The 70,932-nt window shown below is 52.8% G+C and overlaps 2 protein-coding genes across 2 annotated transcripts; one reads left to right on the top strand and one right to left on the bottom strand.

Annotated features, from left to right (window-relative positions):
- Positions 1-14,842: 14,842 nt before the first annotated feature.
- Positions 14,843-39,002, top strand: LOC119104177 (sodium/hydrogen exchanger 1-like). Its single transcript, XM_037227855.1, has 12 exons — positions 14,843-15,005; positions 16,536-16,668; positions 16,966-17,100; positions 17,617-17,808; positions 19,024-19,063; positions 27,995-28,085; positions 29,580-29,683; positions 30,138-30,291; positions 31,415-31,594; positions 36,815-38,437; positions 38,504-38,616; positions 38,966-39,002. Exons 1-12 carry the CDS (start codon positions 14,925-14,927, stop codon positions 39,000-39,002), a joined length of 2,883 nt encoding a protein of 960 aa, XP_037083750.1. The 5' UTR covers positions 14,843-14,924.
- Positions 39,003-41,772: 2,770 nt separating this feature from the next.
- LOC119104178 (microtubule-associated protein tau) lies at positions 41,773-54,439 on the bottom strand. Its single transcript, XM_037227856.1, has 8 exons — positions 54,354-54,439; positions 52,553-52,587; positions 50,639-50,723; positions 45,404-45,609; positions 44,492-44,677; positions 43,519-43,716; positions 42,442-42,600; positions 41,773-41,878 (listed from the first exon to the last, which is right to left on the bottom strand). Exons 4-7 carry the CDS (start codon positions 45,599-45,601, stop codon positions 42,442-42,444), a joined length of 741 nt encoding a protein of 246 aa, XP_037083751.1. The 5' UTR covers positions 45,602-45,609; positions 50,639-50,723; positions 52,553-52,587; positions 54,354-54,439; the 3' UTR covers positions 41,773-41,878.
- Positions 54,440-70,932: the final 16,493 nt, after the last annotated feature.

Raw genomic sequence — 70,932 nt, 5'->3', positions numbered from 1 at the left:
GTACACCGAGAGCGCGCCGGTAGCGGGGGTCGATCACGCCCGACTGCTGCACGGCCATCCCGTTACTGGTCTCGAAGCCGAAGTCGTAGCCGCCGTCGGTGGCGCGCCGGTCCGTCGTGCGCACGATGGTGCTGGCTCGATCCTCCGGCAAGACGGCAGCCGAGCACACTAGCGCCGCAGCGGCGAGCAGCAGAACCTGACGGTGACAGGTGGCGCTCAGGCTATCAGGTGGCGCCTAGAGCGTGGATCAGTCAGGTACTCGCAGAAGCCAGTCTGTGCGGCCGACATTGATGTAGGGACACGGAAACGAATGTGTGAAGTAGTAGCACTGAAATGTGTGCACACTTTTTGAAAAGGAACAGATATGAGTCGACAGAAAAGCACTAATCGGCTGGCGTCATGTCATCGCTGGCACATTTCTGTCGCGGTCAGACATCTTAACAGTGGAATGCTGCTCTTGGTTGTCAGTGCCTTGACGCAGAATATTTTTTGTAGCTTTTAAGACAGGCTTTAAATAAAATGTAGATGACAGGCGATATGACCAACAACAACACTGTCCACTTAACAGATACTTCAACGACGGAAGATCTACCAGACGTTTGTCTTATCAAATAACGCATGTATATCCGTTTGCATATCTTCCATTACATCAACGCAATGATGCAATGGAAGATATGCAAACGGACACCACAATGCTCCCTCGGGCATTTAAATCAGCTAGTTGTAGTTGATAGGCATGGTTATGTGTCATGGTAGGGTCAAATATCCTCGTGGGGTTGCCCAAAAGTTTGGCAATCCCAGAACGTTTCAAATGTCTAAGCAGTAGAACTTTGAGGAATTTAGAAGGTACAAACTTTTATTGGTAGCTGTAACCTCTGCAGATAATTGCTGACCGATTGCATATTAGATACCCGTGTAATATGCAATATAACCTTCGCAACGAATTGCTTACGGATCGTATTAGATCGGCGTGAAGATGCTGCTCGTTGTAAAATGCAGGGCGTGATTACTTACCGGCTTTACAGTTAACATCGCTAGCGTCCATGTACAACTTGAAAGAAGTTCAGTTTTGTTTCCAGTAGGATGGGCGCGTGCTGGTGCTACGAGGCGGGTGCTCTGAAGACGGTGACTTAGCTAGTCAGGAATTAGATCATCCACACATTAGATCTCCTGGTAATTGGCTGTTGTTCTTGCGTTTTGGAGTCTATCGTGATTTTTTGCTATTTACGTTGCAGTTGTCAGTTACGACGAAAGCGGTGGGGCTGAGATCATAGGGTGATGTTGATCTAACGATGTAAATTAATGCGATGGTGATGGTGAAGCGGACTAGAGGTAAGGCAGTTAATTATGCGATTATTATATTCACATGGTGAACTTTGGAAAATATGTAAATATCGAACGGGTGAAAACTTATGTACTAGTGTGACCGAACGGGCCCTGTTATGCAAACGAAGTGTTGTTATCATCTTCATTAAAAGCTGCATACTGTAATGTCTTCGTAGACAATCGCTGGTTGGGCCTGTTTGTAGCATTCAAGGGGAGACCAAGCTAGTTAGTTACCAGCGTATGTAGGCAAATTGGAGGCAAATTGGAGGCAAAGGCGTAGGCAAATTGGAAATAATGCTGTAGCTTTCCAACCCGCCTTGCTTTCCAGCCTGTTTCGGACGGAGTGTCATGCTGGGAGGTGGATAAGATATGTGCCCAGTAGTTACCCTGCACATGCACATTGGAGCTAGTTTCTTTCTTATGTGCAGTCATCGCGCCAAGCGATGAACGTCAAAGGTGGTACAAAACGCGTTTCTTAATGTTGAAACCTATTTTCGTCTTTTCCCTTTCGTTTAAATGTACAGTGTACGCATGTGCGTAAGCTAGTGTTATTACGCAACTTATCCATGGGCTTTGATGCGTTTTTAATCAAAGTATGGACCTAAAGCAGGCACAGACATGACAAATAAAACAGGCACCCGTTATTCCTTCAGAGATAGCGGGCGCATTCGGGGCAAGGGCTTGTTTCTTCGAGGTGCACGGGAGAGCGCCGCTCTAGTTCCGAAGCTTTTCTTGATCATATCTTTTTCATGTGGGTAAGTCTCATTATAAAATCTTTCACTGCGGCAAATGTCTAACATCTTGCATTTCCTACTTCTTCGGGAAAGTTCTGAAACATAACTCATAACTTTTATCTTACTACGGTTGTGGCTGGATATGTATCATTCCCCTATTCTTCCTATTCTTCCAACTTCCAGCAGCTTCCGTCTGCGGCACCGTGGCAAGCAGCGTATTTGTAGGGCAGGTTGGCACATGTGTCACATAATGCAAACGATTGGCGCACCAGCTGTACACGACAGGAAATGTATGTGGCGTGTGCCAACCTGCGCAAGTGGTTGAATATGTGGAAGAGATGCCTGTGCTGTACGGACACGTTTAGCGGTGGAGGGTTTCCCATATTGAATAGGAGAAAAATCATGTGACTGTAGTGGGCGACATGATCAGCTATAGGATACAAGCAGCAAGGTGTTGGGGTCGTGGTGAGGCACAGGAGACAGCCGCCGTTTCTCGTGGGTTTCACCGGTCTCCGTCGGAAAAATGCATCAGCTCATCGACCATCTCATGGCGCAAGCTTCGCCTGGCCTTCTATGTGATCCCGCTGGCCCAGCTTGGGACAAGAAAAATATATTTGAAAGTCTGAATTCGGAAGAGGCATGGAGTATTGCAACTTGTACTCCATCATGTAGCTGTAACCGGCATGAAACGATTTTGACGTGGAGGTGTCAAAAATCATGAGATCATACAATCTCAGTTACAGGGCGATGGAGCAAAATGTAACGTTACCAGCCCAGTTCCCTGTATGTATTTTGAACAATGCATTTTAAGGCCAAGGCCGTTTATTCCTGTTATGGCGATGATGCCCATTAGACGTCACTGCATCTGATAACCCCTTTTGAGCAGTGCTCAGGACTGATGATCCTTTACTTGGTGATGCGTTGTTGAGGCACATTTCGGAGTTCGAAGAGAATCAGTGCCTTGTTACTACCCCGCTCAACATTGGCATGGAATATGCCCGTGGGCGCTGTCCATTGATGCCCCGCGACCCACCTGAGCACAAGGTAACCTTTCCTAAAATATTAGGAACAAGGTAACAGAAACTGAATTTCCAAAAGGGACCCTCACCCTGGCCATTCGGAGCCACGAAAATGATATGCGGCGGACACATCGGCCACCCTTTTGAAATGCGACCGATACGCAGTACAGCGAGTGAGGCACGGATCTCCGCTCAGATACATCAGTCCTAGCGGGGTCGATATCTGACCACACTCGACCGATGGCATCAGTTCGTGAGTGTGCAAATGAAACCGTGCGCGAGCAGCGCGTAACCCTGCACTGGAAATAAAACCCACCAGGAGATGCCGCGTCGTCACTTACCATCTGCGTCATCATGTCGGCCGAACCGGGAGCGGGGCGAGTGAACCGGCGCACGTTCCTTCCGACAGGCAACTGGTCAGCGTCTCCGGGCCAGTGGCCTTTAAACACCGCCGGTGCGGCACGCGGCCGGCTGGACCGGCCAGGGGTGCCTCGGCCGCAAACGGGTGCCGCTCCTGGGGCCGTTCCGTTCCACTGGCCGCGCACGGGGAGGGGGGGGGGGTGATTCTTCACATTGGAGATATTCAGGGACGCTGATGTGCAGGACCCTGGGAAAAATTCGACGGCCGGATACTAATGTCCGTAATCGTGATGTGGTGCTTCAAATGGCTTTGTTTACTTAGATTGATATTTTACTAATGTGCAGTGTTTGATCCACAGCTGCCGTATAACTGGATGCTGCCCTGTTGCGAAAAGGACTGAACGGGCGGGAATGACCATTAAATTGACAACGACCATTAAATCCAGCCACATGAAATGCACTGAGTTGCTCGGATTTCTCTGTAGCCAGATTTGCAGACCGCATTACACCTGTTCTCATGCAGGTGATCGGACTCTGGCATCGCCGCTGCAGTGACTAGGCAGCTCAGGTAGCGATGTTGAGGAGCGAGGGCTCGGCCAGATAACTGGTCAGCGCTACTCCAGCCGCATATCATCGCGGCGTGGGGCGGCTCCAATGGGGCCATTGTCTCACACAAGTGCGTGCATTGTTGCAGGTGACGAGCAGGATATGGCCGGGGTGTGGCCATGACGAAGAGCTGGCGCCGAAGTGCGGCACTGGCGACCTATCGGTTATTTCTTGCTGACTTACCTACCATTTGGCTGACGACAATTTTTGGATGAAACTCTAATGGAATGCGGTGACGGGAAAGAGCGCCTTCTTAAGGCGTGTTCCAAACACACGGCGCTTTGTCAGCGGTTACAGATGCATCAGATCGGTGTGCGAACTGATCGTCAGCGTCAGTAATCGTATGTAAAGTGCATGTCGGGTGCACCAGCCATTTGACGACTTCGATACATCATCCGTCGCAACGCGCCGTTTGAGGCACTTAATTCAGCACAACCCTCATTCCAGTTGGACTCGTAGCTTTTGTGATGAAGAAAACATGAGTCACATAAATCGGTTGTTGTTGAATGAGCGGTAGCCGGTGGATGTTGACATCCGTAAAACGGGATTACCCTGAGGTTGCCGCTCGTGCCGCGTAAGCGGATGAGCTCTGATAGAATGTGGCGTCAGTCAAGCCGCAGCCTTGGAACGTGACATAATTTGCAACGCGGAGGTCGAGTCTGGATCCCTCGGAGAAAAAATGTGTTAAATATAGCATCACGAACGCTGATCATGGCTTGGACTTGTGGGTATGTAGAATGATTACATGACAAATTATACATGCATGGAAGAACGTACCAACTGCCATGCCGATGGGTCTGTGCGTCGACAGCGGGAAGAAGGCAGTAGTGTGCTCACGTTGTCTGGAACTGGGAAACACGGTCGTTTTCAATCTCAGCCCCGTCCTGAACGCAAAACGTTGCCATACAGTCACAAACACCACCGTGCTCTCAGCTCGCTGCGAACATAACCAGGACGCACGCACACTCCCTACAAATACGTAACGCCTGAGAACCGACATGCCCTCCCAGTTCAGAACCGAACCAGCGGAGCCCGTGCACACCACCAGCGGAGTCCGTGGACAGCACCAGCGGAGTCCGTGGACAGCACCAGCGGAGTCCGTGCGCACCACCAGCGGAGCCCGTGCACACCACCAGCGGAGCCCGTGCACACCATCAGCGGAGTCCGTGGACAGCACCAGCGCGGCGTGGAGACATTCAACGCTGTGACGCCCAGCAGAGTTCAGCGGACCGCGCATTACGCAGAGCCCTTCCGCATCCACAGCGGGCGGCTGTAGTCGTACAGAGGACGTTGACTGCCGCGGTGAGGTACCTCCGGTAGTATCAGCGCCGCATCGGGGCCGCATTGTGCCCAAGGTCGAAGAGCTGGGCGCCGCCTTGCATTTGAGCTGGCATCTGGGCTCTGATCGGACTGCGTTGCAAATGACGCCTCGGGCCTGCACGCATGCAGCAAACTTATTGATCGTGGTATGTATGACGTAAGACGATGCGTGACGCAATAGGCGACTCCATTTTCACGTTGTCTGGGAGCTTATTGGCTGAAGCCTGCATCATATCATAACTGCATTCCAATCTGTTAATGTTAAATGGCATTCTGAAATGTGGTGCGTTTGCTACAAATCATGAAGCACGGAAGTTACAGCTTCCTACGTCATGCGGAGGCGACACCAGGAATGATGTTTTTGGGTGATGGGTGATATGCAGTCAATTGGCATACAGCGGCTTGATAGCTGGGAGGGTAAAGTTTCTCCTACCCCATGTGCAATTCGTGCGAAATTCTAGCGTGAAGAAATCAGGCGTGTCAAAGAAGCGCTGCAGCGATCCAGGAGCCTTTCAACACGCGCCCGGGTGGCCGGTAGGATGCCCTTCGCTCGGGCGGAAGGCTAATTTGACCCCCCCCCCCCCCGCCCCTGAGATCTCAGGAACTAAGAGAGCTTAAGACATTGAGTTTACAGGGTGTGTTGACCTGTGTGTGAATTCACTTAGGTCAAATTTTGAGGTTTCTAGATCATGACCTTCGAGTCCAATAAGGTCAAAAAGGTCCAATTTCAGGTTGATTTTCAAAGAGCGCCTGGAACCTAGATAACCGTTCTAAGCAAAAGGTCACATGCTCATCTTAGGCCAGTGACCTTGTTTGACCTTGTGAAGGTCATGTGACCAAAACCATACAAGATCGCTCTGAATTTTGCATTTGGATAAGCGGCAAAGACTACGCTAGGCAGTATGTTCCAAAAACAAAATGTTGATCTGGGTCATGCTAGGTCAGTGACCTATTCTGACCTACAAAAAGTATATGGAAGGTGTCTAATGCGGTTCCCGTTACCAATAAATTCGAAATGAGCACCAGGAACTACCCCATATAGCAAGCGCCTGAATAACGTAGCACGTTGGTTTTTGCCTTGGTCTGACCTTCATTCCTTACCCTCGGTCTTTGTGCATTCGACTGTTCTGTCACCTAAGAATGTATTTCAGAGTTGTATGGCTTCGTCTAACACTCCGTTGTTGGGTCAGATCGAACGATTCCCCAGAAATCGCGTTCGCTGAAACCATGGCCTGATTTTGACCTGCCATAGGTCAGCGACCTTACAAGGCACATCTAAATTTTTGACGTCAGACAATCCACTATTCGATTGTCTACAGCTATGAAAGATTTGGTGTGGCTACGCCGCGCCGTTCGGAAACATTCTGGAAAAACCTTCGAGGGTCAATTTGACCCCGATCCGAGCGCGTGTTAAAGCTTGGAGGTGATAGGCATGTCCTTCAAGCATACATTGGACAAAGCGTTGCCGCATTACCAGCACCCCTCTCCTACCCAGCAAGCCTTCAGCCCAGCCTCCCGCGACACTTACAGAGCAGTTCGGGCGACAGTGACCCAGTGTCTGCGGCCCGCGTGTGACCTGGCCCGGCCGCCTCGGCGCCGCTCCAAGCGTGGGGCGGCGGCGCGCGTCCGGCGGCTCCGGCCGGCTTCAGATCCGACCGGCGCCGCCGGCGTCTTCGCGAGATGACCGGACCACATGACCTGTTGGCTTGTATGTTCGACGAGTCATGCTCGCCCGTGGGAAGTCATGCGCCCAGCCTGCGCTGATTGGTCGGACGCATGGGGCACAGCTCTTCGGGACCGGCCACAGCGGCAGCAGTGACCGCACGGTCGACCACAACGGGATGTGTGTGGGGTCGCGGTGGCAGTCCAAGAGCCTCATACTGCGGAAGTGATGAGTCATCACATGGTTGCGTCTCGTCAAGCCGGCTTCTATGCCAATGGCGCTGGAACGGCCTTATCGCTTTGTTTTCGTTGGTTTAAAACTCTCATGGAAGGCTGGTGTTAGTCGGCGGCACTGATCGTTAGTTAGGGCGTGCTGAAATGCACTGTGTAAAATGATACCTGAAGGTATGTCTTTAACCGTGCTGTAATAATGATGGTTCAATGCCTTTTCAATTGTCTCATGGCTGGTGAAAGAACCACGAGCGCGAGAACTAGGGGGCAGGATGGCTCATCTCCCCAACTTTCTGAAAAGTTACCACTGGCTCTGTGGGCGTTGACCAGTAAAAAAGAGCCAATGCTGGTTTAGATCCCCCCCCCCCACACACACACACATCTCTACTCCCACCCCACTCTCCCGCAAATCTTGTGGGACTTCCATTGGCCCTGGAAATGTGTGTCATGTCGGAGGACGACACACCGTCCTCGTATGTTGAAGTCCTGCGCTCTTTCCTGCCTTTATGATACAGGCAAAACGTAAGGACACTGAACTCCGCCTCCTCAGTTACAGGCAATGAAACCTTGAGTTGGTGTCATTTACACAGATTGGGGTGGGATCATTATCGTGTGTGTGTATAGCGCGGATTCCGCTGGATAGGGGCTCTAAAATTAAAAACCCCTCCGATAAAAATGGGGATTGTGACGCTCGAGATCAGGAAGTTCTGGTCCGTCCATTAGTGTATCAGCACGGGATCATTGTAAATATTTTTTTTACATGCGTCAGATTTTCTTCAGCCGTGACGCATGCGCCCGCAGCGTATGACCTTCGTTGTCGTCGAAGGACTTCATGCGCCCAGGCAACGACCTCTGGCGCTCATACGAGGGGCGATTCGGCCGTGATATCGGCAGGCGCGGGTGTTTTTGCCCGGCCCTACCCTGCGAATTTCCTCCCGCCTGACAGCTGTTTGAGGGCCTGGCATACCGGCATGTCTCGAGCAGTGCCGCGCGTCCTCCGCCGGGCCGATTGACATTCAGGGTTAGCCTGTCGCGCACACAAACCAGCCCGTCCCTCTTAGCGCATTTGCCCGCCCGCGCCCGTCCGTGCGGGCAGTGGGGTTTGGGGAGAGGGGGTATATCTGCGGCCAGGCAGCTCACTTCGACAGTGACGGCCAAGACCCGGAAGGGCAGCGACGGCCCGGGAGTCCTCCGCGCACGCTGCAGCCGGCGAACTGTGAAACGCTGCAGACCGGCCGGTCGCCGCCCGCCTTTTACGGGCGTCGATAGCGATCGTTCGCGCACGTTGTGGTGCGCGCAGCGTCGCCGCCAGGTGTCACCGCCCCGGCGGCGGCCCGCCCCGACACGGACCCCAGCTCCAGTACCGCGGTCCCGACAGCCACAGTCATGACGGTGGCATCGGACCGCATGACCAGCGTCGGAGCCCCGTCAGTAACGCGAGGGCCTCTCGGACGACCAGTCAGTCGATGCCGCCGTCTCGCCTGGCGTGCCGGGCGTTCCTCACCCCTCCTCAGAGCGGGCCAGGCGGGCCTCAAACCGTCCGTCTGACCAGGGTGGGGACAGCGGGCCTCAGTGTCGCTGAACTCAGGGCGCTACGGCTCCGAACGACGTGGCTGGATTGAAAACTGGTTTGGGCGGCTTGGCTGATAAGGATACGGATGCGAGCACAGCTGCCCCCGATCTCGGCCAACGGTGCTCATGGCGGTTTCCGGTGAACACTTCGGTAATCGCTGTTTCTGGCCGAACTGCTTGGTAGAGCGGTCACTGTCCGAGCAGCAGGTATTTGTCTCACTCGACCAGATTTTATACGACAGATGGAAGCAGCGTGATGGCTGCAAAATAACTGTTTTGCAATGAACGAGCTTGCCATCAAGGCGACTTTCGTGATGAATGGCTGATTATTTTTGCCGTCACATTATATTGACCTCTGGGATTATCAGACCCATTATCCTCTCGATGACACCTAAAGTAGTTGTGATCACTACATATCCAAAGATCTATGCACATATTGGCAGTCTCCAGAATCCCTTGACTTAATCAGGATCACACGCAGTGCTGTGGATATTATTGTTGTTTTACTTGCTAAGTGTTATAAATGTTTTCCATACGACCACTTAAATTGACCGGTTATTTGTCAGCTTTATATTTATCAAAGGCTTTGGGTGGATACAGGGGCGAGCCACCCCGCCCATTTCCTAATTTCCTGACCTATTTCAAAATTCCCGTCTTGCCGCATGTTTTTCGGAGATACATATGCTACCACAAAAACATCTTTGAGGGTTTAGAGCACATTGCTGTTCGGCTCACGTTTGAAATGGAGCTTCTGGAGACCTTTCAGACTCCTTTGACCGCGGCACATGGCACGATTCTCGTGCAAGGTGTGAATATGAAGCGCGATGTGACCCTGCTGGCATCGCGCATCCCCGCGTCGCAACGGACGCGGTGAAGGTGGCGCGGTAGGCTGAGTTTGAAGGAGAGAACCTGATGGTCCACGACCTCGAAACACCTTGAAAAATCAATCAGGACAAGCGCGGCGGGTCGCCGCTACCAACCACGCCAAGTATTTTATTCGTTCCTACAACAGGCGCGGTCTCTGTGGCAAAGCTGCGAACGTACCTGACAACATTGGTGGTGCACAGCACGTTCGATAATCTTAGCTGTTGCTGGCACAGTGGATGTCGGTCAAGGAGGTTTGCACAGGGGCGTGTTCCCATGCGGCTGGTTTTGTGGAGAGCTGTACAGGGGCGTGTTCCCATGCGGCTGGTTTTGTGGAGGACTGTACAGGGGCGTGTTCCCATGCGGCTGGTTTTGTGGAGGACTGTGCAGGGGCGTGTTCCCATTCGGCTGGTTTTGTGGAGGACTGTACAGGGGCGTGTTCCCATTCGGCTGGTTTTCTGGAGGACTGTACAGGGGCGTGTTCCCATGCGGCTGGTTTTGTGGAGGACTGTGCAGGGGCGTGTTCCCGCGCACTTGACACCCTGCTGTCAATGTTTGATGATGTCAAGGAATGAGCAGCCCACGCCGCCAAAACAGTAAATAAAGGCTTTATGCAAGCATTTTCTAAACTACACGCCCCTGCCCGACTCGTCGCTGACATGCACCAGAGTGGCAGAATCACACCTGGCTTTGATACCTGCACGGACGGCAGTCGTAGGGCTTACATTCACAAAGTACTCATGAATGGCGTCTGGAGGAGGGTCGGGCTGGCACCGTCATTGCATACCCTCGCTCCCAATAACGGGCTTATTACACCACCACATGCCGACGCACACCAGTATCTTTATTTGAAAGTTGGAAGCTTAGATTGGAAGGCCCCAGCCTTGACCGAAGAAGGTAATGGGTCTCCTAGTGATCTACCCACGGGGCCCCTTGCTCGGGAAAGCTGAGGTGTCGCTGCTCATTGGTGTTTAACCCATGGGCCCCCTCAATGCACGAGGGCCCGTTGGCATGGCTGGATAAAAAAGAAGAGAATCGGGCTCCTCGAAATAAACTTATTGTTGTTTGGGAGAAAGTGGTCTTTTTACTGACGGTCCTTCATGATGCCCCGTGCCCCCCCCCCCCCCTTGCCAAGACTGGCTGCGCCCACGCCATTGGCATCGTTCTGAGACTACGGATCAGTCTCGTGGGGCAACACAGCTAGATGGCTGCTTGTTCTGAGACTGCGGATCAGTCTCGTGGAGCAACGCAGCTAGATGGCTGCTTGTTCTGAGACTGCGGATCAGTCTCGTGGGGCAACACAGCTAGATGGCTGCTTGTTCTGAGACTGCGGATCAGTCTCGTGGAGCAACACAGCTAGATGGCTGCTTGTTCTGGGACTGCGGATCAGTCTCGTGGAGCAACGCAGCTAGATGGCTGCTTGTTCGGAGTCTACGGATCAGTCGCGTGGAGCAACGCAGGTAGATGGCTGCTCGTTGGGAGAAGCATCCCCAGAACATCGTAGACGGTTATCGCTTGAGTTCATTTACGAAACTGGTAGTCACTGTATGACAAAGTTGGTAAAATTGGATGGGAATGCCAGTGCGCATGATAGCAAAATAAGGTGCCTTGTATCCGGACGGAATCGGTTCTAAGTGCAGCTTACTTATTCGTTTACATTGTCCCCCAGCCCAGACGAAATAGACTTGTTGCACATTTGGGTGTAGGGTGAGAATACAACATTCGCTGGAATGTCAAGGAATTCGAGAGCGGTCAGAAAAGGCCGTAGCGATCTGGATACTGCCAAGGACGTTCAAAGGGAGTTCAAAGATCAAAGACCCAAGTTGAATGAAGAGTAAAGTTTTTTTGGTAAACATTACGATAAACTGATCGGCAACGAGTCAATAATTGAGCATAGTCAACCTGCCCATTCTGAGCCCGTCGCTGACCTGTGGCAGGCAGTCCGTCCTGATTTAATATTTCAAAAACTAGAAGTTAATGTGGGCCTGATGCCACGAGCCGAATCCGTCGGCGGGAGGCAGTGTGCGACGCCAGAGATCAGGCGGGAGGCAGTGTGCGACGCCAGAGATCAGGCGGGAGGCAGTGTCCGACGCCAGAGATCAGGCGGGAGGCAGTGTGCCACGCCAGAGATCAGGCGGGGGGCAGCGTGCCACGCCAGAGATCAGGCGGGAGGCAGTGTGCCACGCCAGAGATCAGGCGAGAGGCAGTGTGCCACGCCAGAGATCAGGCTGCGTGCGACGCCAGAGACCACCCCAGCAGACCAGGCGCCCCGGCCCTCTGCTGCATTCGCCAATAATCCGCTGAAGGCTGTTGGGGTACCCAGCATGCCAGCAGGCTGGGTACCTCGGCATTTGGTCAAGGTTGACAATCTGTGTTCCGATCTTCCAGCTGATTTTATCAAAGGTCCAGGTGTGGTAAGATACAAGGCTGATGGCTTGTTGATGACGCTACTCGTGTCTGAGAGCGGTGAAAACAGTGGGAAGTCTTTTGCAGACACAGGCACAGATATAAATACGCACAAAAATAAACAAGTGCGGACACAGCTTCCTCTAACAGAGGAAAAGTTGTGGCTAAGAAAGGCATCGCCAACTGATCAGTTTTCCTAGCTGTTGAAAGGTCACGGACAAGACTAAGCCGATCAGAGCTCATGACGAACATCAGCAGCCGGGCCCCGTCTGCTGCGCTGGCAGCAGACCGGACAGATCACGACTGGATGGATCACGACCAGGCGGATCACCACCGGACGGATCACGGCCGGCCGTTGGCGGTGGGATAGGTGCCGTTAGGGGTCATATCCTGGTCGCCTGGGAGGTTAGTGGGGTTCTCGTCTCCTCGCTACCCCACTCCTCGCCCACTCCGCCGCCGTTCCCCTGTAAGTTCGCAGGTTACGCTACGTATATTTGGCTTTTTTCATCTCCCATCCCCTGGTTAGCCATTGATTACGCTGGGGAATAGCCCGTTGCCCCGCAGCGATATATTAAACGGAGCATCCCACCTTTTTGCACATTTCATTCATTGCTACATTAGACGCATACGAGTTGATCAATAACACCAGGGTTTTTCCGAAATCATTCTGAGTGGGTCGGGATTTCTATCTGAAGTAACCAACCCTGCGAGAGAAATGTCATTTGACTTTCTGTTCACCAATGTGAAAGTAAAGCAATTCATTTCCCTTTTTTCCAACTGGTGTGTTCTGTGATGTCTACAACACACTAATGAGTTAAATGTGCGCAATAACTGCTATGAAAGCTTGAAACACTCTGTCTCTGCAAAAAGATGTACGGATATGAAGCTTTTATCCGCGAGTTCAGCGACTCGTTATACTGTGGATCTGATTTCTCCCTATGGCGTTTACTACAGCAGCTCTTTTCGAGGCGCACTTTGGATTTGGGAACGGGAGTATCACATGATTCATGTGGTGCACTGGTTCAACCTTTAACCAATCAGGCCCTCAGTAACATGCTCTTGCCCGTTTGGTAAATCACAAACCTTTTATTGCCACCAGTAAAGGTGCCAAGTGCGCACGGTTATTCCGACGACGACGGTGGTCGCGAATGCAGCGAAGAAGCGTAGGTTACAAAGCATTCGCAGCATAATTTGGGCTCGAAAGTAATTAAAGTAAATTAAGAATTGCATCTTTATTATATATTGGCGATGCTGCAGTGTCACTACCCAGTGCTCTTATAACACGCAACTAGTCGTGAGATTTCACGAGAGTATGCTTTTTAAATATGCTCCATAAGGTAGGACACTCTTTAAGCATGTCCGGAAAATGCATCGTCTATTTGTCCAAGCGCTGTTAGGCGCTCGCTATTTGTTATTGACAGGTATAGGGTGCGGCCGGTGGCAACGGTCGCGCTAAAGGCCAGCTGACGTCAGGGGGCAGGACGGACTGTGCCGAGCATTGCGGCACGTTAAACTTTCGCCACTAAATTCTACCGTTGCCTGGAATTACGCGATCAGATGGCAGGGGTCAGGGCTCACACAACAAGCACTGCTTAGCTTGAGCGCCGATCCTAGAAATCCATCCACTCAAAGTGTTCGGATCAAATTTCCAAAAAAATCAAAATTGAAAAAACCTTATCTCCCGTTATTGAGCTAGAGGTGTGGTGAGGTGGCACACGGTATCCGTCTCTAAGAGTGTAAAATTTGTTTGTGAGGAATTTTGGAATGATTTTCAACCTCATCTGAGAGTATTGTCACGCTGTTCTACCCCTTGTTATTTTTGCTCACGCGCCATCTTCTTCCCTTCCCTCCCCATAACCCACGTGTAACGTAATTTATACGAATTTATATTTATACGGCCCCTTACCTCCGCGAGATGGTGAGGGATTTGATTTTGACCAGGCGGGTTGCCGAGGGCTCATCCAGAGGGAGCAACCGGATGGAGCGCTCGGAAGGTGCATCCCGAAGGGGCACCCGGAGCGCGCACCGGAAGGAACGCTCGGAAGGGAGTGCCCGGATGGAGCTCTCAGAAGGGGCATCCCGAAGGGGCACCTGGAGCGCGCGCCCGAAAGGGGCGCTCGGAAGAAGCATTCCGAAGGGGCACCGGGAGCGCGCGACCGGAAGGAGCGCTCAGAAGGGACGTCCGGAGGAAGCACCCGGAGGAGGCGCCTGGAAGAGGCAACTGGAGGGGGCGCCTGGAGGGAGCGCCCGAAGGAGGCGCCGGGAAGAAGAACCCGGAGGGGCGCCCGGAAGGCGAGGGGGTGAAGGCGGGTGTATCGAGGGCCGGCGGCGCGCTCACGACGGTCATCATGGAATCTGACATGTCGGGAGTACTTTTCCCGGGGAAACAATCAGCTGACTGAAGGTGCGATACTTAAAGACACACCTGCTTTGCACTGTTGTCTTTCTTGCTGAAAGGGAAATGCTAGTTTGGCATGACCATCGGAGCACGTTAGCTTATGTTAGGAGCACTGGTGCGGGGTGAATAAGTGTGCATGACAGCATGGCACTCGGGAGTGGCATGGCATTCCGCTCACTTCGTTACGCAACACCGCTGCCTGCTCTCTATTTATTAAGACTTCATCCTTGCGCATCGGGCGCCAGCCGGTGCCGTCATTGTTGTCCTGCGGCCGTCTGTGTGAGCGAGTGAGTGATGGCCGGTCGGTGGTGCCAGGAGCAGATGCGTCTGCGCAGTCTCCACGGCGGCGGCGCCCCTCCGACGAGGTCTAAATCGACGCCAGTAGCCGGTCCCGCGCCGCCGACGACGCACCCGACGCCCGCCACCATGTCGCAGTGGGACGAGTCTCTGGTGAGGGAGCAGGTGCGCAGCGACCGCGGCGCGTCCAACCTCGCCTTCAACGAGAAGGTGAGCTGACCGAGGCGCGGTGGGACTGGTGGAGTGGATGGTCAAGGGAGTGCAGGCCGCGTGTGCGACGCGGATATCGTGGTGCCCGGGCTGTCGGCTCGTCCTAAGTGCCATGGTGACCAGTTGTTGACACCTTGGACTTGCTTGGATTCATGTGCACGCATTGAACACACCATGAGCACTGTATTTACTTGCGCACTGTTCGCAAGCTACGTTCATTGTTCTCACCACGTCAGTTATACATGTCGCTCGAGGTTGGGAAGCTAGCGATGGGTACTTGTATCTGTTATCTTTTATCTTGTGATCTGCACTGAATAATAAAATAAAATTGACAGCATTTCCCATTCACTTAGCTCCGACGATTCGGAGAAGTTAGTCCAGTCCGGTCCAGTCCTGTCCAATCCAGTCCAGCCCAGCCCAGTCCTGTCCAGTCCAGCCCAGCCAAACCCAGCCCAGCCTAGCCCGGTCCTGTCCAGTCCAGTCCAGCCGAGCCCAGCGCACCCCAGCGCAGCCCAGCCCAGCCCAGCCCAGCCCAGCCCAGCCCAGCCCAGCCCAGCCCAGCCCAGCCCAGTTCAGTTCAGCCAAATACAGTTCGGTCCATTCTAATCCAGTTCAACTCAGCCCAGCCCAACCCAGTTCAGTTCAGCCAAATGCGGTTCAGTCCATTGTAATCCAGTTCAACTCAGCCCAGCCCAGCCCAGTTCAGGTCAGCCAAATGCAGTTCAGTCCATTCTAATCCAGCCCAGCCCAGCCCAGTCCAGTCCAGTTCAGTTCAGTTCCAGGTAGGCCAGGCACCCTAGGCATGTGTGGTTTACATGCGACTGCCCGTCTGTGGGTCAGAGGCGGCCGTCTGCAGAGGCCACCGAGCAGGTGGCCACTCACCTGATGTCTACACGTCACCACCCGCCTGTAGGCCGGAGATGATCACCTGCCTCTAGACCACGGGCGGCCACGTGCCCCTAGACCACATGCGACTACGTACCTTCAGACCACACTTGACCGCCTGTCTCTAAACCCCACGCAATCGGCTGCTTCTAGACCACATGCGACAGCATCCATCTAGACCTCATGTGGCCACCTCCCTCTAGACCACATGAGACCGCCTGTCTCTATACCACGCATGGCCAGTTGCCTCTAGACCACACGTGACCGCCTTCCTCCAGATCGCCTTCCTGCTGAATGCAGCTGAAAGTGCGTCTCTGGTCCGCGGGTGAAGCAGCCGCAGCTGAGTGCGTGTTTCTGGTCGGCAGGTTGAGCGGCTGCAGTAGAGTGTGTATCTCTGGTAGATCGGTGAAGCAGCTGCAGCTGAGTGTGTGTCCCTGGTCGGTCGGTAAAGCAGCCGCAGCTGAGTGCGTGCTTCTAGTCGGCAGGTGAAGCAGCTGCAGCTGAGTGTGTGTCTCTGATCGGCAGGTGAAGCAGCCGCAGCTGAGTGCGTGTTTCTGGTCGGTCGGTGAAGCAGCTGCAGGTGAGTATGTGTCTCTGGTCGGTCGGTGAAGCAGCTGCAGCTGAGTGTGTGCCTCTGATCGGCAGGTGAAGCAGCTGCAGCGGAGTGGGCGCGACATCAGCCACTTCGCGTTCGGCCAGGCGCCGTTCCCTGTGCCGACCTGCGCCGTCACCGCTCTGAGAGAACACGCCGCCGAGCACGCTTACCTACCGGTGGCCGGTGAGCGGGAGGGCAAGGCATGCCGGCTGCCCTGTGGCTAGGGGGGGGGGGATGACTAAGCAGCACTGCCTCCCCGTGAGTGGTGAGGGAATCTGTTATCTGCTATCGGCGTATCTGTTGGTGGGTGGTGAGCAGAGGGCGTGGGCCGCCTGCGGATGTCCTGCCAGATCAACGCATCCAAGCCGGGCCCGAACATGCCCATCTATCTGAGACAGTTGAGAGAAATAGGACACGCATAGCTGTCAGCACTCATTTTTATGGTACTCGCAAGCAAACATCAAGCGTACGCATTTTCAGGCATTCCAGAGCTGCGGCAAGCCATCTGTGGCCTGCACAAGAGATGTGATGATATTGACCTGGACCCCGCCAGAGTTTTGGTGGGTCCCGGCTCCAAGGAGCTGATTTATCTCACCATGAACGTCTTCAGTGGAGGTCAGTCGCCCGTGGCATTGTTTGTTTACACATCCATTACGGCCACGTGTCTCAAGACATAAGCTCATTTCGAATGAGGTGCATATGATGCCCGTTACTGCTTAGCATAATTGCGATGCAATAGTGCGCATTTGGAGACAGCGGTTTTTGCTTCGCCGTGGTATGCTATGGGTTACACAGAACAGTCAACTGAGGTATCTGCGCGATCGTCATAAAAGCCTCGCAACTAGGCCTTACGGGTGCGGGAGCTGAAACCTCAGAACGGCATTCCACGATGGTTTGCGGTCCAGTCTGCGATTTCCGGTTGGAAATCCGTTCTGAGCCAGCACGTGAATATTGAATAGCAATTTACCCCCTGCACAGCATTAAGACGAATTTGATCGACCCGCACGATGACCTACTCATCCTCCGCCCTTTGTCTGCTTCCTAGTATTGCCTCTGGCTGTCTGGCGGCGTTCCTCATGACTCGTCGGATTATTCGGAAAATCCTTGTTACCGACTGCTTGCCACCCACAGACATTTTACTTGTGGCACCGGCCTGGACCACGTATGAGCCGCAGAGCCGCCTAGCGGGACATCAGGCAACTATTCTGCGTACGCACGCTGAGAGCCATTACAAGCTGACGCCAGCGGATCTGGATAACCTGTTCAGCTCACGGAAGCTGAAGCCGCACAGAATGCTCGTGCTCACCAACCCAGGAAATCCCAGTGAGTAGGAGAGCGCCGCCCAGCAAAACGCCAAGTCTACCAACAGCAGTTGCGGGCTCAGTTCGGGGCCGTTCATACACGGGTGTAATTGCCGAGTGGTTAATACCTTTGGCTCCTAAGATGGGGCCCGGGTTCGAATCTTGGTTGTGAAATGGTCCGCGAGCGCTTATGTGGCTACTGCAGTCGCTGGCGCTCAAAAAAAAAAGATTGTGCGACGTGCCCCCGGCTCCTTTTTTATAAAAAGTGGCAGTTCATAAGTTACGTTCCGCAAAAAGCCGGTGGAGTGAAAGGAAGCATAGGCGTAACCAGGGTTACGGAGGGTATATACAGCGTAACGTCACGCTCAGGTGTGGTTGTAAACTTTGTGCTAAGAAGTTTAAAGGTAATTTATGACCGTTTACGCAGGATGCCGTAGGCTTCTTGTCATGATGAGCAGCACACCATATGTTTTGTTTTCGCACTTCTAGGTCAATTTGGGGCGTCACCTTTTTTGGGATGTTATGCTGAGCACGACATAACTAGGGCGGGGAGTTGATTTCACCTAGCATAACCAGTGCTTAATTAAAGGGAGCTACAAAATGGCGTGGAAATGGGTGACGTAATAAACGGTATTTGCATTTCAATTGCGTAAGGTTAATTATGGACGGACCCCTTTACAATGTCGCATGGTAGATCTTCGTAGATGTTTGGACTGGTATGCGACGCAACACATGCATTTTGAACTACGGCCTGTTCGCACCGATTTCCGGAGTTTTCCAAAGGTGTTAAGAACCTCCGCCATTCAGTGTGCCAAGCCTAAATGAGACCAGATTTTGTCATGGACGCAGCTCCCACTGCGATGTCTGTTTGTCATGGAGGCAGCTCCCACTGCGATGTCTGTTTGCCATGGAGGCAGCTCTCACTGCGATGTTTGTTTGTCATGGAGGCAGCTCCCACTGCGATGTCTGTTTGTCATGGAGGCAGCTCCCACTGCGATGTCTGTTTGTCATGGAGGCAGCTCTCACTGCGATGTCTGTTTGTCATGGAGGCAGCTCCCACTGCGATGTCTGTTTGTCATGGAGGCAGCTCCCACTGCGATGTCTGTTTGTCACGGAGGCAGATCCCACTGCGATGTCTGTTTGTCATGGAGGTAGCTACCACTGCGATGTCTGTTTGTCGAAAACCAGCCCCTCCTCACCGTGACCATTACTATTGAAACAAACGCTTCGTTCCCAGCGGGAACGGTGTACACGGAGCAAGAGCTGGCTGCACTGAGGTAAGCTTCACTAAACATTTACCGTGCTCGCTCTGATTTTCTTGTCGGGCAGTCTGTGTCAAGCGCTAGTCTTGCGACGTAATTGGGTGCTGCGGCCTGATAGACGGTCCCAGGCCCACTTCGGGTGAATGTGGAGTAACACTTCCAGTTAGTAATTCTTCGTTCATGGGTCTGGGCCCAGAGCAGCTCCGGCCTATAGCCTATGCGGTCACACGATCTCATTGGCACGAACAGCGCAAAATGGAGGATGTCCCCAAGCTCTTCAAGGCGAGGTGTAGCGCCATTTTTGGTTGAAAAAACATGTTTTAACGCATGACTTCTGCTGGTCCCGTTCTGATACACGTAAGATGTGCTGATGTCACATGTGGAGCTTAACGTTTACTCTGGGCTGCAACAAGACATCCCCAACGAGCGCATATGTACCCCGGTGTTGTCGGTGTGTATTCAACAATTGACACGAATAGTGAATTGTTGTCCATAAAATTTACCAGGCCTGATGCGGCATGAATTCTTATCAGAACTTTACCTAATTAGGGCTGGTTGGAGTCATTGTGCGTCCCGGTAGCTCAGTTGGTCAGAGCGTCTGCCTTCCGATCCACCCACCAGTGGCGGGGTGGGTTTCAGTTGAGTTAGGCGCTCGCTGTTTGGCCTTGACAGGCATGGCCTGCGACCGGTGGCAGCGGCCGCGCTAAAGGTCAGGTAGCGTCAGAAGGCAGGACGGACCGAGCCGAGTGTTGAGGCACGTTAAACTTTCGGCACCCAATTCTGCCGTTGACATGATATTTCACGATCGGGTGGTATGGGTCAGGGTTCACATAACAAGCACTGCTGAGCGCGAGCTCTGATCCCAGAAATTCACCGATTCAAATGGGTTGGACTAAATCTTTAAAAAATGTTATTTGGCAGTATATGTCATTTGTTTTAATCAAATACGTTTGAAATAGGACGCATAAATGTTTTATTTCATAAAAGGTGTGTATTTTCGTAAAAGCAGGGTGATCCCAAATACACATCTGGCCGCTGTCACGAATGTGTGACTCACTCCAGGGCATTCCTGAAAGTTTACATTTGACCTACATGGAAATCACGTGGACTGTAGTCCACGTTATTTGCCTGTGGGTCAAATGCGTTCATCGACACTTCTAATGTCATCAGATGGAACAACTTCACCTAGGAAAAGGTAAACAGTCAATCCTAAATAGTTTGCATTCGCAGCAGCATACGATCGGATGCTCCTGTGGTGGCAGATGAAACACATTCGTCATCCCCACTACCAATCGACGAAGCTCTAAGTCAAGAATAGAGAAGGGCCTAGTACACAATGCACAAGCTTTCAGGTCGACGACAGACACTCATTCTCTTCTGAGCAAAGAGCGTAACACGCACCCGGGTGGCCGGTTGAATACCTTTCTCTCGGGGATCAATTTCACCCCCTGAGATCTCAAAAAGCTAAGATAGCTAGAGGCATCAAATTTACAGGGTAGATTGGCCTGTACATGAACTCAGTGGCGTCGAAATTTGGAGTTTCTAGCTTATGACTTTGGCGTTGAATAAGGTCAAACAAGGTCAGACTTTAGATTGGCGTTTCAAGTGTCCCCAGACCCCTCCCCCCCCCCCCATGCAACCGCTGTGGAGCTAGATGTTTGTTCTAAGCAAAATTTTAATGAGTTCAGTGACCTTTTTGATCTTTAGTAGGTCGAGTGACCAAATACCAACGAGATTGCTCCTATTTTGTCATTCGAATAAGCGTTAGTGGTTAGATTAGGCGGTATGCTCCTAAAAACAAATGTTGATCTGGTTCATTTTATGTTAGTGACATACTTTGACTTTCAAAAAGTCCATGGAGCATATCTGTTGCGCTTCTTGTCATTAATAAATTATAAATGAGCACTAGAAACTTCCCTATAAAACCAAGCTCCCAAGTAAAACAGCACGTCAGTTTTGATTTTGTTGTGATTTTCATGCATGCTCCTAGATCGATGGAATGGTTTTACGTCTAAATTCGACTGGTTTATTCACAAAAAACTATCTCAGGTATGTATGGCTTGGTCTAACAATCCGTTGTGGCATCACCTTGAACGATTTCCTAGAAATGCCATCCACTGACTGCCATGGCCTGACGTTGACCTGCCATTGGTCAGCGACCTTACAAGGTGCATCTAATTTTTTACACCAAAAACGCGCTATTCAGTTCTCTGCAGCTATGAAAAGTTTGGCACAGCAACGCCGCGTCCAACTATTGGGTGTCAGAGGGCGATATAGAAAAGATAGACTTTTGTCGTTTTTCATTCCTCTAGGACCTTCGTTTTGGTTGATATGAGCCTTGCATGTGGCGTTAGGTGCAAGCAGCACGAACACAAGGCCTCCGAAAACACGCAAATCTCCGCTTGTGCTCCAACGCTGACCAGCTGATTTTCTCGAAGCCTTGCTAAGTAGGCGGACAGCAAGGCTACAACTCAAATGCCTACATCACTCCAAGTAATTACAGCAAACCACATGGAAAATAGCAGAATCAAGTTTCTTGAAATATTTCCGAATTTAAAGTTGGGCGTCATCTCATCAGCTGCCCTGAAATCAGCAATTGGGGGTTATCGTCTCGTCTGCAAAGACTGTAATCTGCCAGCAAATCGAGCAGTACGACCTCCTTCGAATTCAGGAGGGTCAATTTGATACCCTGAGATCTCAGGAACTAAGGAGAAAGCTAGAGATACTAAATCCACAGGGTGTATAAGCTTTTACGTGATCTCACTTAGGTCAAGTTTTGAGGTTACTAGGTCATGATCTTCGAGTCAAATAGGGTCAAACAAGGTTAAACTCCAGGGTGGTCTCCAAAGTGTTTCCAGAACCTAGCTGCCTGGTTTAAGCAAAAGATCACATTATTATTTAAGGTTAGTGACTTTGTTTGACCTTTCGAAGGTCATGGTGACCAAAATTATCTAAGACCGCTTCGAGTTTTGCACTTGAATAGGCAACAAAGATCACGCTAGGCAGTATGTTCCCAAAAACGAAATGTTGGCCTGGGTCATTTCAGGTCAGTGATTGATTTTGACCTTTAAGAAATCCATGGAAGATGTCCAGTGTGGCTCCTGTTATCAACAGATTCGGAATGAGCACCAGAAGCTATCCCATGTAACGGGCCCTAGGGAAATAAAACAGCTTGGTTTCGACGTTGGTGTAACCTTCATGCCTGACCCTAGGTCAATGTAATTGTTCATTTGATTATTGTGTTACCTAAGAAAGTATCTCAGAGATGTATAGCGTCGTCTAAAGCTCCGCTGTTCCACCAGATTCAACGATTCCCTAGAAATTGACTTCGCTGAATCCTTGGCTTGATTTTGACCTGCCATAGGTCAGCGATCTTATAAGGTACGCTTATTTTTTATATCATACGATTCACCATTCAATTATCCACAGCTATTCAAAATTTGGCGTGGCTGCACCACGCCGTTCGGAATCCATTCCGGAAAAACCCTCGAGGGGTCAACTGGACCCCCACCTGAGCGCGTGTTAATCGGAGATACATTGCTCAGGACCTGTCAAACATAGAGGAAGATGGCTGTGTCCTGCATTCAAATAATTTTTTAAAGGTTTCAAACTGTTGCAGGCATCTAAATCATTAATCATCTTAATCATTGCTTGTGCCTACAAATTAAGGTACGAAGAAGATGCAAATATAGAAGAAAAAAGTTTAAAGCTACATCGGAAATGGGATAAATTTAAGCTAGATTTGACTATAATTTGTAAATGGCAAGATGCTATGATACCATGAATGTGTTAATGGTGCGATAATGTAGCTATTTTACCACATAACTGCGCTTACAACGGTCGTTTCGACGCTTGCCCGGGTTTAGCATTTACTTCCATACAGCTAGGTGGCAGTACCGGCAGCAGAGTCATCTGTTTTCGTAATGTTAAGGCGTCAATGTGAACCTCGCGGTCCCTGCTCCTTGAGTCTCCCGGGCATACACCGGGCCCCTTGTCTGTCCTTGGGTGAATCTAAGACCGCTCTGGGCCCCGTGACGTCTCAGAGATCCTCTAACCACTGCCTGGCCACCTTAAACGTCTCGGAACTTCGCCAGCCCGTTGAGCTACCAGAATGTCTTATGACTTTGGGCGCGAATGCTTTCAGGTTGTCCGGGCCTGTGTGAGCGAATGATGGATTTTGGACCATACCAGCAACAATTTGCGTTTGTTAATAAGTTTTTTGTTTTGGACCCGGGCGATTTTGTGCCCTTTTACGTTGTGAAGCCTGTGATCGTTTCAGCCTCTTCAACTTTATTTAGGCCTTTTTGATACTCATTAAGTTTATGCGCCTCAAATGTTCTCGGAGCTTATGCTTGGTGGGGTTCCAAACTTCTTGTAACATGGAAGGGTGTTGGTGCTGAGAAGTTCCGGCGCCCTGTACCTTAAGAGTGGGGAAAAGCCATCCTATAGTTCTGATCACTCGATTGACGAGATCACCGATAGCGTTCAAAGCGATTGGAGCAGATACGCTGTACATCTTTTGTCATAAATCACTCCTCGTTATCCAAAACATTTTTATTGCCATTATGATTTCTAGGCATTAAACGTGGAACTCTAAAGTAGTACAAGAAAGAGGGGGGGGGGCATCACATGATAAGCCTCCCTCCCAACGAGAACCTCGGTGTAAGTTAAACCGTGGTCACATTTTTTGCACTGAGATGGAAGACCTTGCTTGCCTTTGCTGCGGAGAGTAGGTAAATGCCTTCATTTTTAGCTTTTGATCGTATCAATACTGTCCTAATTCTATCTCCGCTTTATGTTTGATTATTGTAGCATTTGCTACGTTTTGTAGCGCAATATTTGTGATTTTGTCGCGTATCGCGATCTCAGACGTTGACCACCTCGTTTGAGGGCTGGATAATGGATGACAAGCCTCGCTATCAGTGAGAAGTTCGCCCCAAGGGATCCACGCTTGCTTTTTCTTCGTTGAAATTCCGAAAATATGCATGCTATTTCTGCGCGATCGACAGCTGCCTCCTGTTCATGCGATGGACGTTTTACACGGTCGCCGCTACTTTTAAGCTCCACTTCTGCCTCCCGATCAGCTTGCAGACACATATCTTTATCGATAGAATGCTTTTGTTTTTTCACGCATTGTTGGACTTCAAAAATATAGAATGTATATATATATATATATATATATATATATATATATATATATATGGGAAATGGTATTCGAATACTGTCCATTTGATAACAAGACTCCTTTCAGCAAAAAGCTCGACGAAATTCATACCCCTTTTTCCAGTGTGAAAGTCCAGCTTTTTGTAGCGCATTCGACACCACCCGTGCAGAGTTGCGTAGTCAGGATTTCATAAAGAGGGTGCCAAATCGAATCACAGGGGCCCATCCGGCCAGCAGAGTCCTCGTCGGCGTGAAGGGGCGCTGATTTTGATTCGGGGGCGTTCTTATGCTGGGGATCGTTTAGTGATGGCTTGGGAACCAGTTTTTTATGTTTTGCACTACGGATGTTTTAAACTAAAGTGCCTGTAAAAACTTAAACATAAAGTACCTGCAAAGCGTAAAAAGTGTAAGGACTTTGGTCCAAGGGAAAGCTGGCGGGATTCCTCTGGGATGGGCGTGAGGAAGGGAGCATGGCTTCCATAGTTGCCTCTCACCTGGACCGTGAAATTCATATCCTCGCCCCTCCCCCCCCCCCCCCCCCATATTCCGAATCATGCCACTACCTGCCGGTTCCCTTTCCATCCTCAATGCCAAAGATGTAGTTCCGTCCCTGAGTGATGCTGATGCTCTTGCGGTGTGGGAAGTCATATTCTTTTATGGATGATCAACGGCGACTTTGATACGTTGTCTAGCGGTTACCGATAATTTTACGCCTGTCGTAGCGATCACCAAACATCTTTGTGTGGAACGTCGATAGGGAAACCCGCATTCCGTCACGCCTCGTAAGTCTCCAGTAAACACCCTACCCAGATAGTGTCCCTGCACGGCGTGTCACTATCCACCTCACGTTCCGAGAAGGTCATGACCTTGATCGATGACGATTCGACTCGACCGTGGGAGTGTCGTCTGCGTGAGACGAGCCTGACGAGGCCTATGTTGTTTTTTATACTGTTTTCATGCCCATCTGGCACGCGTCAAAAGCAAGTGACGTCATCTGGAAGAATGTGCGTGTGCTCTACAATTTGAACACCATGGACGTGCTCGAGGGTGTTCAGGTTGGAATCCACGACGACCTGTACGTCGTAATGTAAGTCGTATCTAAGGTTTCAGTGGCAGCTTAAATCATCGTAAATAGTTGCGTGTACAAAGAGATGCAACCCACAAACCCCTGGTACTCGACGACAGCTATGGCAAAACATAAGTTATGCGCTGGGCATCCAAGCATTCAGCTGGAATGCACCGGCTCCTCTTCTCTAAAAGCACGCCCAGCGTGGCTGGACGGGAAATGGCGGAAGAAAGCAAGCCTATCCTGTCCACAGCCGCGATAGCTATTGCAAAGTATGAAGCAGTCAGTAAAGTTATTACATGGTCAGATGGACGGCAGATAGGCGACACGTAGCCCCGGGCGTATCACAGGGCCACGTGTGTGTGTGTCTGGCGTCCGTAACTCAATGGCCGGTGTGAGCAGACCACGACGAATCGAATCGTTTTGGAACCTGCAGCACCTGCAAAATGGAATGGTCGCTGTCGTCAGTTAAACTGGAGGAAACGGTTAAAATGGTCCGTTCACGCTGGTGTTGTATATTTTATCCGCGTCTCCTGCTGTTTTCGTATCGCCTCCTGTCCAATGTTGCGTGGAAAGTTTAAGATTGTCGTGATCCTCTTCAAACAGCCTTCAGAGAATACTCCCATATTGTTCATGAAGTCCGAGGAAGTCTTCCAAATCATGCAAATGTGTACAGTTTCTGTTCCAACGTAAATTTGAGTATGTGGAACTTAAGGTTCCTCTGCTATCACGGGCACAGCCGTAGTCTTGATAAGCAGGGGGCATCAGGAATGACGGATGGCCTTCTGCTGGTGAAAATTCCTCTCTATAAAAGTTGCTGGACTTGACGCACTTGATTTTGACAGGCTCGATTTTCTTCGGCTTATTTGTTAAAGCTCTTAAGATGAAACAAAGGCCAGAAGCGACCGAAAGATGCAATTACGTATTTATTTAAAAGGCAATGAAATGAATTAATCAGGCAATAAATGACAATATCAAAGAAGCCACCGGTCCAATTTATTTATCAACGGCTCAGTGATTTATTTTGAAACAATAAAAATCAGTGGCTTTGCCGGAGATTTTCGGGGATCTGCAGAGTATTGAAGATCTAGTGGATTGAACGTATATTGTAGATGGTAATGGTGTTAGACTCTGCATTGACGTCGCGAACCCATGTCCACCATGTGACTTTCCACACCTTTTATTCTATTAGTGAAAAACTATGTAATATAGTTTTGAGCATGCGCGCTCCCGAAACTTCATAAGCAAATACTCCGACGTCCGACGCCGCAGTCTCAATATGCTGCGTGTCGTCGGTTCTGAGGCCAGCAGCGGGCGGTGGTCGTCGGGTGAACGAAAACGATCACGTTTCAAAAAAGAATGTTTGTACTCTTTATGAAATCAGCTGTTACATTGGGAGTGTAGTCCGAGCCGTAAATCGCTCGGACTACACTCCCAATTACCAATCCGAAAACCACTCAAGTGAGATTTACAGCTCGGACTACCCTCCAAACGTAGAAGTTGATTTTATAAAGCGTTTAAGCAATTCTTCTTTTGAAACGTGGTCGCTTTCGTTCCCTTTTTTATTACCGCCTGCTGTTGGCCTCGGGATTGATGCCACGCAGCCTATGGGAACTGCAACGCCGGACGTCGGACGCAAACGGCCATTGCCGTTGACGCGCCCTTAAAATCCAATAACTGAACAAACGCTGCCCATTCGGATGCCATTGGAGTGGCATACGCTACATCGGTCCTCTCCCTGACGCGGGAGATCCTCTGATCGGGGCAGTTTGCCTTGGATCGCCCAGGGAGCCCCGCTTGACACAAAAGGATCCCTTACGGGGAAAATGGCTCCAATATTTTAGCAGAGGGATTCCAGTTTCGCTGATCGGGTTTCTGGCTGAAATGGTTCCGCGTAGGGCCTCGGACAGAAAAAGAGCGCTTCCATTGTCTCATTGAGATCTCGCATCGCAAGCTCTCACATCTCCCTCCATTGTCAAAGGGCCCCGACCAACGCAGGAGGCCTTCTACCATTCGGAGTCCCGTCCCTGTCCTTGTTCAGCAAATGTGTCCCCGACCGACTCGGGGCCCCTTGTCGACACAGGACCTCCCGTTAGACACTGTGGGCCCTTGACCGACACAGCGAATTCTCTCATTGTGTCAGAGGTTCTGAGCAAAGCAAATTGCTGGCCTAAGCCTTATCCTTGCTTGGGAAGTAGGCCCCCAAGGCTCAGACCAATACGGAGCTGAGTGTTCGGTGTTGGAGGCCTTAGGCTCGCATTATCACAGGGGTCTCCAGTTGTTACAAAAGGCATTCCGACTTACTTATGGGGATCCTTCATAGCTTAGTTCCAAGGAACTCCGGTCTTACGGGCCGCGGATCCCTAAAGCGCGACCTACGGCCCCGTCTCTCAGGCTCTTCGGGCCATCCGATCGTGTTCTGGATCGTCGGTCACAAAGGGCCCTTCAGGCTATACGGGACCTAAAAGGGAGGGGTATGTACCCTTTGTGTGCCCTGCTATATAGATCCGTTTTTGGCCACTGGCGAATGTCGATCGCCTGGTAAAATAACCGGCCGACTGACAATCTGTTCAAACGTTGGTCCAAATCCTGATCAGGCTCAATTGCGAACTTTCGATGCAACAATGACCCTTTTGCCGACCCCTAAGTCGGACGCGATGTGTTCCCGAGCTGCCCTGCTGTCCAGCTGTCAGCATGGTGGCTCTGTTCGATTTCAGCACGGCCTGCAGGCGCCATGGCGTGATCGTGCTCTGCGACGAGATCTACGGCCGACTCACCTTCGGCGGCGGCCACGTCAGCATGGCCAAGGTCCGTCTGACGTCACAGACGACACGGCCGACCCGGACCTTGCCTGCCTGACCACCGGTCGGTCGGACCCGCAGGTTATCCCCTGTTCGGCGGCCGACTGGGACCTTGCCTGCCTGACCACCGGTCGGTCGGACCCGCAGGTCATCCCCTGTTCGGCGCCGACTCGGACCTTGCCTGCCTGACCACCGGTCGGTCGGGCCCGCAGGTCGTCCTCTGTTCGGCGGCCTCGGACCTTGCCTGCCTGACCACCGGTCGGTCGGGCCCGCAGGTCGTCCTCTGTTCAGCGGCCCGGGGTCCGTCTTCGGTGTTCGCGTTCCGACTGAGGGGCATCTGCTCGCGGGATGTGCACCTTGACGGCCAGTTGTAATAAACAGAGCCGTGTAGCTTTTTTCCAGGATTGTAAGTCACACCATTGGTCGTTTAACCCCGGTGTGTGCATCCCTCCGGTCGCATGTGACAAACAGGACTGATATCATTGGGATCAGAATTTCAAAGTCACATTTCCAGTGGAGCGTTCCAGATCATACTACGGTTGGTGACTTCGTTAATGAAGCATGCATCGCATTGAGCATGTTTCGTGTAATGTCCTTACAAAAGAAAGCGCTACTCTGTCAAAGATGCATAAGGTGCAGTAAGCCCCTCCCGCTTGAGTACATTTCCTTTGTATGGCACCATGTTGTTAGCAAGCAAGACACAGCATAAAAAATCTGATTTAATTCGGTCCCTAGATATACCTTTATCTGAACAAGACTTTTTAATTCTTTAATATGAACGCATGTTTTAAGAAGAATGTTTGATTACGTGTTGGGATTCATGCCAGTGCAAATCTTTGTAATTATACGATCTCCCACTAGTTTTCACAAATATCTAATGACAACCTCGGCCAAACGCCCGTCGGCTCTGCTGCACTCAGTCACATTCCTGCGGAGACGGAGTCACGATGGGACCATTTGAAGATCATTGATCCCTCTTCTGGGCCCAGCTACCATCTGCCGCGCCTTAAGCCCACGTGGCATACGTCGCCCAGGGTCACGGCTCGGCGAGTCACGCATATTAGCACGTTCCATTCACAAGTCGGAAGCGAACCAGACTGGTTTTGAAATGTGCTGCTCACGCGTCCACGGGCGATGAAAAGAAGAAACGCTGGTGTGGCATCGCTGCAGGCACGACCGCTTTCAGTAGAATATTCTTGGAACGACGCTAACCTCAAGGCGAGCTGAACTGACCACTGCTACACTTGCCACGCCGGGCTCTCCACCCAGGCGCATGCGCTTACGTAAGCAGTACGAGGCAGCGGAAAAGCTCGGATGTGTCGCTGTGTAACCTTGCTGTGTCGCGTGGCGGAACACCACTGCATGTTACAGATCGACTAGATTTTACCCAACACCTAGTCGTTCCCACGTCTCAGCGCAAGTGGCCTCCGATGGATCCAATCAAGTCAGCAGTGTGCATCGACCCCTGCCTCACCTGGTAACCGCGCGCCTCTGCCGCCAGGTGTACCCCGAGGGCACGATCCTGATGTCGGGCTTCAGCAAGTGGCTGAGCGCCGGCGGCTGGCGCCTCGGCTACGCCCACTACCCGCCCGGCCTGCAGCCGCTGCTGGCCGCCGTCCGCTCGGCCGGCTCCAACACGTTCAGCTGCGCGGCGGCGCCCGTCCAGTACGCGCTGGCCGCCGCCCTGCAGCCGGAGCAGGCCCCCGAGCTGCGACGATACGCTACTGACTGCGCCCGCCTCCTGGAAGCCGTCGGCTCCTTCTGCGCCAGGTGCGCACGTGCGGCTGGCTTGGCGTGGTGTTGGGTTGCGATTGTCACGGAATGGTCAGCTGGCCGCTGCAGGTAACGCACCCAACGAGGGAAGGCTAGGCGTGTGGTGATCGTGAGGCGTTGTCATCCAAGACGCATCATGCATTACAGTAACCTCGGCGTTCATTGCCTAGATGCATGCTGGTGGGCGACAGACTAGCAAAGGCGTCGGAAGATGCCAGCTCGCATGAGCGCAGCGTTTGACGAGTTCGCTCGTACCGACCGCTGTCTTACGTTTGCGGTTCCGCAGAGAGCTGGCGCTCGTCGGTGTCAAAGGCACGCCAAGTCAGGCGGGCTACTACTTCATGCCTGACTTCGAGGTGTGCCGAGCCGGGCTAGCGGCCCGCGGCCTCTTCACCGGCCAGCAGATGGTGGACGCCATGCTCGAGGAGGCAGATGTCGCTGTGAGTCAGCTGCTTCACCTCCGTGTGTAGAGGGCGCCAGGAGTGAGCTACTTCGCCTCCGCGTGTAGAGGGCGCCAGGAGTGAGCTACTTCGCCTCCGTGTGTAGAGGGCGCCAGGAGTGAGCTACTTCGCCTCCGTGTGTAGAGGGCGCCAGAAGTGAGCTACTTCGCCTCCGTGTGTAGAGGGCGCCAGGAGTGAGCTACCTCGCCTCCGTGTGTAGAGGGCGCCAGGAGTGAGCTACTTCGCCTCCGTGTGTAGGGGGCGCCAGGAGTGAGCTACTTCGCCTCCGCGTGTAGAGGGCGCCAGGAGTAAGATATTTCGCCTCTGTGTGTGGAGCGCGCCAGGAGTGAGCTACTTCGTCTCCGTGTGTAGGGGGCGCCAGGAGTAAGCTGCTTGATCTCCGTGTGTAGAGGGCGCCAGGAGTAAGCTGCTTGATCTCCGTGTGTAGAGGGCGCCAGGAGAACGGTTTGCATTGCAGGCCGTGGTCAAACTTATTCATGAAATCAGGCTGGGCGTTATAGCGCGTCCTTTGTTTTGATCCATCGTCGTCTTTTTCAACACATTTGCATGATGAGTTGAAGCGGAGCGCAGGTAGCTTTTCTTTCACGTGTCAACGGCCACATATTTTGGGAATTTGGGCGGTATATATCTAAACATGAGCGCAACTTTCCTTGCCTGTTGGGTGTATTATGTAGCAGTAATGGACCACAGCCCCCAATGTTCCTGGCGAGGATTTTCAAAAAGCATCACCTCTGGACAGCAGCATTGAAAAGACTAACACATGATGCGTTCACATTTCACGTTTCTTATCACGCTTGGGTTTCCTTAGTTTTCTTTTTCAAAGTCGTAGGACTCGTGCATTTTTATCCCTTTTTCCTCGCTTGCATTTTGGGCGCGCAAGGTAAAGCATTGTTTATAATCATGCAAAAGGCGTGTCATTGGGACAAATGCCGGGCATTTAGTGTTGCTCACTAGTGGTGTAGCCGTCACCGAAACCCATTGTCACAGACTCAGGCCGTGTCACCGACATAAAAGCACCATGCAACCCCGGCCTTCTGTTCTACCCGACCTTCTTCTTCACCCCGACCTCCTGCTTCACCTGACCTTCTGCTCCACCTTGCAGTTGATGGCCAGTTCGTGTTTCCTGATGCCCGACTCGGCCCTAGTGACGCGTTTCTGCTTCGTCTGCTTCGACGGTGCGGCGGCGCTGGAGGCGGTCGCCGACGGACGGCCGGTAGACGAGGCGTTCATCGAGCGTCACTGCCCCGTACTGGTGGCCGGGGTGCGCCGCCTGCAGGCCTGGGTCAGACGCCACTCGGACGTGGTCGGAGGTGGTGCGGTCTGACGGCGTGGTAGAGGCTGTCAGCGCTGCGACTGAGACGGTGCAGAGGCCAGGGGCCTGCGACCGAGACGGCGCAGGGGTCAGGGGCAGTGGTGGGGAACCTCTCGCTGTGGTAGAGCGCTTATCGCCGTGTTAGTGGCAGAGAGCTTGTGAAGGCAGGTACTATGTAGCAGAGTTTCTATGCGTGTCTTGGGTATTGTATATCAGAAGTGTTGGATAATACACTGTAGATGAAGAGAACTGCTTTGTATGAGTCTTCCAAAAATGACGTGACATATATCATTCATTACGGAGATACCTGCAAAGACACATACTTGCTGTTCTCGTCTAACGTGCCTTATTTGTTAATTCACTGCGCCAGAGCATTTTTGATATTTTTATGGGGAAAATAAGTATCAAAAGGGCATCGGCGATCGCCAAATATGTCTCACCATCCCATAAACTCCAAACTACCGGCAAGCCCTGTATTCAGTGTTTATGGAATTCGCTACAAGGTGGCAGCACTATCGGAGCCGGTGAAGTAGGTGGCGTTGGCGGAGAACGCTTTGCGCCGCCGCCCACTCCGCACCCGCTGCGCGTACGGCATTCCATGCAATCTGCAGTTTGTGACTATGACTACGGTAGAATTACATGGAAAGCACGTTGATTAAAAAGGGTGAATAGTATGCGAACGCTACCGGAGGATGTAGTATGCAGATGCGGATTTTATGCAGTATACCGCAAGCCACGGTCGTGGCTGATCAGCATTTTTATCCTTGGATTTTGCGGCTGCTTCGAAATGCATGTTTTAAGGTCAAAATTAAGTTTTACCTAAAGGCACAGCGATGATTTCACGGTAGGCTAGCCGAAGTCTTTTGTATGGTTACTAGTGTTTTTCAAAGAGTGTCAGGTTCCCCGATGGCGAAATCAATTGGTCACATGGGTATTGTATGCACTTTACCTCCTCTAAAGTTTCTAGTATTCTCCATCCTTTGGAAGGGATGTTTGTTTCCCACCTCTCTTTTCTGGGTCGGGTACAGTGCTGTTCCTCTCCCGTATTCTCCGGGAGCAGTGTTGCTGCTTTTGATCCTTTCCGGGAGCAAGGTTGTTCGCCTCCTGTCATCTCCTGAAGCAGTTTGTGTTGTTTACCTCTCCTCATCACCGGGAGCAGCGTTATCACCTCTCCTGTCCGGGAGCAGCGTTAGTCACCGCTCCTGTCTAGGAACAACGTTATTCACCTCTCTTGACCGGGAGCAGCGTTATTCACCTCTCCTGACCGGGAGCAGCGTTATTCACCTCTCCTGACCGGGAGCAGCGTTATTCACCTCTCCTGTCTAGGAACAAAGTTTTTCACCTCTCTTGACCGGGAGCAGCGTTATTCACCTCTATTGACCGGGAGCAGCGTTATTCACTTCTCTTGACCGGGAGCAGCGTTATTCACCTCTCTTGACCGGGAGCAGCGTTATTCACCTCTCTTGACCGGGAGCAGCGTTATTCGCCTCTCCTGTTCGAGAGCGGTGTTATTCACCTCTCTTGACCGGGAGCAGTGTTATTCATCTCCTTTGTTCGGGAGAAGTGTTATTCACCTCTCTTGTCCGCGAGCCGCGTTACGTGCCTGGTCCCCTTCTCCGGTAATGGTGGTGCTTAATTGTCCAGCTTGGTAACCCTGCCTGATTAGCGATTACCCGCATGCTCCCCTCGCTTCCCTTCATTCTGGCAGCGTTAGTGTGATGACGCTAATCAGCTGGTTCGTGCATGGATCCCAAGCACGGCCCAACCCATGACGACGTGACGCTGCCCAATCTGGCGGTGGTCGCACCGAACCAAATGTGAGCTAATTTCATTGGCTACCGTGCATGGCACGGCCGCCTGCCAGGCTTAACACCTGACGGGGTGCCGGATATTGCGCCTCGCTGAGCCTTAACCCGTGGTCTCGATTCGCCTTCTTATTGCCTCTCAGCTGTCCCGGTACCAAACAGTGCCTGCAATGCGGCCTGGAGCTCATGGCAGTGAGCACTGTCAGCATCAGGCAGCTCCGGGCGTCAGATAGGGACATGTTCCCTGGATCGGTTGTGGGAGAGGGCTGTGGCAGCTGCACGCACCTTTGGCAGTTGGCTACACGGCTCAGGACTTGACTGAATTTCCAGCTTGATTTAAACGTTATATAATTTCACAGAATCTTTCACGGTATAAATACATGTGCCAAACGTCGATTTGGCTAAATGTTTGAATGATGCATTCATATGTGCATCTCAGTGCTCAGTTTGCTAGTATTATGTGTATGTTATTATTATGACATGTTATGTGATACAGAATAACATGATCACATATTTATTGAAATGTATCATCATGATTGTTATGATGTGTTCAAATGTGCATCTTACTGTTCAAACAGTTTGCTAATATTACATGTGTTGTTGTGATTTATAACAGCACGATAATCACATATTCATTGAAATAGCACTAAAGCTATCAACGCTGCCTGAAGCCTGACCGCTTTGACAGCAAGCATGTTCGCCCGAAACTTCGATGCAAAGCACGTACGTTAATAAAGCAGCATCACCAAAGTGGCGCCGCCTGTCTCCATGCCGCCTCGGGTGCACAGAGCGGCGCCGGCGACTCGGCAGTGCCCGCGTCCGCCCTCCCCGTCCCACCTCTGCCCTCCTCGTGCCAGCAGCTCGTCACGTGCCGGCGCCGGGTCGGCTTACACCGGCCTGCCTCCCGGACACTCCTCAGCGCCGCCTCGGCCCCGTGGCGCTGGCCGCGGCACGTCCGCCAGCAGCGCAGGGACGCTCGTCCGCGGCCGGCACCGTGCAGCAGACGGCGCCGATCGGCCCCGCTGCGCGCTGGGCTACCTCGGCAGCGCCCGCTGACTCAGAGCGGACTGTGGCGCGGGAGCAGGCAGCGCTGTTGCCTGTGTTTTCCTGCACGCAATGAAGGCGCGTGCGCCCATCAAGCTCTGCGTAAATCGATGACCCTATATCATGCGTGTGTCGGACTCTGTGGACACGACTCCTGTGACTCGCCGTTTTTATTATTACTCCTGGCATTCACGTGCCCCCCCCCCCCCCCCATATACGCGGCGCGTACACGTACAAGTAATCCCGATTCGGTGAGCATCTTCGTAGAAGTGTGCATGTGTAAACATGGCGCCTGAAGGTCCCACAACGCGCAAATCAGTCTGATGAGACCTGCGTTGTATGTGGGTGGGAGACCACAGCCTTCGGCAGCTCATGGTTGTGATCCCAATGAGCCCACCTAGCGCCAAATGTGGTTCACAGGATGACGGGGTCAAGGACGTGCCAATAAACCCGACAACGAGAGCTTCCTGTTTGTCAGAGCCGCAGCAGGTCTGGGTCTCTGACCGGCGGACGGACATAGGCAGTGCGTGCAGTATACTGTTTGTACGCATTGGGATGCGTGCGAGTGTAACGACCCTGCTCCGTATACGCTTGTTTTCGTTGGGCGGGTTATATGATCGGCTGTGGTCGCCAAGCGCGTGATCGCGTGTGATCGCCAAGTTCGTGAAGCGCGCTGCGTCTGTTGACACGCAAGCGGAAAAAGAAATATTCGCGCTGCGTGGCCATCGGAGCGTGACGCACAACAGCACGTAATCAGTGCAGCTTCGAAACGAATAAAACGCTTGTTTGGATAGCATGTAAGCAGGCCACAGGGAGGAGTTCGGTACGCCTGGTATTGCGCTGCTTACAACGTCCAGTCCCGCATGCAACTTTTCTAGGCCGAAAACCTGTTGAATCTATTCCAAACAAAAAGCGTAGGTAGCAAGGTGACTGAGTGTGAAAATAAGTTTGTTGACTGCCCATACTTTTTAGTAAGAAATAGTTATGCTTCACTCACCAAATGCTTTCTTCTTCATTTTTGGATCAAATGATTCCTGGGTTTGCCCTTTGATTGGTTTGACAAGAAAATGTGCGTTGTTTTTTTAATCCTTTGCTGACGCTAAAACTCAATTTGACAACGATTCACCCCAACACATACGCAAAAGAAGAAACCTGAATACCCTGTAAGAAATGCTTAGATGCCTTAGCGTCAGGGAAAAGGTGGTCGGGTACATGTGTTTCTTACATTCAAGCAATAGATCACTGCAGGTCCTATCAGACTACCACAGTAAAAAACGTCAACATGTCTGGAATATATATATAAGCATATATATGTATATATATATATATATATATATATATATATATATATATATATATTTATATACAAACATCTGTATGTTTTGCTCGAAACGGTCCCAGCGTGGTAAACGAAAAGTTTGTGGCAATCCGTGATGTTCCAGCTGCATGCCGTTGCTACCTTAGTATGCCTGTGCTAAGTGCACGAAAGACGTCATCGAGCTGGGATGTTCAGCATCGGATCAAAAGGTTGCCGTGATATTTTTGGCATGCACCCGAGATAACAATGACGGATTGTACGTAATAGTGCACGATTTGAAGCATACTTGTTTGAGAGTTAAGGCAATAGATTTAATTTTACTAGTGGCCCTTGTTGGTCAAAATGACAGCCAACTAAATGCGCTTAAGCCCGTTGCACAATGGTATAACGTTTTTGGAACGCGGCCTGCATAGTTCAAAGACAGATATGTTGCATTCGTCATCATTCGCCTCACTTCGAGCGGAGAGGGCAGGTAAATAGCCCTTTGTATCCCGGCCTTAGCAACAGCCATGAACTCGACAAACGAAGGGTGGTGTTTCCTCGCACTGGCGGACAGCTAGCTCCCGAGAAGGCCTCTGCCGCTTCAGACCTCCTTGGTGCCGCTCTCGGAAGTGGGGTTCAGTGCCCCGCCAAGGCGCACGGACCCGCGAAAATGAGCCGGCGGCGTCCGCCCGCGCCGAGCGCGCTCGCATTGAGTACCATTACGTCGCGATTCTGGGCAGCATTGGGCGGGAATGAGGCGCATCCGCCAGCGGTCGCCGCCGACATCCGGCGGCCGAGCGGCGCCACCGTCGCCAGGCCGTCAGGGGGCGCCCTCGTCGGCGGCGGCGGTCGGCAGCCATGTTCGCGCGTCGCCGGTGGTCGCACGCGCTCCTGCTGCTGGTGCCGCTGGTGCTGGTGGACGCCGCGCCGCCGGCCGACCCCGCCGAGCGAGCGGCGAACGGCAACGGCACGGGTGGCGGAGCGGTGGCCGGCGGGCCGCCGCCGCCGCCGCCGCCGCCGCCGCCCAACGCCACGCTCGAGTACCACGACCCGCTGTTCGGTCCGTACGACCCGAATCGGCACTACACACACGTGCGCTACTTCGAGGTGGGCAAGGTGGACTTTGAGCATGTGCAGGCGCCGTTCGTGATCGGCTGCTGGATCCTGATCGCCGGCCTGGCTAAGATGGCGTTTCACAGTGTGCCTCACATGTCGCGGATGGTGCCGGAGTCGTGCCTGCTCATCGGACTCGGCATCGGGGTCGGCGCACTGCTGTACGTGTGCCTGGGCGACATCGAGGCTTCGCATCACTTGGACCCGGACACGTTCTTCCTCTACATGTTGCCGCCCATCATCCTCGACGCTGGCTACTTCATGCCCAATCGGCTCTTCTTCGACAACCTGGGCACGATCCTGCTGATGGCCGTGGTCGGCACTATCTTCAGCACGTTCGCGATCGCCGGCGGCCTGTACCTGGTGGGCATGACGGGTGTGTACGGCGTGGAGACGTCGCTGCTGGACATCCTGCTGTTTTCGGCGCTCATCTCTGCCGTGGACCCGGTGGCCGTGCTCGCTGTTTTCGAGGAGATCCAGGTGAATGATGTGCTATACATCGTCGTGTTCGGCGAGAGCCTGCTGAACGACGCCGTCACGGTCGGCCTGTACCATATGTTCGAGGAGTACATGATTCTCGGTCACAGCGCCTTCCGGATGACGGACATCGGCAAGGGGTTCGTCAAGTTCGCCTCGGCGGCTGTAGGCGGCACGTTCATCGGGGTGGTGTGGGGTTTTGTTACCGCCTTCCTCACTCGCTTCACGGACAAGGCTCGTGTAATGGAGCCCATCTTTGTGTTCACCATGCCGTTCTTGGCGTACCTGAACGCCGAGATCTTCCATCTTTCCGGCATTCTGTCCATTACTTTCTGCGGTCTGACGATGAAGAACTATGTCATTACGAACGTATCCACTAAGTCGCACACTACGATCAAGTACATGATGAAGATGCTGGCCTCTTGCTCGGAAACGGCAATCTTCATGTTGCTGGGAGTGGCCACCGTGCATAACCACCACGACTGGAACCTGGCCTTTGTACTGGCCACCATCCTCTTCTGTGTTGTCTTCCGTTCGATAAGTGTAGTCGTGTTGACCGCCTTTGCCAACCGTTTGCGTCTGCGTCCGATCGCCGCCGTTGACGTGTTCGTGATGGCGTACGGCGGCCTGCGCGGGGCCGTCGCCTTCGCCCTCGTCATGCTCATCGATCCGCACTTGGTGAAGGAACAGCAGATGTTCCTCACCACCACCATCTCCGTCGTGTACTTCACCGTGTTCGTGCAGGGCATGACCATCAAGCCTCTGGTGAAGCGGCTGGGCGTCGAGCGCGCGAACAAGCGGAAGCTAACAATGAACGAGCGAATCCACGAGCGGACGCTGGACCACCTGAAGGCTGGCGTCGAGAACATCGTCGGCCACCCCTTGACGTACAACGTGCGCCACCGTTTCAAACAGTTCAACCACCAGTACCTGCTCCCGTGCTTGACGCGCGGACACCACAACCGCGCGCGCGATCCCAAGATCATGGAGACGTTCAGCAGGTTGGTCATGATGGACGCCATGCAGAACTACAACGACGTGACCAACATGGGCCAGAGCAGCCAGCGGCTGACCGCCAGCTCCTCGCTGTCCGTGTCGGACGCGGCCAGCGGCAGCCCGGCGCTGGCGCCGCCCGCGCAGCGTCGCTTCAGCTACCGCCGTCACGTCACGCAGGACGCGCAGCTGCCCAACCCCGTGCTGAGCGCGCGAGACCAGGTGCACATGGCGCAGGACATGGACGCGCGCCTGCTGCTGCGCGCCTCGCAGACGGCGCCGGACGAGGCGCGGCACGGCACGGTGGTCGGCGCGCTGCGCGAGGCGGCGCGGCGCGGCTCGGCCGGGCTCGGCCGGCGCCGGCTGGGCAGCGAGCCGTCGGAGCACGGCCGCGCCAGGCGAGACGAGGAGCGGCGCGGCAGCGGCGGCGATTTAATTACCCTGGACGGGGGCGGCCTACAGTACACTCGACTGTGAGCTGAGCCCGCCTTTGAGCTCGCGGTACTGTCCGCGACCGCGGGTCGACGGTACGCACGACCGTTACTTAACGGTACATCCAACTGTGAGCCCACTGCGTTGCCGATTGTGAGCTGTCTGTGCGGTCGACAGTTGGCTGACTGTACAGCCGGCTGTGGGCTGGCTGTAGAGTCGACTGTGGGCTGATTGTACAGCCGACTGTGGGCTGAACGTGCAGTCGACTGTTGGCTGACCGCACGGCCGACTGTGAGCTGACTGTACCATATCCACATCGCAGGGCGGCCTGATAAGTTGGCCGATGTTGACTATGAGTGCACTACGCCGCATTGCCGTACTCGATGACATGGCACCTGGGTCATAGAAATGAGAACATTTTCTGTTTGACTGTTGGAATTTTGTGCAGACAAGTCGGAAGAAAGGAGTTAGGATGGCGTGCGGTGGGAATGAGATCAATTAACGCATTGAGGACTTGATGATATGGAGATCCGTGGCAAGGACGATCATTCATGTTTCCATATCATGTACATGCATGGCATTGTGCTGTACCAAATTTGCATCTTATGTCATTTTTGCAACTGTTTTGGATGATTAACACGGGTCAGAAGATGCCAGGAGTCGAACGATTTCATAGCATGTATTTTAGCTGAGCCATTTTACACCGTTTTATGCCTTATGAAAACCATTTTAAGGCATTGCTAGTGGGTAGTCACGCATGCGCATCGTGTCAACAGCAAAGTGGACAACGCGTTTAGACTTGCGTTTGACCAAATCCCCGCGTATGTCACCATGAACCATCGACATCATTAAAAAAGCTGAGTGATAACGGCCGGTTTCACGGATGCGATGCCGGCGGCAATATGGTGTTATATCGTCTACCTTCTCCCCCAAAATAGGCGTAGTGATAACGGCCGGTTTCACGGATGCGATGCCGGCGGCAGTATGGTGTCATATCGCCTACCTTCTCCCCTCAAAATATCGTCCGAGTGCCGACGGACATGGGGGCAACGGCAGCAGAAATGCTGGTTCACGGCCTTTCCCTCCAATAAGCAGCACTGATCTCCCACGTTGCCGCTAATCGCCCGAGGCGGCAGCGGCAGCGGCCGCTGCAGCAATACGGCAAATTAGTGCCTGATGTTCTCGTAATGCCAGCGCTCGCAGACTGAGCTCCGCAATCAGAGGCCCAGACCCCGGGCTGGGGCGTTTAGTGGCAATAAAGCAGGAGACCGGTTCTGTTTGGAGGCATGACTAGATTCGTTACGTTCAGATTCGACACCCGGTCCGGGGCCTGGCGGTATGTGTGGGCCGTATGGGCCGTATGGGCGTTCAGATTCGACACCCGGTCCGGGGCCTGGCGGTATGTGTGGGCCGGCACAGTGATTGCCCTGACATCATCACCGACGCCTGCTCGCGAACACCACCTCGTCGCAGAAACCAAATCAGCAGGACGACCGAGCTGCTGGTCGCTGGACTTAAGTCACATATGCATATTGAAATACGGGGATAAGTTTCATATTCAGCTCAGGGCTGCAGCCCCCCCCCCCCCCCCCACCCCACCCCCCCACCCCCACTCCCGCAACTTAACACAGAAAGTGGGCCAAATTTGGGAAAGAACCTTTTTTGGCGTATTTTGTGGGTAGGTTGCGTCATTTTTCATCGCCCAGCTACCCCCACCCCCCACCCCCACCCATCAACTCATTTTGCAAAGCTACGCTCCTGATGCCAGACGTGTCCGTTGGAATCAAGCATACATCTTGACTGACGCTTATAGATCATTGATAATCAAATGCCCTAGCAGACCGAATATTGTGTGATTCGGTCTTCCTTTCGAAAAGTCTTCCATGGTCAACGTCGGACGCCTCAGCGGGTAAAATGCACGTGCACAATAACGTGTCATTTTATTCAAGTGCTACACCACCAGAGGTGAACAGAACAACGAGCACCGAGGCGTTGAAAGCCGCAGCTAGCCATCCGGCCTGCTAAATATGTTCATATTTAGCCTTCCAAAAAACTGCTGAGTTTCCAGGCAACGTCGTAAACAGACATTCGAAAATAAACTACGCAGTGCTGGAACATTTAACAGAATAGCGGCCTTCTACAATATTAGTCTAAAATTTTACGCGGCATGTAATATAGTCTGCATTTAAACGGCAGCATGTGTTCAATGGAAAGCTTAAGGGAAGTATCCAATATAAACGGCATGCAGCAACAGCCGCCATCCTTCCAAGCCGTTCCTTCGAGAGCCACCCATACACGCATCGCATTCTCATTTCCAGCCTGGCAGCGGCAACCGGCCTCCACATCTAAAGACTAAAACAAGACCAGAAGCGCGAGTCTCCGGCGGCGGCGGTATCACTGGCCGACCGCGACCGGCGGGGAACGTCACAGCCCGAGCCGGCGTGCCGGCCCGGCCCGACACTCGGCGCCACCTCGCTGGCGCTCCAGCCACCTATCGGAGGACCGACGGGAGCGAGCGACGCCTCGCGAGCCGCCCGAGCGCAGCGAACGAGTCAGCCCGCCAGCGCAGCCTTCACCTGCACACCCACGCGCACGCACACGAACACAGCGAACGACGGCGAGCTCGGCTGGCGCCGGGGCCGGAGGTGCCCGCCGGACGTCGACCGAACGTCCCCCCCCCCCCCCTTTTCCCCTCCTCCGCGCAGCGAAGCCGGGCAGGTGCGTGCAAGCGAGCCGCGCCGGTAGCCGGTGCGTGGGAAGCCGCGGACTGACGGAACGCGCGCGGCAGCACATCTAGGCCTCGAGAGCGGGCGACTTGGCCTCCGCATCTGGGGACTTGGCCCCGGAATCTGGGGACTTGGCCTCGGATTCTGGGGACTTGGCCTCAGGGTTCGGAGACTTGGCGTCGGATTCTGGGGACTTGGCCTCCTCCGCCGGGGATGTGGCCTCTGCAGATTGGGACGAGTCTTCAGGCTGCGGTGGCTTGGTATCAGCTTCGGGAGATTTCGGGTTATCTGGCTGCGCGGGTGAAGACGGAGACTTTGCTGGAGATTTGTTGGGAGATTTTGTTGGCGAAGACGGACCCGTGCTCTGAAACAGTCATCGGGCACCAATCATAATACAACCATTCGAAGCCATAAGCAGGCGACAACCAAGACAGCACCAAGTTTGCCAGTCATCCCAATCATGATGTAAAGACGAGCTCTCCGTCGACTGCGATGAATATTGATTTTCCTACTTGCATAATGTCAGGTAAGGAAAATTAGATAGATGTAGAACAAATCGTCGGTGATGGGCAGGTAACAATAGCAATAACGGGGGCTTTAAAATATCACAAAATATAAAACGCCCATGCGCTTTGTCGTCCATGTCCTCTTCACGACATCATGTGCGCGCGTGGGTTTAAAATTTTGAGTCGAAATGTGACAACAGTGCAATTGACATTTTGCTTACATACTAAGAACATGAAAAGCATACGACAGAAACTACTCGTGCTATTTTCCATCAGAAATTGCCATCATGGCCAGAAAATCACCGTCACTGAGCCTGTGGCCGGTCCATTGACCGGGAGTACGTATGTGTGCCGCACGGGTCGAGATATGCCGGCTGGCACAGGCGGCACAGCTGGGACTGGCTAGCGGCAGGCAGGTCACCTAGTACACCATGGGCAGGAACCAGCGCAGATAGTGCAGCGTTTTGAAGAGCAGCACGAGGTAGGAGGCGGGCGAGGAGTGGACCACGTTCGCCATGCACGCCATGGCCAGAAACTCGACGTTCTCAAACCGGGGCACTTGGGGCTCAATGCAGATCACCTACAGGAACGGGTGCGAGGGCCACAAGTTAGCAACGCCTTTGAAAGATACCGAGGAAGCTTCAGATCCAGCCACCGTGCTCCTTTTTCGAGTAGGCTATCATATGGTCACAACTTTAGATTGCCGTTAGGATAAATGCAACCGGCGAGGAGCGGCCCCCTCCCGCTCCCCCTCAATCCACGACGCCCACCACCAGCGTCGATGCGCAGGTGCCTTAGAAACAGGAATGGAAGGAAGTGGTTTTCCATGTGTCGGCGCTGCGCATGGTTTCTGACGAGGAGTTATGCGCTTCGGGTCGGAAACTGAGCTGTTCATCTGCGCTGTGTGCATGAATGTTCGTCGATAAAGACATCGGTCACGTGTGACGTGTGTCCCAAAGCACCTACGCACACACACACACACATGTTGAATTTGTTGAAGGCTGCCAACACAACCCTGTTTGTGCTGCAGTTCCACACCGGGTTTCATGCACCCTCTATCAATGAGCTAAGAATGACGGCTCAAATTTGCATACGTGGTGCGTATGCCACCCCAAAAATAAAGGTCACGTCCTGTCGCATTCTCACGTGCTGTCGGTAATTGGCATCGCGTCTGAGAACATGGCATACTTCGTCAGTCAGGTAAGGGGGCAGCAAAGACTGTACAAGCATGCGGAGCTAAAGAAAAGAGTACAGAAATCACGTTCAGTCAAGATTGCTATTAGCTTTCCCTCCAACCACCTGAACATATGGATGTGCCTTGAATGTACAATCCAAAAGGACCGACGGCTCTAAACACTACAGACAGAGACTTGAGGTGCTGATGTTAGTAGCGGCCAGCTGTTCACCAGGGCCTGCAGGCTTGTAAGGCGCTATGTTAGTAAGCCGAAATCCACCTGTAAAGGAATACTCACCGTCAGAGCCGGGCTCAACCCCTCACCGGTTCCGTGGCGTCATCTATCGAGCTGGCCTGAGACTTGCGCCTGCTACGGCCCTCGCCAGAGCCAGAGCTAATCTGGCGAATGTACTCAGTGTCGTTGAAGATTTTCTTGTCGCCACCTTGCGGCTTGTGTTTCACGTTATCCAGCGAGCCAATCCTACTGCCCACCGCGGACATGTCAATTTTGATGGATTCAACCTGAAAGGGCGGCGGCCCGCAGGGCATGAGTGCAGTGCAGCCGGTGCAGTCGCCGCATGCTTCTCTCGCGAGGTGCTCCTCGCAGCCCAAACACATCCAAATATAGCATGACCATACACCGTGACGTCATGTTCTGCACGCAGCACACAAATCAATGACCGCGTGCCGTGTTGTGAGGTGCTGCAGAAAACGAATGCCCGTCTCTGTGTGGCGATACCGTTGGACGTTGAACGCATCACAAACGAAGCACATGCCATACCCGCTATTCTGGTGGTAACGTGACGACCAAAGTGGGTGAACAGCCCGTGGTGGTGACACTGAGAACATATATCAGCTGAGCAGGCGTTCTTTTCAGCGGTCACAACTTCCAACGTGGTACAAGCTTCATGCACACAGCATACATAGCATGTTTTGTTGAACGTTGGCACATCAACCACATCATGCTTGAATGTCTTATGATTTTACGGCTGATCAGTGTAAAACAGACACTTAATGTGACACGTTGGGGCAGGTGTAGAATGAGAACGGGCAAATTTTCAGAACACTTTACACCAGTGCACCAGTGCCGTGCGTGAAAACATCCCAGACATTCCGTGGCATTCTCCAGCCAATACCGGTGCACCCCTCTGTCCGAGCGTGACCCCTAGCGACCTCTGTGCCCAGTGGACGCCACCTCGGCACGGCCAGGTGGCACTGCCAGCCGCCACCGTTTGAGCAAGTGACGCTGCCTGCAGCTCGGAGGCAGCCAGGTGGCGCTGCCATCGTCAGGGCATACCTTGACATCGCCGCCGCCCGGTTTGTGCTGCATGTTGTCCCGCGAGCCGACCTTGGGTGCAGCGCGCTCCTTGAACTCCAGCTTCTGGTTGCTGACCTTGACATTGCCGCCGCCCGGCTTGTAGTTCGTGTTGCCCATGGAGCCGACCTTCGACTCCGACTTCCACTCCAGCTTCCTTGACTCGATCTGCAAGTATAGTGCGTTGGTCACACGCGTGCTTGACTGCCAGTGAGGTGGAAGCGAAAGGGAGGGTCCGGAGCAAGGGTGGCTGCTCGTTATCACGCTGGGAACATAATAAAGTGGGAAGCTCGGAGGGTCATGTGGCGGGATCGTCGGGGTCCCAGGCCCTTTGCAGCGCGCACGTCCAGCCGTACCGAACAACTGTCCACCCGAGGCACACTAAGCAGCTGGACTATTTTAAAACTGTTAATAAATCCGAAGCACACCTATATGCGTGTACCCGGACGTCCCTTACGGAAAAGGAAAAATGTAAAGTTGTCTCCGATCTCCTCTGACTTTGGGCTGAATTCCCGCGAAATTCTCAGCATTTAGTATAAACCCATTCGTTAACGCGGGGAGGGCATGGGCTCCGTGTCCCCACCCTCTCCCTCCCCTTTTAGCCTCGTCCCGCACACCTATGGCAGCTAGTCCATAAAGCGAACTGATATTGGCATCACCAGAACACAGGATCCTCATCATGAAACGCACCCAAACTTAGATCAAATCATCACTATTATGCGGCTAGTTTTCTCACATGATGTTGGGTGACCGAGAATCTGCATCTATCCGATGCACAGCTATAATCATTCACCGCTTAAATTTTATCTTTGTAGTGCCGCTACCGGTTTTGTTATTAGACTTTATGGGTCTATCTGATTTACAATTATAATTGTTTGCCTCTTCAATGTTTACCTTTTTGGTGCCACCACCGGGTTTGTAGCTAGACTTCGCCTGGATTTTTGTCGAGGCCTTGCTCACGTCGATTTTGTGGCTTTCGATTTTGATGTTCCCTCCACCGGGTTTGTAGCTTGAATTTGCCAGAGACCCGATGCGAGATTTGACGTTCTTTATGTTCGGCGAAGCAGCTGTCCCCACTTGCACCTTGTTCATGGGTACTTCTGAAACGTACCGAAAGTACAGTAACACACGTCCCACGGGCGACACAAGTTATCTATACAGCTTGAGTGTGCTGCGGCGCTCAACGTTAAGCTAGGACCCCAGTCCTCAGCTTCGTGATCAACTACAAATTGGAGATGAAGTAAGTCCATTTAACTTCAGTATTTGATTTGGGGGCCATGCCTACGCATATACCATTCGCTCAAATATTTCAAGGTGTTAAACGAAAATACCTGGGGAAATAACCTATACATTTTTTCAATGCGGACTCACACGGACAATTCAATCTGTGATATCAAGCGCCGAAAGCATATACATGGCCATTATGTCATCAGAAAACTCAGCTAGCATTGGCTTACTTTCTCTGTTCACGCTGCACAAATTGTCTGCATAGTCATAGCTGGATGTCCCCAGGTCCGGAACGCGGGGGTGGTGGACCGTAAGCTATCGTCCCGGACAAAGTTCGATACACAACGGGACGGATATGAGGGCTTTTCATGGCCAACAAATCAACGATAGGTGCAATAAAATTGTTTTACATTAGCAATTGACAAGGAATTTTAAATTGTTCCAAAATATTACGGATTTCCATGCCCTACTACATTGACAGGGAGTTGCTGTTCGGTATTTCTGGGATTAACATGAAATTCATAACCTTTTCTTCTAATCCAACACGTGACATAGGCTTCAGGTAGTTCATCTGCGTGCATAACTCCCAAAGCGGATTCACAAAATACCAAAACAATCGTTATCTACGAGGCATCGTGTTCAATTTCCATACTGGCACGTCAACGTATCGACCAAACTTAAATATTGATATGTTGACGCGGCATAAACTGCGAAGAAAGAATACGATTTTCCACAACAGCAATGGATTTGACCCCATACAGCTGAGCTCGATACTGAATTTCACTTAACAGTGCACTTGATCTTTTTCAGAGACGCCTTCAACTGCCAGAGATACGACTGAAAGCTCATGAGCGTTGCACTTGCGCCACCATTGCTCGTCCTCCTCACCGATTCAAACATTTAAATAAAAAGTATGAGGTCGCAAGACATCAAACTTGCAACATTTGAATGCACTACCGGGTGCCAACAATTTCCATCGCTTGCTGAACAGTTGCCTCCTTTTTCGAGGTTTCTGGGTTAAAAACACATCAAAACAACTTTCATATATTTGCCAGGTTAAACTGAGCACGCTAAGAGAGGAGTTCATTCTGAAAGTGCTCTATGCCAAAACAACATCAGCGTAGTGCATACAGCTTTACTTTTCTGGATGAGCAAAGGAACGAGGTTGTGACGAAATGCAACGGATGAAAGATCAGCAAAGCTTATGGTGACGTTCTTGTGAAAAATTGTGCTGGCAAGATATTTGCTTTCTTTAACCCGTTCGCAACCCTGTCTGAATACCGAGAAATCGACACACTCACGCCACCGATTTTATTGCCGGCAGTTTATGGTCATGCGCAAAAAATGCGCATGCAATTACGCCTTGCGAATTAATCGCGGAGCGTTGCATATCTATGACGTGTACATCGAACTATTATTTTATTAATTGCTGAGGGTGATACTTAAGGGACTCAGCAGGGGCAGCTTTTTGGAATGTGTGTACAGTCATTTAGAAGCCTTCTTCTTATGTGCGGACGCCATTTTATTGATGACTTGGATGGCTTCCTTATCTCTACTCAACTGCCTTAAAAATCTGGCAATCTTACTTGAAGTCTGCTTTGTCTTCTTTTTCTTTTTTGACTTTTTCTTCTTGGTCTTAACCATGGCAGCAGCTGACGCAGCTCTCCTGCTTCCGCTTCGGGAGGCAGCCGGTGATGCAGGCATTAGTTTCACGTGCTTCAAGATTCCCGTGGACACATCACTTGGATAGCTGTGCAAGCTGCGGAGACTGCGAACGGACGGTTCTCGACTTTTCCTCACTTTCTTTGTCTTTTTCTTCGTTCTCTTCTTTTCATCTTTCGGTTTGGTGTCATCAGGTAGAGACATCTTGGAATTTATACTTTTCTGGGACGGTGACCGTCTCTGATTCCGCGAGTGATGGTGCGAGGAGGAGCGTTTTTTAATCTTGACCTGAACGCCGGTACTCTTGGTAGGATTTTCGTCAATTTGCGTGGCAGACGAAGCAAACCTTTTCTCGGACACTGGAGAGCCTAACCGCCCGGCAGAGCTGTGCTGAGTAGTCAGCGCGTTCTGCCCAGAGGTGGCCCGAGCTCCAGTCAGGCACGAGGGCTTTTCAATGGGGACGGACCGAACACGGTCGGCCGACCGCACGCGATGCCGGCTCTCTGGCGGCGGCGGCGACGGGCTTCCGGGGGTCGACCTGAGGCGCACTTTGGCCTTCTTCCACTCCATGTTCTCCGGAGTTTTCTGGACTGGTACCGCTGTCTTCTGTTCTGGCTTGACAGCGCTTTGTGGGGAAATCGGAGGTTTATCTGTATCGACGGCGGGTTGGTCCTCGGAGACCGGATCGGATGCGTGTGGCGCAGAACTGATGGACGTCTGACAGTCCGGCTGACTGCTGGTAGTTTCGGCGGCCTTCTTGCCCAAGGCGTCCGTCTGAGTCGTTGAGTGGTGTCTGGAGATCACAGTGGTTGCCGATCCCGATGACTCCTCCACGCTTAAACCACTAGCAGCAACGAATGTTTGCGTGTGCTTGGAGTTTTTGGCGGCTAGTTTGAACTTCGTAGCCAGATACTGCTGTCGGCGAACATTCCTGCCGCGGGCCATACGTGGTGGGCTGCGAGCAATCGATTCAACACTGCGCTGGTTTTCTATGGGATCGGTGTCGCTGCTGTCTGCCGCTATAGAGAAAGGCCTCCGACGCCGTGGAGATGCCGTCTTACTGCGAGACCTGGATCCTCGCTTCGGCGATGTAACAGCATTGCTGCTTCGCGTTTGCTGAATCTGTGTGGTGTTTGCTTTCTGGTTGGCTTTCACGGTGGTCAATCCCCTAGAAATTTCGGCATCAGGCTTATTCGGCTTCAGATGGTACTGTGCATGCAGCGCAGTTCCCTGACTATGAGCAACCCTTCTCTCACAGTTGGCACTCGCTGGTCTGGTTGGCTTGATTGCTGAATTGTTTTGAGATCCTCCAGAATGTTGCCTGTTAGGACTTACTCCACGACAACCACCCGGCGGTTGAAATCCTCGCGACCTCTCCTTTTCTATCTCTTTGTATTTCTCCCTAACATGCAACGGTAGTGATAAGTCGTTTGGGTCTCTCAAGTTCGCGTACACATACTGTATCATATGTTTGCCACGCGCATCGTTCGCTTTTAGGTAGTAAGTTCCAGGTAGCGGCACATTGCTGCCAGCAGATGCCGGCCTTTCCAGATTGGTTCTTGGAATGGAGTAAAGTGCCTGACCTGAGCTAGACTTCGAACTTTCGTTCTGAACGTTCTTCTGAAGGTCATTCGAAGAGACCCGATTTACCACCTCTGGTGCTGCTTGGGGAGTATGGCTGGATGGCGAAAGAGCCATCCGTTTCCTTTACAGATAAACAATTTATCCGATAGATAATGGATAATTTGTACGCCAAAAAGAAGGCCCAAAAATAAACCACAGCATATTGATAATGATTTGGCCTCGTGCGTCACATAAGTCCGCGTACTAAACTAAAAACATTGAAAACAAAGCCGCTCACGTGTGCATTTTGATTGAGCGCTGTCATTTGACTGAGACAGATTTGATGATCTGTCTTGATATACTGACTACTTTGATAACCGTTACTCTGCTATATTTGTGAGGTACCTATGTAAGTACTTACTTTGCTGACGGCGATTTGCAGTTAATATATCAACGATGCATTCGCATCATAAATGTATCGCGATACGTCGCTTACCTATAATGTGGGCATCAAACTGTTATTTGATCGTTTGTTGAATGAGTGCTGACGCCAGTTAGATTAAATGGATAATTTCCTGTATGTGCTGCTTTACTATTTTCGCAGCTCATCTAGCTCATGGTCTTTGGTACTGCGAGCATGTAGGTCAAAATATGCCAGCCATCAATGTACTAGGAGCTATTGGTTAAACGAAGAGCGTAAACAATCATTAAGATCGATTATGAAAATATTCAACTGAGTGCTTTCATGGAATGGCATCACGATTGCCTCATACCTTCCTTTAACCTACAGTTTCCTTTGCATTGTAGGCCGATTATTGTCGGATGAGAACTTACAATATGACATGGTTGGGTCACTGTCTTGAAATATATCATTGCTAATTGTTTTCATTTTTCGAGCAAAACAGCCTTTGTGCTCCCAAGATAGCAGTAAATATTGCTCATAGCCATGCATCTCACATCATTATTGTCACAAATAGCTTGTTTGTAGCCCAGAAACGCATTACTGAAAATCCAGCACGCTTGCCGTACGAGCATTGTATAGCGGTTCAAACTTGTTTATGGCGTAACGGGCATATAATGTGCAACCGTATTTCAAATGTGATTAATATAATCGTATTGGATCTACACGATAATCACCATGACGATTTTTACACAACGGATCCTACGGTTTGGTGGGTATCGGGACGTTATGGCCTGTTGAGTGGGGACCACACGACCTGGAGAGAGTCGGGACCTCACGGCCCTGCGAGTAGGGAACCACACGACCTGGAGAAAGTCGGTACCTTATGGCCCGGTGAGTGGGTGACCACACGACCTGGAGTGAGTCGGTACCTTATGGCCCGGTGAGTGGGTGACCACACGACCTGGAGTGAGTCGTGACCTTATGGTCCGGTGAGTGGGTGACCACACGATCTGGAGAGGGTCATGACCTTATGGCCCGTTGAGTGGGGGACCACACGACCTGGAGAGAGTCGGGGCCTTGTGGCCCGATGAGTGGAGGACCGTACGACCTGGAGAGAGTCGGGATCCGTGAGCTGGCGGGTGCACAGCATGTTTGTGTTTAAAGTGGCCTAGTCGATGTAGCGATTTAATATATATATATATATATATATATATATATATATATATATATATATATATCGTCACCGTACAAATGCCACTAAATGAGTCACTTACTTTTTTGCTTCTCTTGAGATGTGGCCGGCTGGACGCGTTTGGTCGGAGAGCGGCTCTTCTGAGGGGAAACTGATTGGTCGACATCCTGTAAAACCAGAAGAATGTAGCAAACAACCAGCAATCTTTGGAAATCGGATTATACATGAAATGAATCTACGCCCTTGGCATTTGAACGTACAATTACGCACGTTTCAGACTCATGTGCTCGTATTTTGTAATGAAAAGCTATCCTTGGGTATGCAGTATAGCTGCTGGTGCGCCAATCAGTCAGATTAATGGAGCTTGGTTGAAAGGCTTCGCAAGCCTGCGTTTTATGAGTGTATTATCTGCCACAATAGATGCAAGGTACATGCATTGGGCCAAATAATACGTTAATAAGCTGGGTAACAGGTCAAGAAAATATCTAAAGCAAAATCCAAGTTTCCAGTAATATAAACACAACAGTATTTTGGTTCACGTTTTGCTCCTTCCCGTCAGGTCATCTGAAATTTTTGCATCCTGATCAAAACGATTAACATATTGCCAGTGCCGTCATAAGCATTATACTAGGAGGCCTTCAGAGCTGCCAAGTGCTCCGAAAGACAGCATCGCAATTGTATTTATTAAGTAATGTTGAAAAGCTACTGAACAAACCATTTGGATCGCGCCAAAATGGTATTAAATGTACACACTCGCATGTCATTAGGTCAAACACCTGTATTTGCACAAGTACTTTCTAACTTATCGTGCTAAAGAATATAAAATGTGCAGCTGTCTGTTAACACCATGTTTCCAATGAGAGCAAAGCACCCGCAAAAATGATGTCACAAAAATATGTATCATGAGATGTCAAAGTCTTCTACACATGTTTGTATTGCTGATTGGGGTTAAAGGGCGCGTCGACCACCATGGTCGTGTTGCGTCTATTTCTGCGCATTTAAAAGCATGCTGATTTTTGGGTGATTGGGTCAGTGAGTAATAAGATAAAGGTTCTACACCTGTCCTTCAAAACAAAAATCGTTAGTGCCAGAAACAGGTAGATCAAGGTGGTAAAAGTTCAATGAATATTATTTTTCGGGGGGAGCTTCATCAGCACGGAATAACATTTCATATTGTGCAGTGATATCACCACGTGTGCAGTGATGCCACCACGTGTGTAGTGATGCCACCACGTGTGCAGTGATGCCACCACGTGTGCAGTGATGCCACCATGTGTGTAGTGATGCCACCACGTGTGCAGTGATACCACCACGTGTGCAGTGATACCACCACGTGTGTAGTGATACCACCACGTGTGCAGTGATATCACCACGTGTGCAGTGATGCCACCACGTGTGCAGTGATGCCATCACGTGCTTTCTACACACGGTGGCATCTTAAGTAGAGTTAGCTGACCTAATGCTGTCCGTCTATAAGACACCAACACAGGTATCTCACGTAGAACATTTAACGTGTGATAAAACAGTTGTTATATTTTACATATCAGATTTACTGTAGAGCGTTAGGTGGTCGGATATGTGTGACACATAGCTCTTGACACAATGATGAAGTCAAGATATCTGGTCTGAAGTGTCTAATAATGTTTTATATCGATTATTTTTCCTTCTACACGCTAATAATTACTAATTTAGTGAATTTAATGAGCAATGACGCAGTTCCTGTGATCCTATGACTTCTGTGCAGCTCACATAAATGCACAAGACCGCATTTCAATATCAGAAGGGAAACACATTCAAGTCCCTTGCATTCTCAAACATGACCATCATAAAGTACCTGAAATTCGAGATAGGGCGCGCTCTTTCACTTTCCTTTTAACGTCCCCGGAATACGAATAACTCGGAATCTGTAGTTAAAGCGTTCATAAAAGCAAAAGGTGAGAGCAGCAAGAAAAGGCAAAGCGTCGCCGCATCATATGTACGTAAGCAGCTCACTTACCTTTCCTTCGTCCACACCCGAGTCCCGATCAGCGTCTGAAACCAGAGCAAAACGGTCAGATTCAGATAGATTTTTATCGCAGAGATAAGCACTGAGGTTTCCGAACAACCAGTGCGGTGTGAAAACCGAAAACTGCTGAGCAGCCCTGCCTACAAAGCTTCAATGACTCGTTTCCAATGCGGCATCACTGACGAAACCTCCAGCTTCCGAGAAGCGATCTGCATAATCCTGAAATTGTTGCGGCTTAATCAAGGAAACCGATAGTAACCAAGCAACATGAAATTACAGCTTGAATCGTGTGCAAAATAAATGTACGAATGCACCCATAACGAGCTGCATTTGATGTTCAGAAATTTCAACTCGTGTCCATTTAACAAGGCACACGATCCAAAGGCGGTTATTTCCTCATTGCCTGCACTACATGTGTCACATAAAACAGGATGAAACGGCGATAAAAAAGCATGCATATATATATATATATATATATATATATATATATATATATATATATATATATATATATATGTATATATACTCGCATGTCATTAGGTCAAACACCTGTATTTGCACAAGTACTTTCGAACTTATCGTGCTAAAGAATATAAAATGTGCAGCTGTCTGTTATATGTATATATTTATATACATACATATATATATGCATGTATATATATATATATATATATATATATATATATATATATATAAAGCAGTCCATTTAGCCCGCCAAATTTGGCGTCCCATGCTTCCTTATTCCGGTACCCTCATGTTTTAGTTAGTTTTAGTTCATCTTAGCATAATTGTAGTTATGTTTATCAGTATTGTGCCGATATACCGAACAAAAATGCAACAAAGTGTGTTTTTCCTCCTTCGTTAGGTCTCGGAAGGCAGCCCAGCATCCAAAAATGAATGGCCACAGCCACGAAGAAAACGAGCAGCAGTGCTGTGTTAACTCAGACTCGGAGTTACAACGGTTGGCAGAGCAACATCGGTCATCTTGATGTTTGTTGGCTGTTTTCTCGTATAGAGAAACAGATAACTCTAATATGAACAGGAAAATCAGCAGACGTTTCCCTCTGTCTTATCAGCAGACCGTGAGCCCTCTTCATTGATGTGAAGAGGAATCCTTCACGAATGTCGTAAACCATCATCTAGCGGGCCCTCAGAAAAGACGACGCAATGTTAATCATTTTAAAGTTTTTTTAAATACCGGAACCAACGTGAAATACCGACACCTACTTACTGTAGCCATGTCGTCCAACAACTGACACAATTCACTTGGTCCCGCAACTTCACGCAGCTATGTGCTTAAGTGCTCGCGGGCATCTAAGGAGAAACTTAATTCGTATCATTATTTTTATGGCTATCTGGGAGGGTACCCGAACGTGTAACATGTGATGCCATAGAAACGCGGTCGTATTGGTTGCTGGTAAAATAGGAGGAAGACCGGCGTGCGCAAAAGACATATGTGAAGAAAGATCCAGCCTAACCTTGATCTTTCATGAACAGCTTCGATAAAATATGTCGCAGTTCAACTTGCGTAATTGTACAAAGTCATAGACGTCGCAAATCTCGCACCGGCTAGGTTAATTATAGCCTTCATGGAGCTTAAAACCATTATCACCAAACATCCTGCGCTTGTGTTACCCACGGAGGCATAAATTAAGTTATTGAGGAAACATTCTGTTCTGCGATAGATTAAGCATTGCCTATTCGGGGACGATTGTATGGCTTTTCGAAAGCATGGGCCGGGTTAAAACTTAAGCTGTTCATGTTCAACAATATTTCCCCAGAACACCCCCACCTCTTCGTTTCCGCGAGAGCGACCGGCCCCGTATCTCCTTTTTCTTGAAGTCTGCCTCCTCTTGCTTCTTCTTCTCCAGCAGCAGGGCCTGGGCGCGCGTCATACGTATCACGGGTCCGCCGCCGGCGCCGGCGGCGGGCCGCTTTCTGGGCGAGGCTCTCCTCCGGTCCGCCGATCTGCCCGTGCGCTCTTCGGCGGGCGCGGTGGTACCTTGCGCCGCCGGCTCCTCTGCTGGCAGGGGGTCGGATCCGGTAGCCGCCGCCGCCGCCGCCGCCGCCGTCGCTGCGGCTACCGCGATCGGCGCCGCCGCCAGCGCTGCCTCAGACGCGCCCGTCTCGACCTGCCCCGGTTCTGACTCCGGCTCCGGCTCCGGCCCTTGTTCCGACCCCGGCGCCGGCTCAGGCTCTGGCTCTGGCTCTTGCCTCCGGTGCCGGTGCCGGCTCCGGCTCCAGCTCCGGCCTCTGGCTCCGGCTCCCGCTCCCGCTCCGGCTCCGGCTCCGGCTTCGGCTTCGACTCCGACTCCGGCCCCGCTTCCGTGCCCGTTTGTGTTCTTCAGCTGCCTCAGGTCCCGTTGCTGCTGTTTCAGCGGTGGTTTCAGCCCCGGCTTCTGCTGTTTCGTCAGTTTCCGTAGCTCCCGTTTCCTTCCGCTTCATCGACGGCCTCCGCGCCCGCCTCAGCAGCCTCGGCCGCGGTGTTGAGGCTGCAGTCTCGGCCGATTCCGGAGCCGGTTCGGAAACTCCAGAGGGGGACGGCGCAGGCGATGGGTCTGTGGTGTCGGTGGTCGGGGCGGGCACCTCTTGGCTGGCGTCTGGAGACGCCCGATGGCTCGTTTCCCCGGCTGGAGTCGACGAGAGCGCCGGCGAGGGAGCCTTGGCCGACGCCGGCGTCGGCGTGCGAGCCGCTTCCGTCGCGGGAGCCGGCGACGGCAAGCGCGAGCTCTCCTTCGCTGCGGCGGGCGTCGGAGTGCGGGATGCCTCCTTCGCTTGAGCGGCCGAGGAAGCGCGTTCGTTGTCAGACGCCGGCGTCGGCGTGCGGCTCTTCTCCTTCGTCGGACGAGGCGACGGCGACGGCGACACCGGCCGGCCCGAAGCAGGCGTCGGGTTCGGCTGCCGTTCGGCGCCGGGGATGGCGACGGTGACGGCTTCGCGGCGGACTGCGCGGAGGACGCGCGGGACGGCGCCTCCTTAGTGGGAGCGGGGGACGGCGATGGCGAGGGACCCTTGGCCGAGTCGGGAGAGGGTGTTCGGTTCGCGAGCGGCAACGGACGAGCCCCTGCTGGGCGCGGGGACGCCGCCTTGTTGGGCGAGGACGAGAGCGCCGGAGAGACGCGGGCGGCCGGGTCCGGTGACGGCGAGGGCGCTGCGCTGCCGGCGGCGGAGGCGGCCGCAGGCTGGCCGCCCGTCTCCGCCACCGACGTCCGACGAGGTCTGGCCTGTGCTCGGAGCCTGCCTCGGAGGCCTTGCGACCACTGGCCGCCGTGGGACGGTCGCGAAGACGCCGCCGCCGCCTCCTCGGGCCTCGATGGGGACGCCGCCGCGACCGAGGGCCGCGTCGCTGTCCTTATCAGCATCCTCCGGAGACGAGTGGTCTTCGGGCACCTCCGGGCTGACCGAGCGGTGCGACTCGACCGCGCCGTCCGGCCCCGCCGCCGAGCCGGCCCGGGCCGACGAGGCGCGCGAGCCGCGCGCCGACGACGGCGTCGGTGAGGCGGCCACCGCCGAGCGCGCCGACGGCGGTCGCGACGACACGCTCGACTTGACCGACGGCGGCCGCGACGACTTGGCCGACAGCACCGACTCGGGCCGCGACTCGTCGGCGATCTCGGCGGCCGTCGCGCTGTCGGGCCGCGGCGCCGGTGCCGGCGGACACCACCACGTCGTCATCGTCGGAGGCGTGTCCGTGCGCCCCGCTGTCGCCGTCGTCGTGGAGCGCCGTGGCGCCGACAGCGCCCGACACCGTGTCGACGGTGCCCAGCGCTGGCCTCCGCCAGCGCCAGCGGGTCGGCCGGCGCGTCGTCGCCGACGGCGACGTCGCACGTCAGCAGCTGCTGCTGCACCGAGCTGAACACCTTGCCGACCAGCCGCTCGGCATCCAGCGAGCCCTGCGAATCAGCCGTCGGCAAGCGGCGGCACCTGGAAGCCGCCAAGCGGCAGCCCTGCCGCCCGTCCTGCGCCGTCGGCCGAGTCGACGGAGCGCGTCGAACCGGACGCATCGATCTAGAACAAAGAGGACCCCGATTCACCGGCGCTCGACGGCGGAGCCGCGATAACGAGCGTCTGGACCGAAACCGGCGAAGAAACTCTCCGACACGAGCGGGACCATCGGCGGGCGGCCGCGGCGCGTAACCCCGTTGGTGGCGCCATCCCGAGCAGCGCTGGCCGAGCCCGGCCGGCTGCCGCTCTCCGGGTGGCAGCTCCGACATTGGGCGTCTGTGCGGCTCCGAGGCGACGAATCTGGAGGAGACCTGGCCGCGGCCCGGCGCCGCCGTCAGCGCCCGTGGTCCGCCGCTCGACAGCGGTGCGTGCACGGTGCGGGTGTGCGGGCGCCTGGGCCACTTAGCCACCGATATCTTGGGATCTAACCCAGTGGGCACGCTTACGTTGCGCCTGTTGCTTTATGGACGATGGGGAACAGCACTGTGGAAAAGCAGACTCCCTAGGGGCCGTGGAAGTACATAAATTGACAAATCGAATGTGCAGATGTTCATGCATGATGAATGCATGCATAGCAAGTGCTTCGGCGAGTTGCATGTGGCGCGAGGCCTACGGATCCTTAAATATTCCGGGCATGATTCTCTTTATAGGACAGAGCCTCGGTCACAGCTAATTCGTGACGTGAATGACGTGCTCGATATAGGTATAATGTAATGAACGGTGGCTTCATGGGGCAGCTTTTTGCTCTTCTACGCCAATCTGTGTTAACGTTTTGGCGAGTTGATATATTTAGCCGCCTCCATCACTCCCATCATCACTAGTGCCTGTATCCAGCAACATTCCTGTGCCGAGCAAGCCTCCGTGCTGTGTCTAGTGACCTCTGTATTGGCCTCTAGCTAAACACTCAGCCACCGAGGGCTAGGTCAGTGGGGCTGTTTTCCGGCTGGTCAAATGCCCCTCGCACGGCGCAATCAACGATGAACGCCCGGTAACGACACGGCGCAATCAATGATGAACGCCCGGTAACGACACGCAAGTGGCCCGAGCCATGTGTGCAGTCAAGCCTGATCTCAATGCACTATTGATGCGAGGGGCGAGCACGACCGACAATGATAGAAGCAATACGGAACGCCCGCGCGCATGCCAAGTGTGTGGCGGAAAACAAGTGCCTCCTCAATGGAGGTGAGACCTGCCGGCTAATTAGCAGCGCGTGGCCGGACCTTGGTGATGTGGAGCGGGCATTAGCGCGCTCGTTTGGATGCACATGATTATGGCAACAGCCACTGTAGGGGCAAGTACGTTCGGTTATTGTCGACTCTTAAAAAAAGTTAGCCAAAGTAAAATAACTCTATTGTGATATCATGAGCCATTGCAATTCGCATGTCGCTGAATGTGATGGGAGGCGCAGCTGAACCGAAACAAACATGCCTGAAGGCGACCTGAAGCTTGACGGCGATACAACGTTATGCCTTGCGAATGCATAGGCGCTACCTCAAAACATACCAGGACCCGAGATTTGACAGAGTTAAGGATATTGAAATCAATAAAGGAAGCGATTCTCCACGAACAAAATGGCATCCTTTTTTGGGGAATCAAATTCAAGACGATTTGACTCAATGTGATATTAGAACACGTTACGGTTCAACTTAAAGTACCAAGTCCAAGCCCCCGACACTTTAATCTCGCCCAGGGAGAGCACAGCAAAAACATTGCGAAAGCTCAGTCGTTGTTCACGAGCCATGATGTGCTTATCTGTTATCTTGTAACAAGCAACCGGCAAAGATTTAACAAAATATTTCATTATGGGCCACACGTGACAAATTATATTATTACCTCATGTTGCCACGTCCATTATGGGAAATATTCTTCTCCAGCTCTGTTGCACTCGAAGTGCGACACAAGACGCCTCAAGGAACAACAGTTAACAAAACCTCGCAAGTGTCAAGCCTTAGCCCTTCACGCTGCAGGCACATGTACAGTGAACAGCTCATTTCCCCCACGAGTGCATGTAGCACGCCAACAAGCCTGTGCGCGCATGCATACAGAGCGCGTGCTACTGTGCTCAAGTGCGCGGCTGGTGCGCAGCATTCACGCGTGCACACGGGAGGCGGACGGGACCACTGGGCGGCGGCGGCGGCACAGCTCGAGCGGCGCCGTGACCTGGCGTGACCTGTGGCGACGGTGCGGCGGCCGGCGAGCCCCAGTGCGGAGTGCGGTCGGCGCCACCCGCGGCCGCCGCAGGAATGCAGCCACCGACCACTGACGTCAGAGGCGATCGATGCGCCGGCCACGACGCGCCACTTCTTGCCGGCCGGCTGGCTGCTGGGCGCTGCTCTCATCTCGACAGAGGCCGTTCTTTCCGGCGCAGGTCTCGTCCGACTGGTGGTCCGGTCCCGCCGCTGGTTTGGTCGGCCTCAGCCAGCTGGCTGCGCTCCTGGTCAGAGCTGGAGGTCCGCCTGGCGCTCCGCGCCGCCTCGCTCCGCTCGTGCGCTGCCGGTGCGGGTGACGGTGCTTTCCCTGCCAGCGAAAGCTTCAGGAGCTCCAAGTGACGCTATTCTCTGAATTCGTTCTGGAATGCATGCATGGGAACCGCAAGCGGGTGCCTTCTCCATGCCAGACACCAGCTGGCAGGCCTTCGATGTTCCTGCCTCTGGGAGAGATGCATCTTCTATTTTCAGACGCCCGGTTGGAAATTCTTGTTTTCCTTCACAGCTGCCCTTGCGCCGCAGGATGCATAAGCTAAGACTCAGCTTATGACCTTTACGATTACATTCTTTGGCCACACATTTGCTCGAGACGACATTGTTACTCTTACCGGCGGCATATTGGTCACACTGATGAAAAAAGTTTTGGTCGTCGAAATCACTACACCGCGCGAACAAAGATCGCTTCGGTATCAGGTTGGTAATAAATCAGACAGAACTCGAGCCAATTCACGGACTCCCGCGCCGATCCCGGCTCCGTGCAGTTGGCTTTGGCAGAGCAGTATCAACCGGCCAAATCTTGCGATAGTGGCGATTTCAGTGAAAAGAAAGATAAGAAATACCCGCTGTGTCGTCAGATTACTTTAGATGTCATGGACAGCAGGCAAGGTTGCTGTCACACAAGATAAGCACGTTTACGATCTCGGGCGAAACATAACATAATATGAATAACTATAGTGAATTGCCGACTGGAAGTTTTCACTTTAAAACACCAAAAAAATATTGAGCGTGACATTATCATAGTTTTCCTGTCGCTGAGCTCCCAATGCTGGCGGATTTGGGAGCTCAGCGACGGGAAAACTAAAAACTCAACTCAAATGGCCCATCTCTCCCCTCCCCTCCCCTCTCCCTCCCCCTCCCCTTCCCCCCACACGCCGAGACCAACAGTCTTTCGAGGATAGCGAACACGCCCGTTAAGGGTAACTTCGCCATGTAACCAAGGAGAGCTACGATTTAAGACAGCGTGGATGTGCCGAAGCCGAGCTTAAAAACTTCTTCGCTTGCATCGCCTCTGCGTCCCCCAATCCATGATCCTTGGATAAGCCCCTGCAGCGGAACCCCCCCCCCCTTCCTACGGACGCGTAAAGGGCACCCCCAAGCGCCGGTCATGTGCTCTGACGGACGGGAAACTTGCATTGCGACGCGCCCCACGCGTGTTCAAATGGCAACACAAGGCGCAGCCCATACTTGGCTGGGTGTCACGCATGTTTATTTGAAAGGCATAATGTCTCATTTTTCGCTGAAAGAAGCTCGACTATAACGAATGAACATATCGGGCTGTCCTTAAAGGCCTCTATCCATTCCCACTACATCACAAACTTGTTTTCTCTCGATTCGACCGTATATTGGCCAGGTACACATGTGTATTGTGGGTTGTGACTCGCGTCGGGCCTGCTTGGAGGCTGCTACGATCAGTCGGTATCGCCCGTATGGTTGATGCCCTCCTCACGTCGCGATCAGCTGGTGAGCGGAGATCACGTGGCCGGAAGAGGGGTCGGCCGAGGGTTCCAGAATAATAGGTCACGTCAGGGTCGTGCGACTCCCACAAGGTGATGGTGACCTGGGAGCCGGACGAGGTGGCTGTCGTCTGTGTGGTGGACTCTGAACATGGAGCCTGAGTGGCATTTATACTTGCCTCGGTGGATTCAGGCGGGTTAGGTGATTCAGAGGCTGATGTTACGTTAATACAGGTTGTGAGCAGAAGAAACTGCAGCTGAACTGTAGAAGATGATATATATATATATATATATCTATATATATATATATAATATATATATATATATATATATATATATATATACAGTTGAGGTTGTATTTCTATGTCTGCACATTCAACGAGGACACATTGTGACCCATGCCAACGACACATTGGTCAATGATTTGAGGGTTGTTTTGTCGAAATCGCTGCATTGCGCAAACAACGCTCGCTTCGCTTTGAGGCTGGTTTTTATGTAAAATATGAGATAATCCATGTCGTGTAGCGCTGAATACGGCCCGCATCTTTGGTTTTCGCTGAGGGATGCCAATCGACCAAACACGAACAAACGAACGAACAAACCAATAACAAACCTTGTGAACTTGGCCATTGCAACAAAAAAAAACGTTATAAGAGTCTGTTTCGGGTTCGCAAATAACTTGGACTACTGATATATATATATATTGATTTATTTATTAATTTACGTTTATACATCATCTATGTAACGAGACGGCGATAAAGAGCGATTGCACCATCATATAGGTACGTAGCGGTACCGAGTATGACCCAAGCCAATGTGTGCCCATGTTGGGGCGCATGTGACACCCTTCTCAGTAAGAGGTCGTCAGGTCACCATCTCGCAAATGGCTGCGTACGTTCAGCAAAAACACCACGACGATCTGGAGGTTGGGAAGACGGATAAGAAAATGGCTTGTTAAATACTGAGTGAATCGGGGGATGGCATGGTATCGACACTGCAGGTAGCCGCTGGGCGGAGACGCTCCTCGCTGGGTTGTTAAATGCTGAGTGAGTCGGGGGATGACATGGTATCGACACTGCCGGTAGCCAGCTGGGTGGGGACGGCTCCTCGCTGGGTTTGTTAAATGCTGAGTGAGTCGGGGGATGACATGGTATTGACACTGCCGGTAGCCAGCTGGGCAGGGACGCTCCTCGCTGGGTTGACCGCGGCCGTTTCAGACCAAGCTTGTTACGGCTAAAGCTCTGGGCTTGGCGTCGGTTGAGTCAGACCCAAGCTCCGTGGAGACCGAAGGGCTTCCGTGTTACCTAGCCAAGCAGACAGTGGTCAGCTCCGACAAAAGCTGCCTGAACTCGGTCATGGACGTGTTTCCTCCGCCCTGAACAGCAGGCAGCGATTACCGTGGTGATTAGCCATTTTTAGTAAATGACAAGCAGCGGTGGCCCATGCGCAGAACCGGCCTCCGAAGCTGGATTAAAACTGTCGCGTCCGCACTGTGCGCCAACAGCTCCAATCAGACACAGACATGTGCCTTCCAACATCAAGAGCAACCGATGCATAGGTAAAAATTCAGAACAGTTCCTACACGAAATTTGGGCCGGCGCAACGCCGGCTTTCCAGCTGCATCGACGCGGAAGGGCCCGGATATGAATAATTCCGGATATAATAATTCGGTGGATGGAACGTTACACCCCAACTACTACCGCCAACGTGTCGATTAACTGTTCCGTCCTGTTCGGGAGTGGCCGCACAAGTTTGAGAGCGCGGCGGGTGCGAGCTGGCCAGCACAGTCAGGAAGCGCTTTGAGGTCGCTCCTACCACCGACCCCAAGTCGTCAAGAACGTTCGCTGCACAGGTGTCACTGTTTACACTTCGGTGGTCCTCGGGACCCAATAACAAGAGTTTGTGACGTTACGCCAACACTGATGCAGGGAAACAAGGCTGTAAAAATCCCAAGCTATCCTGGAGCCCACAATCACTTTTGGAGTGTGAGACGCTGCACAACCACCGCCTTCAGCCGGGTGTCCGCCGCATCTCGGCCGCCAGGCAGATAGCAGGGTCAGAAGGGCATTTTAGAGGTGCAAAGCTGGTTGGCAGGTAGAGTGCGGTTCTGAAATTGCACAGGATGCGTCCATGTCGCGTCAAATGGCATGTGAACATTCACTTCAGTTTGAGAACACCACACGACTCGCGCGCTACCTTCCGCACTTTCCGACGTACGCGCGCTGGGAAATGCCTTCCGCACTGTCCGACGTACGCACACTGGGAAATACCTTCCGCACTATCCGACGTACGTGCACTGGGAAATATCCCCCACTATCCGACGTACGCGCACTGGGAAATATCCTCCACATCATCCGATCCACATACACTGGGAATCAACTTCCGCACTTTCCGACTTAGCCACACTGGAAGTTAACGTTCACACTATCCCACCTAGACACACCGGGAACTACATTCCACGAATTCCGACTTACGTGCATTGAAAACTAACTTCCAAACTATCCGACCTACGTGTAGTGGGAACTAACTTCCGTACTTTCCCACCTACGCACTCGGGAGCTGACTTCCGTACTCCTTGATTTACGCGCAATGGAAACTAACTTTCGCACTCTCCAACCTACGCGCAATGGAAGCTAACTTTCGCTCTATCCGGCTTACGCATTCTGGGAACTAACTTCCACACTCTTCGAGCTTCATACACTGGGGACCCTTTAGTCCGGGCTGTCTTAAACTGGATCTGCTAAAGCGACCGGTATCGGCACCATCTTCACACCGACTCCCAGTAAAAGCGAGGGCCCCAGATCTAGCCCGACACCACACCAGTTCTTCACCACCCCCGCCCTTCCCTTTTCCTCCCCCATCTCTAGCCCCCCCCCCCCCCCCCCCCCGAGGCGCCGCCGGGACTTGGGGCCGCATGCCGCGCATTCCCGCGTTCACATGCATGCCATAGGTAATCGATGCGGCGGGCGGGTGGGCGGGCGGCCGGCGGCGACGCCTCGTCCCCGACCGGCCACCGGGCGGCGCCGCCGGCGGGTCAGCGGCCGGTCAGGGGGCCAGTGTGGCGCCTCCCGTCCGAAGGCCGCCTCGGTTGTGGCAACGCCGCCGCCGGCCGCATTCCGGCACCGTGTTTGCGCGCCTGGGACGGGTCGATCCGTGGCTGGGGCCAGGCATCCCGGCCGACACCGCGTCTGTGCCCGGTTCCGCGGCGGCGGCGCGGCGGCCTCTCCGAACGCCGGCGCTCGGAGGGCTTCCCAGCTCCGCTGCCGGCCTCCGTCACCTGCCGAGGGCAGTGACCTCCGGCGGCGGCGGCGGCGCAGCCTCGCACGGCTTCCTGGCCGGTCCAGCCCGCCCAGCCAAGGCCACTCAATAGGGACCAGCCGGCAATCGATGCATGACGGAATTGCCCGGAAAGTGGGCGAACTAAGCCCAGTATAGTTGGCTGGTGGGGCGGGGACCCATCACTCTGAGGGCTCCCCACCCTCCTCCCTGCTCACTGTATTACTGCGAGATGAGGTTGCAGAACGCCGAGCACGTCATGTACCTCTGATTACGCGCGAGAGCATTTGTTCCAGCCTTCAAAATAGCCATTGCAAAGAGCGAGACGCCCCTCGTCCTGTACCTGCAGGTTCCGAATCTGCCATAAGCAACGGGAACTCGTCCAGACGTGCTCGATGACACCCAGCGATAGGTGCGGTCCCTACCCAGACAGTTCCTTGACGAACCGCGGCAGAGTCACACCACAAGTGTCACATAAAACATCGGTTTCCCAGATAACAAAGCAATAAATAACAGGAATGTAACGAATCTGAAATGGGGTTATCTACTTGTTAGCGATGGTCCCTTCCCTGCCTGCATCCACCATGTGCGGTGGCGTGCCGTAAATAAAGTTCGTTATTAGCCGCTGGCACATTCCCGCAAGCACCTGCGCTATGTCATGGTTTGAAACAGGTCATCACCTTTCTCAGACTGAACCGTTCTGATTTCGTCGACAAAAATAGATAGGGTAGCGCTGTTGACACAGCGTTTGAGTCACTTCATGCCAGTATTACCAGGCGAAGCTATTTTTGGAAGTGACGTAGACTACATGGCCTGGTCTTTTAAAAATATTACCCAAACGCACACGGGTCACCTATGAGCATTCCACTGTTTGGCTGCGATGGGCATGTTTGCGCTTCAAAGTCCAAATGATACACCTTAATTTCTTCACAGGCTCGTTCCATTTCCCAGTGCAGCGCTGCGCAGCGTGCTAATTATACCATGGAGACCCTGGTTCGGCAGTGGAAGGGTAAGTAGACTGACGAAGTTTTCACCACATAAGTGCAATTTAACTTCCGCTTCACCAATCAAGATTGGCCATCTACGGTTAATGGGCTTGCAACGTCCAACCAATGCATGACAAGTGTCCCATCATAATAATAATACCGACAGGCCCAACAGGACCCAACGGCACAAACAGTACCGAAACTGGTCCGCCTGTGAGCCTAAGTAACGTTGGGTGAGGCGCGTGCCAGCCTTGCGCAGACGTCTGACTCGACGTCGCAGACGTCGTGCCCTGCAGCGAGTGTGTGCCCCCCTTGTTTCCCACCGATGTGTTTGCTCGGACTCCGGCTCCAACACCATGTATGTGTGTTCTGACTTTGCGTCTTGCACTGTGTGTGTGTGAGTAGGTGTGTGGTGTGTGTGTGTGTGTGTGTGTGTGTGTGTGTGTGTGTGTGTGTGGTGTGTTGTGCGTGTGTGTGTGTGTGTGGTGTGTGTGTGTGTGTTGTGTGTGTGTGTGTGTGTGTGTTGTGTGTGTTTGTGTGTGTGTGTGTGTGTGTGTTGTTGTGTGTGTGTGTGTTGTGCCCTGACCCTGAGTGCCCTGTTGTTGCGTGTGCTTTGATCCCGTGACTCGCAGTGAGTGCGCACTTGCCGCACACCCCGCTGTGTGCACTCGGGCTCCGCGCCCCCCCGCGGCGTCGGCGCGGCGGCTCCGTCTGCACCCGCGGCCATCTCGAGGGTGGCGCGCTCCATGACGCCGACGCGGCCGGGGGGGGGGGGGGCTACGTCGGCACCCGTGGCTACCTCGAGGGCGGCTCGCTCCGCGCGCGGAGCCGGTCTCCGCGGCCGGCCGCTGCCCTGGCAACGTGCCAGACGCAGTGACGCTGGCCCGGGGCGGCCGGATCCGACGGCGACGGCCGTCGATACCGGCAGCGCCGCCTGCACCGACGCTGGGAGCCACGGCGCGGCGCGACGGTCCGATCGGAAGCTGTCCGGATCACGGCACCCAGCGGCGCTCCCGGCCGTCACCCTCGTGCCAGACGCCGGGGAGACGGAGCGGTGCGGCACGCACCCGCCGGATCGGGCCCCGTACCGCCGCGGATCGCGAGCATGGCGCTAAAAAGCAGACCTGATCTGTTGAAGCGGGGGCAATGGAAGTTCTTCAAAGCTAGGGTGGGCATAATATTCGTTGGTGCTTTCTTTCCAGAAAACGCCGGTAGGGTCAGTGTTTAACCGTCAGGTAGCTGGAGTCTTTCCCTTCGCCACCCCCTGATCTGGTCCGATTTCCGCGCCCCTATGCTGTACTGAAGTGGTGACAGTGACGTAAGGCATTTTGCGGTCACTACGTTGCCGCATTCTGGTTGGTTGCCAGACGAGATGGAGTGGGTGGCAGCGTGTCAGACTACTGGAATTTGCGGTTGGTTTGAGTATCAGCCGGGGCCTGAAATGCTTACCAATGATAAGAAACCACGCCATTTAATTCGAGCTGAACCTTGCCGTCGAATATTCCGAGCATACCAACACGCAACGCCCACAAGGCTAAAACATTGTTTGCCGTAGTGCATGAGCGTCTTATTCTCTATCGGAGATGGAATTGTCAGTTACAAAACCGATGACGTCACCACGTGTTTCGAGGCATCCTGGTTTTAAGGGAGTTTTAAAGACAAAGGCTAGAATAACGCACGCCTGATAATTATCATCTTCCTCCTATTGAAAAGGTGCACAGAATGATGCACAGTGATGCACAGCGCATAATGCGAAAGGGATCCTGGTAAATGACCTAAACAAACCTTAGTGGAACCCTCTAAACGCCGTCTGTATTTACGAGTGTTCATATCATTTAAGAACAATGCATATCAAGTTCGATAACGTCAATACTTCGACCCAGTCCCGCGACCAAGCTGCGCCCTAATGATGCGCTGCACGAGGTTATTTAGTAGAGGCCGTCCAGTAAAAATGTTTGCAGTTCCAACAGCGCAAGCGATAGCGGGGGGGGGGGTGTGGGGGCGGGGCGGGCGCCGGAAACATGGGCTTCTCTCCCGCATGTCATTTTTCCATGCTGATGCGCACGTGTATAAATGCCGACATTTTGCAAAGGATATAGACAAGCAAGACCACCACACTCACACCACAACCGCACCAGCCCACAGTAGGTTGCAGAAACACTCAGCTGAAACACAGACAGTGTGCTGGACGTCTGCAGGTGACGATCAAGCTATAGACAAGCAAGACCACCACACTCACACCACAACCGCACCAGCCCACAGGCTGCTGCCGAAACACTCAGCTGAAACACAGACAGTGTGCTGGACGTCTGCAGGTGACGATCAAGCTTCAGGACTTTCGTAGCATTGTTCACTTCGCGGACACGGGACAGCCCGCGCCCGCTCATCGACGGTTAGCTGACACAGGACAGCCCGCGCCCGCTCAGTGACGATTAGCTGACACAGGAAAGCCCGCACTCGCGCAGTGACGGTTAGCTGACACAGGACAGCCCACGCCCACTCAGTGACGGTTAGCTGACACAGGACAGCCCGCACCCGTTCAGCGATGGCGAGCTGACACAGGACAGCCCGCACCCGCTCAGCGATGGCGAGCTGACATAGGACAGCTCCCGTACGCTCAGCGACGGCGAATTGACACAGGACGGCCCGCTCACTCAGCGACGGCGAAAAATGAAAGAAGCAGCGCTTACGTCTCAGTAATCGTCAATACTTCCCCCTTTGTTGTGGTATTTGACGCCGGCGTTAGCAACACCACGCCGCGTAAAAAAGATGACTTCGAACGCATTGAGGCCTTTTGGCTGTCATATGGTTAGACAGTTTAGTTGGAACCATATGAACATGAAGCAGATTTTGCAAAAAACGGCATTCTCTTTAGCACGATGCACCTGGTATATAGCCACCTTTATTGATCATATATCTTTATACACACACTCACATACACTCACATTCACACACATATACATATATATATATATATATATATATATATATATATACGCCGGCCTCCGGCTACACCATATTGCCACATCACATCACACCAGATTACACCAGAACACACCAAACCAAATACACCTTATCCGATCACTATGGACCGGAACAGACCGGGGCAGAACACGCGAATCCAGCCAAGCCACGTCAAGCCAGACCAGTGAACCAGGCCAAGCAAACGCACTGAAGGACGGTGTTAACGACGCCGATCTCCGAGTGGGCCAAGCGACTTTAGACAGCCTCCAGACCCGTGTCTTGGCTTCCAGCCCTCCGCTCCATATCCGTGCTTCCAGACCCCTAGTTCCCAGTTCCTGAACTGTGGCACCCTGCTCCCAGCTTTCGATTCCCGGCTTCCAGCTCTCAGTTTTGCTCCCAGCTCCCAGCTCCCGGCCCACTCCGGACTTCCAGCCCCCGCTCCCATCTCCCGGCCACTAGACCCGGCCCTCAACTCCCGGCTCCGATTTTCGGCTCCCGGCTCCCTGCTCCCGGTTGCCAGTTCCCTGATCCCAGCTCCCGGCCGCCAGCTCCCAGCTCCCAGCTCCCAGTTCCCGGCTCCCAGCTGCCGGCTCCCAGCTGCCGGCTCCCGGCTCACAGCTCCGGGCTTCCAGCACCCGCTCCCATCTCCCAGCCACTAGACCCGGCCCTCAACTCTCGGCTCCCGGTTCCCGGCTCCCGGCTCCCAGCTCCCGGCTCCTAGCTCCCAGTTCCCGGCTCCCAGCTCCCGGCTCCCAGCCCCCGGCTCCCAGCCCCCGGCTCCCAGCTCCCAGCCACCAGACCTTGGCCCTCAACTCCCGGCTCCCGGCTCCCAGCTCCCAGCTCCAGCTCCTGGCTCCCAGCTCTCGGCTCCGAGCTCCTAGCTCCTGGCTCCCAGCTCCCAGCTCGTACCTCCCGGCTAACGGCTCCCGGCTCCTGGTCCCGATCCTGGCGCAATGAGGCAGTTCGAGCTGCTTTTCTCGAGCGGCCATTGACCGGTCTTATCGAGCAGGCGATTGCCGGCTATATTGGCCTGTGGACCGAGTCGATCATGGCTCCCGGGCGCCAGCCGGTCAGTGTAAAGCCGCACCCGTGACCTGGCTCAAGCCGACGGACTGCGGGACACGCCAGCCGAAGTCGAGCATTGCTAGCTGCAGGGCGCCTTTGTAATGTGTGTTGATTTAGCACGTGTTGCAGTCGTGCGGAATATCATGAAGTGCTGTTTTTTTGGAGGAGTTAACGTTGCAAATCAAATTGTGATTGTCTCATAACTTGCACCCTTGTCCTGGAACTCATTTGTGGAAAATAGGTGTGTAAATGGGTACCATGTGCCCTTTTCGTACGTTTAGGTCATGTTATGCGCAGGCACTGTGCGTCCAAACGCATCTGCCACTGCATGTCCTTCTCTATATAATCAATCCGAAGTCGTCTTACCATTCCCCGCGGCAATCAACGGTAACTGTGTGAGCGAAAACGCCAGTATCGACCGGCAGGGCCCTGAACACGCCGGTTTCACAGCCCGGTTACCTGGCAACGCTACGTCTTTCCTTCTCAGTCACGGCACGGCCAGATGGGGCCGGCTTACGCTAACCACGCTCTGAGAACTTTCGAACGGTACCCCCAGGAGCGGCGATCGTCCCGCCACCTCCACACCACTGGTTCTTGCTTCGGCGCATAGATGGCGATAGTCACGCCGCCCTGGCGTCAGTCAGATCGATCGAGCGGCAGCCGGCGGCGCCGACGCGTGTTATCCTTCCGGCTCCGACGATGGCAGGGGGCGCCAGCGACTCTCCATGGCACCGACAACAGGGTGCGCTGCCGTCGCCCACGGCACCGCACCGCCTCCGACCACAACAGCTAGAAGCGGACACGGAGATCCAGCGGCCGGCGGCGGGTCTCCAACAGACCAACTTCGCCGGGTTGGAGCAGCGTGACCGTCACCGCTTTACGCCGGGCCCGCCCCTAGTGCAGCTGTCCCGCTGACGTCCGCCCACGTGGTCACGCGAACTGCCACCCAGCAGACCCGACAAGGAATCGCCCGCCACCCATTACGGACGTTTGCAATTAGGAACTTTCAGAAACAGCCCGACGTTAAAGTATGGTCGCGATTAGCTTTTTTAAGCCATCGTTGCTTTTCGCACCGCACTGCATGATTCTGAAAGCTGAGAAACAACACCTGTAAGCTCTTGCTCTGACCCTACGCACGAAGCATTTGTTTTTTTTCAAATCTATTGATACCTGCATATTCATAGCAACGGGAGCTTCGAAGCAGGAAGGCTGAGCATGCTGGGAAACTACGAAACATGGAGAACTTTTGATCGCGAGTTGCTAATGAGTTGGCAGCAGTCATGGACAAGTGAAATCTATGTTTCAAGCAGCATCGCAATATGGACAGTTGAGAAGCAGAGGTCGTAACAGAATATGAGGATAGGTAGTTTATGATCGAACAAACACATGGGTAGGTGGGTGGGTATGAAGATTTTTGCTTCATTCGTAGCTTTCAAACACACAAACGCTAATTTACGCTCATTAATTGCACTTGCATTCTTTAAAAATTGCGCAGTAACGTTTCCGCATACTGGTCGCCAGTTACTACATGTATTTGCATCTTCATATGAACCTGCTTTTATGCGTCGGCTGCACATTGACCATGCAAACGGCCTAAATCCTGTTGTCGCTGGTATTACCAATAGCAAAATATTCCGTGCTTTCACTAAACCGCACATGGAGCTAGCTAAACCTTCCCAGCTAAACAACAGTGTGTCCGCAACTCAGCTGTTTACGGCGCGGGAAACACCTGGCCTTCAGGGTAGTGGCCTATGTGGGTTCGCATCCCAGTGACGGTGCACCCTCATTCTCGTTAATTCTCGCTACTTTGTCGTTGCCGTTTAACTGTTGTTTTACGACTTGTTCATATTGTATATCTTAGCTGGCTGCGACAGCGCACTGAAAGGGTCGTAACAGGGCTAGGCTGGCACAGGGCGGCCGCTTAATGGCATTACCTGACACGCTAAAATCCTTCGGTCGAAACTATCAGACCCACTGGGATTGCACTGCTGCGGGTGATGGGGTCAGGATAGAGGTCATCGCAGTAAGCTACCGGTTGGCAAGAACTTTGATCCCAAAGCTATTTCTGCAAAGCATTCGGTCAAGCGTCTATTAAACTTGTTAAAGTGATCACTACAAACTCTATCGCTTCAATGACGCCCACAGCCGAAATGAGCTGCCAGCCTGGCCGTTTCATGACCGCGAAACTGCCGGCG

This window comes from Pollicipes pollicipes, unplaced genomic scaffold (genome assembly GCF_011947565.3).
Source record: "Pollicipes pollicipes isolate AB1234 unplaced genomic scaffold, Ppol_2.1 Scaffold_6043;HRSCAF=7167_pilon_pilon_pilon, whole genome shotgun sequence".
Taxonomy (NCBI): domain Eukaryota; kingdom Metazoa; phylum Arthropoda; class Thecostraca; order Pollicipedomorpha; family Pollicipedidae; genus Pollicipes; species Pollicipes pollicipes.
This window is presented reverse-complemented; position numbering and strand designations above follow the sequence as displayed.

What these genes read in the sequence shown, in the direction of transcription:
- LOC119104177 (XM_037227855.1), top strand. Translation starts at nt 14,925, where the DNA reads ATGTCGCAGTGGGACGAGTCTCTGGTGAGGGAGCAGGTGCGCAGCGAC. An exon ending in ACCTCGCCTTCAACGAGAAG is followed by an intron (nt 15,006 to 16,535) that starts GTGAGCTGACCG and finishes TCTGATCGGCAG; the next exon opens with GTGAAGCAGCTGCAGCGGAG. An exon ending in ATGGACGCGCGCCTGCTGCT is followed by an intron (nt 38,617 to 38,965) that starts GCGCGCCTCGCA and finishes TGCGGTCGACAG; the next exon opens with TTGGCTGACTGTACAGCCGG.
- LOC119104178 (XM_037227856.1), bottom strand. Translation starts at nt 45,601, where the DNA reads ATGAACAAGGTGCAAGTGGGGACAGCTGCTTCGCCGAACATAAAGAAC. An exon ending in CCGGTGGTGGCACCAAAAAG is followed by an intron (nt 44,678 to 45,403) that starts GTAAACATTGAA and finishes CTATACTTGCAG; the next exon opens with ATCGAGTCAAGGAAGCTGGA. An exon ending in CGGGCGGCGGCGATGTCAAG is followed by an intron (nt 43,717 to 44,491) that starts GTATGCCCTGAC and finishes CCGCCCTTTCAG; the next exon opens with GTTGAATCCATCAAAATTGA.